Here is a 72,089-nt window from a genome sequence, read left to right on the forward strand (position 1 = left end):
GGGAGTGTTTCTTTTTTGAGGTAATTAATTATGGGGGTCATCCATCCTTGATCCTGAGTTGTTATAGCTAGGAATTTTTCTGCTTCCGAGATTGACGGGTTCTGTAGCATTTCCTGGATGAGGCTTCTATTGTTGCCCACTGGTTTGGTGCTGGCTAGCTTTGAGAGTGCATCAGCTCGGGCATTTTGTTCGCGGGATATATGGCAGATCTTATATTCCCCGAGTTGTCCGAGCTGTTCCTTGGTTATATCCAAATACTTTTTCATGGTGGGATCTTTGGCTTGGTAACTCCCTGTTATCTGTGAGGTGACTACTTGTGAGTCGCTGAAGATGTTGAGGTTTTGAGCTCCAACCTCCTTAGCCAGCTTCAAACTAGCTAGTAACGCTTCATATTCTGCCTGGTTGTTTGAGGCCGGGAACCCAAATTTGAGGGAAAGCTCAACTTGGGTTCCTTGGTTGCTTTCTATTATCACACCTGGGCCCCTTCCAGTCTTATTTGAAGACCCGTCCACGTAGAGATTCTATTCTGTGGGGGTTTCCAGGGTATCTGTGAATTCTGCAATGAATTCGGCTAAGTATTGTGATTTGATGGCTGTCCAACCTTCATATTGGAGGTCGAACTCGGATAACTCGACTGCCCATTGTAAAATTCTGCCTGCTAGATCTGTTTTCCACAGTATCCCTTTTATGGGCTGGTCGGTCCGGACCTTAATGGTGTGAGTCTGGAAGTACGGGCGTAGTCGTCGAGATGTCAGTATGAGAGCATAGGCAAAATTTTCTATTTTTTGGTAGTTCAACTCGGATCCCTGCAGCACTTTACTAATGAAGTATGCAGGTTGTTGCCCTTTGTCGTCCTCTCAAACTAGTGCTGAGGCTACTGCCTGACTTCCTACTGCAAGGTACAATACGAGTGGCTCTTCCTTTCGTGGTCGAGTTAGGATAGGTGGTCGTCCCAGGAAACTTTTGAAATCCTGGAAGGCTTGCTCGCATTCCATTGTCCACTCGAAGTTCTTTCCTTTCCTTAGAGTGGCATAGAAAGGAAGGGATCTTATCGCTGATCCCGCTAGGAACCTGGACAAGGCCGCTAACCTCCCGTTGAGTTGTTGTACTTCTTTGACACAAGTTGGGCTTTTCATGTTGAGTATGGCCTGTATTTATCCGGATTTGCCTCAATTCCTCTTTGTGTGAGCATAAAACCCAAGAACTTGCCTGCTTCTACTGCAAAAGTGCATTTTGCGGGATTGAGGCGCATGTCATGCTTTCTTATAGTGTCAAACACTTGGGCCAGGTCGGACAATAATGTCTCTTCACTTTGTGTCTTTATTAACATGTCGTCCATGTAGACTTCCATGATCTTTCCGATATGATCTGAAAAGACTTTATTCATTAGCCTTTGATACGTAACTCCCGCATTCTTGAGACCGAAAGGCATTACAATGTAGCAGTAATTTGCTTTTGGCATCAAAAACGAGGTCTTTTCTTGATCTGGTGGATACATGGGAATTTGGTTGTATCCGGATGAAGCATCTACCAGAGCGTCGATACTTGGGAGTGGGTAAGGATCTTTTGGGCAGGCTTTGTTGAGGTCGGTGTAGTCGGTGCACATTCGCCATTTCCCATTTGATTTTTTCACCAAGACGACGTTATCTAGCCATATTGGGTACTTGACTTTTCTTATGAATCCTGCCTCCAGTAGTGCTTGTACCTGTTCTTCCACAGCTTGGGATCGTTCTGGCCCATGTTTTCTTCGTCTCTGTTGTACCGGCCGAGATCCTGGATAGACCGCCAACTTGTGACTCATTAGCTTGGGGTCTATGCCTGGCATGTCTGCAGCTTTCCATGCGAAGAGATCGACATTATCTCGTAAGAACTGTACTAGTAATTCTTTTGCGTCTCCCTTCAGGATCGTGCCAATATTAGTTGTTTTGTCCGAGGTATCCCCGATCTAAACTTTCTCTATTTCTCCTTTAGGTTGTGGACGGAGTTCTTCACGTCTCTGAACTCCACCAAGCTCAATTGTATGGAACTCTTATCCTCTACCTTTGAGGTTTAGACTTTCGTTATAAAAACGGCGTGCCATCTTTTGATCTGCTTTTATCGTGACTATCCCTTCCGTAGTTGGGAATTTCATGCATAGATGTGGAGTCGAGACTATTGCGCTGAGTTGATTTAGTGTTGTCCGACCTATTAGGGCATTGTAGGTTGAACTCACGTCGACCACAATGTAGTCTATCTTGAGTGTTCTGGATTGGTTCCCTTTTCCGAAGGTTGTATGTAGCGACACATATCCAAGTGGTTGTACTGGGGTATCTCCCAGTCCGAACAGGCTGTTCGGGTATGCTCTAAGCTCCCTTTCTTCTAAGCCGAGTTTGTCGAAGGCCGTTTTGAATAAGATGTCGGCAGAACTCCCTTGGTCTATTAATGTGCGGTGGAGATTGGCGTTTGCCAGTATGATGGTGATGACCATGGGATCGTCTTGTCCTGAGATGATACCGGATGCGTCTTCTTTGGTGAACGTGATTGAAGGGATGTCGGGTACTTCCTCCTTCCCTTCGACATGATATACTTCTTTGAGGTATCTTTTGTGGGATGATTTGGAGATTCCACCTCCTGCAAATCCTCCGTGTATCATATGGACATGTCTTTCTGGCGTACGAGGTGATTGCTCAGCTCGTCCGACATCTTCATCTCTTCGTCTTTTTCTTTGTTCATCATCTCGGGTGGCTAGATACCGATTTAGTTTTCCTTCCCTTACTAACTTTTCTATGATGTTTTTTAAGTCGAAGCACTCGTTGGTTGAATGTCCTCGGACCCGATGATATTCACAGTATTCGTTCCGATTTCCTCCTCCTCTTTTGCCTTTGAGTGGTCGAGCTGGGGGTATCTTTTCTGTGTTACAGACTTCTTTGTAAATATCCACAAGGGACACCCAAAGAGGGGTGTAATTATGATACTTTTTGATTTTTTCGCCCGTTCGATCTTCCTTCTTCTTGGATTCTTTATCTTTATCTCGGTAGGTGAAACCGGATTTCGAGGCTTCTCCAAGTCGGGAATTTTCTTCCATGTTGATATACTTCTTTGCCCGCTCTTGTACCTCATCTAGGGATGTGGGATATTTCTTTGATATAGATTGGCTGAAAGGTCCTTCTCGTAGGCCATTGATAAGGCCCATGACGGCAGCCTCTGTTGGTAAGCTTTGTATGTCTAGGCACGTTTTGTTGAATCTTTCCATGTAGTTGCGAAGACTTTCCCGATCTCCTTGCTTGATACCTTGTAGACTGGGGACGTGCTTAGCCTTGTCTTTTTGGATGGAGAATCTGGCCAGGTCGTCAAAGTTGGAGATGGACTTTGGAGGTAGGTTGTCGAACTATCTAATTGTTGTCTTCGTGAGAGTCGTTGGAAAAGCTTTGCAGCGAACGGCGTCTGAGGCGTTGGTGAGGTACATTCTGCTTCTGAAGTTGCTAAGGTGATGGTTGGGATCTGTAGTGCCATCATACAAAGTCATATCCGAAAGTTTGAAGTCTTTAGGGATTTTAGTCTTCATGATTTTCCTAGTGAATGGATCTTGATCTTTGCGAGAGTTGTCTTCAGGGGTGGTCCGGGTAGTCTTTGCTTTGAGATCGGCTTCAAGTTGTAGACGTTTATCTTCTAATTCTCGACGTCGCCTTACCTCTCTTTGTAGATCCTTGCCGACTTCTTGCTGGTACTGGCTTTCTCTTTCGAGTTGCGTTAGGCGATCTTGAAGTGCTTCTATTACTCCCGGATGTGATGAGTTTTTGTCTCCGTTATATTCCGGAGTGTCCTTTGGTGTGGAACCCGTGTTTTTGTGCGGCGTTCTATCCTCTAAATCTGAGTTGTGGTCGTTATCCTGTTCGTCCGCCATGGTGATGGGATGACTTCTAGGTTCCCCGGCAACGGCGCCAATGTTCCGAGGGTTACATGAAATTGTAGGTCGATCTCGGATGAGATCTTCTGTACTGGTCAGAGATAACGTGTCCGGCTAGCTGGTAGCGGCCGGAGCTATTGTGTCCGACTTGTTGGACTGGCTGCACTTCTGATCCTTGGTCACCGGAGGGTGGGGGTACCTGCTAGAGACTCCGGTGCTTAAGTTAGCACGGGTATTAAGCTGGTTTATTGTAGAATCAGAGTATGAGTTATACCTGGGTGCTCCAGTGTATTTATAGTAGTGTGGGCTGACCTTTCTGATACGATAAGTTAGTTATCTTATCTTATTTTGGGTGAAGTCAGCTTATCTTCAAGGGAACCGCCTTTATCTCTATAGGCTTGGATTGCCTTTGGATTTGGGTCGTGTTCCTCTATTTGGGTCCTTTACTGGGCTTTCCTGTTGATTTGGCCGATCTCTTTAAGAAGAGATCGGGTAGTCGAACCTGAAGAGGTCGGTCGCCATGTCGCTAAACATCCTGGGTCGGACAGCTCGACCCAGGATATGAACAGTTCCCACACTTGAATGAAACACACACTCACTAGCTTAAGCTAATCAAAGATCCAAAACAAGGACTTTTATTATTTTTCGCTTTAAGGCTTGTAATGTGCTACATTAAGAACAAGTGGGTTAATCATAGGATCAAATTGGCTAACAATAGAAGATGAATGGTAAGGCCATTTGGGTAAGTGAGCTAAATGAAATGATGGCCTCAATCATATAAATGCATGAATACCCAAAATAATGGACATAGTGAATCAAACAAATCAAAGATTACAGAAATAAGTGGTTATAAAATGTAACCACACCATTAGGCTCTGTTCCGAGGGTTACCTGAAACTGTAGGTCGATCTCGGATGAGATCTTCTGTACTGGTCGGAGATGACGTGTCCGGCTGGCTGGTAGCGGCCGGAGCTGTTGTGTCCATTTGTTGGACTGGCTGCACTTCTGATCCTTGGTCACCGGAGGGTGGGGGTACCTGCAAGAGACTCCGATGCTTAAGTTAGCACGGGTATTAAGCAGGTTTATTGTAGAATCAGAGTATGAGTTATACTTGGGTGCTCCAGTGTATTTATAGTAGTGTGGGCTGACCTTTCTGATAAGATAAGTTAGTTATCATATCTTATCTTATCTTATTTTAGGTGAAGTCAGCTTATCTTCAAGGGAACCGCCTTTATCTCTATAGGCTTGGATTGCCTTTGGATTTGGGTCGTGTTCCTTTATTTGGACCCTTTACTAGGCTTTCCTGTTGATTTGGCCGATCTCTTTAAGAAGAGATCGGGTAGTCGGACCTGAAGAGGTCGGTCGCCATGTCGCTAAACATCCCGGGTCGGACAGCTCGACCCAGGGTATGAACAGTGCCCCTGCTTGAGCTCGGTCTTCTGCTTTGAGGTCGAGTTTTTTGACTTCGAACTTTTTATAGCGAAGCCGAACTCGAGCACTTTTGTCGATTCCTTTCTTTGTAGAGCTTTTTTGAATGTAGAACGTTTTTCCTCTAAAAACGCGCGCTTTTGTATTAGCGCTTCGTTCTAGGGAACGAGCGAGGGTTTAATACCTTCATTAATTGGTATTAATTACCCCATTTCTCTTGGCTTTATTTTGAATTTTGCTTCCTCAGAAAAATGGTTTCTCTTCTTCCTTTTTCTTTTTAACTCCTTCGTTCTCTCTATCTCTGTCTTTTCTTGCATTGCGGTGCCTTCCAGCGGTCCAGCAATTCCTTCCTTTCTACTTCTTCCGTAACTTCTCATTTCTCCAGGTTAGTTCCATTTTGCAATTACTTTTCTCTTTCGTTGCTTTGGCTTTGGTTTTGTGCTGAAGTTTTGATTTTGCTTGGAGAAAGTTTGGATCTTTCTGTTTTTGTTGCGCCTAATTGCTTTTGTATTGTGTGTTCTGGGAGTTTCTTCGTCTTTCGTATGAACTTTTTTGCTTTTTCTGTTGCTTGATGCTTTTAGGGCTTTTGTATGTTATCACCGTTTCTGCTTGTGCTTTCGTTGATGGTTTTTGTTTGATTCTAAAAAAGGTTGTGCCTTTGATGATTTTCTGCTTGGCATTTTTGATGTCGACAATGCTTTTTGTTGATAGACTGTAGAAAGATAGTGGCTTAGATGACTTTTGTGTTTTTACTTCCCTTTTTCAAAACGTTTGTCTACTTGAAATCTTCTTTTCTTGTTTGGGAAATACCGGGACGTAAGCTGTAGATTTTTCCTGAAATCTTGCTTTGCCACTGCCTCCAAAGGATGCCCCAGGACTTTGGTTTGAGTCTTGGGGTTTTCCTTTTCTGTCTGTATCATATTAGTCGAGTTGCTTTGCCCTTCCTCCGAGATGTTTTTTAGTGATTCAATCTTCTTTTCTTTTTGTAGGATTAGTTGGCCTCATGTCTTCTCGCAATAACATTGTAGAGATGTCTTTTAAAGTTCCCGAGGGGATGTCCGATTGGCTGAACTCCCTTGTCCTAATGTGTGTCTCTGTCGTGGACGCTGAATTTTGTGTAGAGCTGAGGAAACGTCATAGGATTTGTGGTAACAGTGCTCGGGAGAGGGATTATGAGCTTGTAGCTCCTGACTCTGATGAGAGGGCTTGTTTTCCTACTTCGGTCGAGGGGGAGCGTCCCTTCTTCTATGTCTATGAATATTTCTTCAGCCAGTTGGACGTTATTTTTCCTTTTACTGCTTTCGAGACCGACTTGTTGTGGTCATGTAACATTGCTCCATCCCAGCTTCATTCGAATTCCTGGGGTTTTATCAAGATATTTCAACTGCTTTGCCAAGAGTTAGGCATAACACCTTCTCAAAATCTTTTCCTCTATCTTTTTGTCTCGGCCAAGCCCGGAGGTTCTTCCAAAAAAAAGCTTCCTGGGTTTCTTTCAGATCGGCCCAGGGGCATAAAGTTTTTGCCATGTATGATGAGTCTTTTAAAGATTTTAAGAATTATTTCTTCCGAGTCCGTGCTGTTGAAGGAGTCCGCCCTTTTTTTCTTGATGAGAATCACAAGCCTGCTTTTCCTCTAGAGTGGCAAAAGAATGTGAGTGCCTCGTTATACATGGGAGATGCTTAATGAGGTTGAACGGGCTTTTGTAGTTGTTCTTGAAGATTTGTGGGGGGAACCACCCCATCTGGATACAAAAAGATTTTTAAGTGATCCATCTTTGGTTTGAACTGCTTTGGGTACTGTCTGACTTGTTTCTCATACTTGTTTCTTAGTTTTGCTTCTCCTAGGTTGTAACTCATCCTTATGGTTGATTTTGTATTTTCAGAGATGTCAAAAAATAATGATTCCATGAAGGCCTACAAGAAGGCGAAGAAGGCTGCTGCTGCTTAAAACATCTCGGCCAAGGCGGCCGGAGAGGGATCTTCTCAAGTTCTAGTGAAGCCACCCATGCCGAGTTCTCCTGGGCCGAGGAAGGTGATCCCTACTCCTCGAGTTCATCTGACTGATCCTCCACAGACTTCTACCACTACTTCTGGTGCTCCTCCCAATAAGAAACAAAAAACAATTGAGCCTTTCAACCTTGACGCTCGTGATTTTAATGCAATCGAGTTTGTAGATCAGCAAATCGGTCCCTACGGTGCCCTCGCCATGGATGATGTATCAATCCTTCGCCATCTGGATTTTATGACCCGAAACAGTGTTAAAATGGCATATATGGGGCTGCACTGTACCGAACTGCTCAGAATCTTCCTCTCCATGCCACCAAAGAATTTATGGAGGAGGCTAAACAGGAGTTCGACCGGATGAAGGGCCTGAAGGAAGAGCTTGAGGTAAAGGTAGCCAAGTTGGAGAAGGATCTAAAGAATGAAAAGGTGAGTTCCCTTGCTCTGGTGGCTTCTGTGCGGTTGGCCGAGGACACGACATTGAGGCATAAGGACAGTTATGTTACATCTTATCAGGAGGTGGTGCGTCTGAGGGAGGAGCTGGAGTCTGCCCGAGTAGACTATTCCGAGCTTCAAGGTCACCTCGTCGGCAGCGTGAACGCTGCCTATGATAATCTAAAAGAGCAAGTTCAAGTTCTTGCTCCTGAGGTTGACCTTACTCTCTTTAGCTTGGACAATGTTGTGAGGGATGGTAAGATTGTCCCCGACGACCAAGATGATGATGATGTTGATCCTCCCCCTGTGCTTTCTGCCAAGGTGCCCGCTTCTACGATTCCTCCGGTTGAGGTTGGTCATTCTGTTTCTGATCTGGACTGTCAGATCTTGAACCGGGATGATGGTACCGTGGATGCTGTGCCTCTCCAGGCTCGCCCTCCTTCACCCCAGACTGATGCTGCTAAAAAGTCTTCTAATCTTTAGCTGAGTTTTCTTTGGATATTTGCGTAGTTGGCCCGGCTTGTGGGCTTTAAAACTCTTTATTTTGTATAATTGAATATTTTGCTGACTACTGGTACTCCTTTTGGTTGCTTGTTTAGCAACTTTTGTTTTAAAAAACAAGTAGCTTTTAAGCTTTTGGGCTTGACCCTAAAGCTTTATAATATTGTATTCTATAGCATGCTTGTTTGCACTTGTCTTGGCACCTTTCCGGGTTTTAGAATACTAGAGCCTTGCTGCTCGGCCTCTTTGAACTGCTTTGTACTTGGAGGTCGTAGATGCGTGGATCCAATTCGTATTTGCTTGCTCTTACTTGTATTTTATCCATAACCGATTTCTTTGCGTCGTCCTTTTCCAAGTTATTTTTGTAGTGGACCGGCTTCATCATGTCGATCTCTTCTAAGTTATTTCGTAATCCTCTTTCTTGGACCTTTGTTAGGTCTCTTTTAGGGACTACTTTTATAACTTTTCGTAGGAGGTCGACTTCTTTATGTCGTCCTCTTTCTAAGTTATTTTTGTAATCCTCTTTCTTGGACCCTTGTCAGGTCTCTTTCAGGGATTACTTCTATAACTTTTCGTAGGAGGTCAACTTCTTTACGTCGTCCTCTTTCTAAGTTACTTTTGTAATCCTCTTTCTTGGACCTTTGTCAGGTCTCTTTCAGGGATTACTTTTATAACTTGTTTATTGTAGGAGACCGACTTCTTTATGTCGATCTCTTCTAAGTTATTTTGTAATCCTCTTTCTTGGACCTTTGTCAGGTCTCTTTCAGGGATTACTTTTATAACTTGTTTTTCGTAGGAGACCGACTTCTTTATGTTGATCTCTTCTAAGTTATTTTGTAATCCTCTTTCTTGGACCTTTGTCAGGTCTCTTTCAGGGATTACTTTTATAACTTGTTTTTCGTAGGAGATCGAATTCTTTATGTCGATCTCTTCTAAGTTATTTTGTAATCCTCTTTCTTGGACCTTTGTTAGGTCTCTTTCAGGGATTAATTTTATAACTTGTTTTTCGTAGGAGACCGACTTCTTTATGTCGATCTCTTCTAAGTTATAGAAATTCCTCTTTTATAGGGTTGGCCAGACCTCTTTCCAGGGATTTGCTAATAACTTGGGTTGACTTGGTCCGACTTCTCAACGTCGGCCAGTCTTTAAGTTATTATTTCGCAATCCATAAGACCTCGTCAGGTTCTTTTTTTTGGATCACTTTCGATAACTTCTTACATTATTCGGTGTTCATCTTTGCGGATTTGTAGAAGGTGGTTTCTGTCTTTCTTTGGTCGACCTTTAAATGAATCGCGTTTTCATCTTTATTGGCCTTTTATCGTGATCGTGCAGTGAATTTGTTTTTCACTTTCTGCCGATCTGTTGCTTTATAATCGGACGATGAATGCTTCAAATTAATGCGTCTTGAGAATTTGTAGAGTATCTAAAATATTTTTTATTCAGAAGAAAGTGCAAATATATACATGTTGGAGTTTTTCATCCTTTTAGGTCGGATAATATCTGGATCTCAACTTGGTGCCTCATTAAAAAACCTTTTTAGGAAAAAGAGTGCATCCTATGATGAGATATTTTACCTTTTCTAGCTATAGTACCTTCTTAGGTTGTAGGCGTGCCACGATCTGGGAAGCTCTCGTCCATCGAGTTCGGATAGTCTATAGTAGCCCTTCCCAAGTACTTCTATGACTCGGTAGGGTCCTTTCCAATTTGCTACCAACTTTCCTTCTCCGGGTCGAGTTGTTCCAATATTATTTCGGATTAGGATGAGATCATTCTCCGCGAAACCTCTTGGAACTACCTTTTGATTATATCTTGAAGCCATTCGGCGCTTTAGCGCTTCTTCCCTGATCCGAGCTCTTTCTTGGATTTTCCGGAAGTAGGTCGAGTTCTTCTCTTTGAAGTTGAGAGTTGGCTTCTTCATTGTAGTGGACTACTCTAGGTGACCCTTCCTCGACCTCTGCTGGGATTATTGCCTCCACGCCGTACACTAATCAGAACGGTGATTCGTTTGTGGTGGAATGTGTCGTAGTTCGATATGCCCATAGGACCTGTGGAAGTTCTTCAGCCCAAGCTCCCTTCGTATCTTGCAGTCTCCGTTTCAACCCAGCCAATATGACTTTGTTGGCAGCTTCGGCTTGCCCATTGGCTTGAGGATGTTCGACAGAGGTGAACTGGTGCTTTATGTTCAAGTCGGCTACTAATTTCCTAAAGCCTGCATCTGTGAATTGAGTGCCATTGTCTGTGGTGATGGAGTATGGAACCCCAAACCTCGTGACAATGTTCCTATATAGGAATTTCCGGCTTCTTTGAGTTGTGGCGTTGGCTAGGGGCTCTGCCTCAATCTACTTTGTGAAATAGTCTACTCCGACTATGAGGAATTTGACTTGTCCTGATCCCTGGGGAAAGGGTCCGAGAAGATCGAGTCCCCATTTTGCAAATGGCCAAGGCGAAGTTACGCTGATGAGCTCTTCTGGCGGGGCGATGTGAAAGTTGTCATGTTTCTGGCATGGGGGACATGTCTTTACAAATTCTGTAGCTTCCTTTTGTAGAGTTGGCCAGTAAAATCCCGCCCGAAGTACCTTTTTGGTGAGAGCTTGTGCCCCCGGATGATTGCCACAAATACCGCTGTGTACTTCTTCTAAAACTTCCCTTGTGTTAGAAGTCGGCACACATTTTAACAATGGTATTGAAATCTCTCTTTTGTATAGGGTGTTGTTTATGATGGTGTAGTACTGAGCCTCCTGTTTTAACCTCTTTGCTTCCTTCTCATTTGTGGAGAGTGTTTCTTTTTTGAGGTAATTAGTTATGGGGGTCATCCATCATTGATCCTGACTCGTTATAGCTAGGACTTTTTCTGCTTCCGAGATTGACGGGTTCTGTAGCATTTCCTGGATGAGGCTTCTATTGTTGCCCCCTGATTTGGTGCTGGCTAGCTTTGAGAGTGCATCAGCTCGGACATTTTATTTGCGGGGTATGTGGCAGATCTTATATTCCCCGAGTTGTCCGAGCTGTTCCTTGGTTATATCCAAATACTTTTTCATGGTGGAATCTTTGGCTTGGTAACTCCCTGTTATCTGTGAGGTGACTACTTGTGAGTCGCTGAAGATGTTGAGTTTTTGAGCTCCAACCTCCTTAGCCAGCTTCAAACCAGCTAGTAACGCTTCATATTCTGCCTGGTTGTTTGAAGCCGGAAACCTAAATTTGAGGTAAAGCTCAACTTGGGTTCCTTGGTTGCTTTCTATTATCACACCTGCGCCGCTTCCAGACTTATTTGAAGACCCGTCCACGTAGAGATTCCATTCTGTGGGGGTTTCCAGGGTATCTGTGAATTCTGCAATGAATTCGGCCAAGTATTGTGATTTGATTGCTGTTCGAGCTTCATATTAGAGGTCGAACTCGGATAACTCGACTGCCCATTGTAAAATTTTGCCTGCTAGATCTGTTTTCTACAGTATCCCTTTTATGGGCTGGTCGGTCCGGACCTTAATGGTGTGAGCCTGGAAGTACGGGCGTAGTGGTCGAGATGTCAGTATGAGAGCATAGGCAAACTTTTCTATTTTTTGGTAGTTCAGCTCAGATCCCTACAGCGCTTTACTAATGAAGTATACAGGTTGTTGCCCTTTGTTGTCCTCTCGAACTAGTGCTGAGGCTACTGCCTGACATCCTACCGCAAGGAACAATACGAGTGGCTCTTCCTTTCGTGGTCGAGTTAAGATAGGTGGTCATCCCAGGAAACTTTTGAAATCCTGGAAGGCTTGCTCGCATTCCATTGTCCACTCGAAGTTCTTTCCTTTCCTTAGAGTGGCATAGAAAGGAAGGGATCTTATCGCTGATCCCGCTAGGAACCTGGACAAGGCCGCTAACCTCCCGTTGAGTTGTTGTACTTCTTTGACACAAGTTGGGCTTTTCATGTTGAGTATGGCCTGGAATTTATCCGGATTTGCCTCAATTCCTCTTTATGTGAGCATAAAATCCAAGAACTTGCCTGCTTCTACTGCAAAAGTGCATTTTACGGGATTGAGGCGCATGTCACGCTTCCTTATAGTGTCGATCACTTGGGCCAGGTCGGACAATAATGTCTCTTCACTTTATGTCTTTATTAACATGTCGTCCATGTAGATTTCCATGATCTTTCCGATATGATCTGAAAAGACTTTATTCATTACCCTTTGATACGTAGCTCCCGCATTCTTGAGACCGAAATGCATTACAATGTAGCAGTAATTTGCTTTTGGCGTCAAAAACGAGGTCTTTTCTTGATCTGGTGGATACATGGAAATTTGGTTGTATCTGGAATATGCATGCATAAACGAGAGGTATCTATATCCGGATGAAGCATCTACCAGAGCGTCAATACTTGGGAGTGGGTAAGGATCTTTTGGGCAGGCTTTGTTGAGGTCGGTGTAGTCGGTGCACATTCGCTATTTCCCATTTGATTTTTTCACCAAGACGACGTTAGCTAGCCATAGTGGGTACTTAACTTCTCTTATGAATCCTGCCGCCAGTAGTGCTTGTACCTGTTCTTCCACAGCTTGGGATCGTTCTGGCCCATGTTTTCTTCGTCTCTGTTGTACCGGCCAAGATCCTGGATAGACCGCCAACTTATGACTCATTAGCTTTCCATGCCTGGCATGTCTGCAGCTTTCCATGCGAAGAGATCGACATTATCTCGTAAGAACTGTACTAGTAATTCTTTTGTGTCTCCCTTCAGGATCGTGCCAATATTAGTTGTTTTGTTCGAGGTATCCCCGATCTAAACTTTCTCTATTTCTCCTTCAGGTTGTGGACGGAGTTCTTCACGTCTCTGAACTCCACCAAGCTCAATTGTATGGAACTCTTCTCCTCTACCTCTGAGGTTTAGACTTTCGTTATAAAAGCGGCGTGCCATCTTTTGATCTGCTTTTATCGTGACTATCCCTTCTGTAGTTGGGAATTTCATGCATAGATGTGGAGTCGAGACTATTGTGCCGAGTTGATTTAGTGTTGTCCGACCTATTAGGGCATTGTAGGTTGAACTCACATCGACCACAATGTAGTCTATCTTGAGTGTTCTGGATTGGTTCCCTTTTCCGAAGGTTGTATGTAGCGACACATATCCCAGTGGTTGTACTTGGGTATCTCCCAGTCCGAACAGGCTGTTCGGGTATGCTCTAAGCTCCTTTTCTTCTAAGCCGAGTTTGTCGAAGGCAGTTTTGAATAAGATGTCGGCAGAACTCCCTTGGTCTATTAATGTGCGGTGGAGATTGGCGTTTGCCAGTATAATGGTGATGACCATGGGATCGTCGTGTCCTGAGATAATACCATATGTGTCTTCTTTGGTGAACGTGATTGTAGGGATGTCGGGTGCTTCTTCCTTCCCTTCGACATGATATACTTCTTTGAGGTATCTTTTGCGGGATGATTTGGAGATTCCACCTCCTGCAAATCCTCCGTGTATCATATGGACATGTCTTTCTGGCATACGAGGTGATCGCTCAGCTCGTCCGACATCTTCATCTCTTCGTCTTTTTCTTTGTTCATCATCTCGGGTGGCTAGATACCGATTTAGTTTTCCTTCCCTTACTAACTTTTCTACGATGTTTTTTAAGTCGAAGCACTCGTTGGTGGAATGTCCTCGGACCCGATGATATTCACAGTATTCGTTCCGATTTCCTCCTCCTCTTTTGCCTTTGAGTGGTCGAGCTGGGGGTATCTTTTCTGTGTTACAGACTTCTTTGTAAATATCCACAAGGGACACCCGAAGAGGGGTGTAATTATGATACTTTTTGATTTTTTCGCCCGTTCGATCTTCCTTCTTCTTGGATTCTTTATCTTTATCTCGGTTGGTGAAACCGGATTTCGAGGCTTCTCCAAGTCGGGAATTTTCTTCCATGTTGATGTACTTCTCTGCCCGCTCTTGTACCTCATCTAGGGATGTGGGATATTTCTTTGATATAGATTGGCTAAAAGGTCCTTCTCGTAGGCCGTTGATGAGGCCCATGACGGCAGCCTCTGTTGGTAAGCTTTGTATGTCTAGGCACGTTTTGTTGAATCTTTCCATGTAGTTGCGAAGACTTTCCCGATCTTCTTGCTTGATACCTAGTAGACTGGGGGCGTGCTTAGCCTTGTCTTTTTGGATGGAGAATCTGGCCAGGAATTTTTTGGCCAGGTCGTCAAAGTTGGAGATGGACTTTGGAGGTAGGTTGTCGAGCTATCGAATTGCTGTCTTCGTGAGAGTCGTTGGAAAAGCTTTGCAGCGAACGGCGTCTGAGGCGTCGGTGAGGTATATTCTGCTTCTGAAGTTGCTAAGGTGATGGTTGGGATCTGTAGTGCCATCATACAAAGTCATATCCGGAAGTTTGAAGTCTTTAGGGATTTTAGTCTTCATGATTTCCCTAGTGAATGGATCTTGATCTTTGCGAGAGTTGTCTTCAGGGGTGGTCCGGGTAGTCTTTGCTTTGAGATCGGCTTCAAGTTGTAGAAGTTTATCTTCTAATTCTCAACGTCGCCTTACCTCTCTTTGTAGATCCTTGCCGACTTCTTGCTGGTACTGGCTTTCTCTTTCGAGTTGCTTTAGGCGATCTTGAAGTGCTTCTATTACTCCCGGATGTGATGAGTTTTTGTCTCCGTTAGATTCCGGAGTGTCCTTTGGTGTGGCACTCGTGTTTTTGTGCGGCGTTCTGTCCTCTAAATCTGAGTTGTGGTCATTATCCTGTTCGTCCGCCATGGTGATGGGATGACTTCCAAGTTCCCCGGCAACGGCGCCAATGTTCCGAGGGTTACCTGAAACTGTAGGTCGATCTCGGATGAGATCTTCTATACTGGTCAGAGATGACGTGTCCGGCTGGCTGGTAGCGGCCGGAGCTGTTGTGTCTGACTTGTTGGACTGGCTGCACTTCTGATCCTTGGTCACCGGAGGGTGGGGGTACCTGCAAGAGACTCCGATGCTTAAGTTAGCACGGGTATTAAGCAGGTTTATTGTAGAATCAGAGTATGAGTTATACCTGGATGCTCCAGCATATTTATAGTAGTGTGGGCTGAGCTTTCTGATAAGATAAGTTAGTTATCTTATCTTATCTTATCTTATTTTGGGTGAAGTGAGCTTATCTTCAAGGGAACCACCTTTATCTCTATAGGCTTGGATTGCCTTTGGATTTGGGTCGTGTTCCTCTATTTGGGCCCTTTACTGGGCTTTCCTGTTGATTTGGCCGATCTCTTTAAGAAGAGATCGGGTAATCGGACATGAAGAGGTCGGTCGCCATGTCGCTAAGCATCCCGGGTCGGACAGCTCGACCCAGGGTATGAACAGGCTCAAATCTCACTTGCTTGTGTTTTTAGCTCAAAACATGTTCCATAATATATATATATAATTCAAGCAAGTTCTATGAAAAGTTTTCACTCAAATCAATTGAGGTGTCCTATAGATAGAAATCTTGAAAAACCTCATTATTTTAACTAAGCTTATTGTGTATATGTATGCAAAAATAAGAAAATGCAAGTAAAAATCCTAAAAACCCTAAAAAATGAAATGCAAAAGTGTTGAGATTAGCAACTTGTCACCCAAAATCGCCGAACGGTCGGATGACCTCGCCACACTTAAAAGTTTGCACCGTCCTCGATGCATTCGAAGATGAGCAAGGGGTACGGCGACTCTCCCGCTTCCATTTTTGCTTGTGGTGCATCAATCATGAAAAACAGAAAATAACACCATAAGATGAGAAAATACATAAGCAAGGAAGCATACATTGTTGGAATGAGGTACTAATCACTAGAATTGAGTGAGTGAATTAGTGTGACATTAATGACAAATAAGTGTGTGAATTCTAAATTGTGCCTTTTAGAACACACTAGCATAAAAAGCGATGTCACAAAAGAAGCATGCACATCACTCATCCTAGTGTGCTTGAAATGCTTTAAGTGAACTTGTAAGGTAAAACAAGCATTAAAGAAGCATGAAGGCATTCAAGCTATAAGCATATGGATGCATATAATCGTGAAATACAATGCATTAAAGTAAATGCACACCATCCAATGTCAATAGATTGCCTAATCAAAGAATAGGGTTCAAATCACATGGTGGCCAAATCATGCAATTCAAGAAGAGTTACAAGCTCGAAGGCAATTCTCATCACTTGGTATTCTAAAAAGGTAAGCATGAAAAACTCAAAACCAAATAGCAAAATATAATCTCAATAATAGAATCCAACAAAGATTATAAATATAATGATATTAAGATAACATCCCTTTTTAATACTCAGCAGCATTTAATGGTAAACAAGAATAACAATCCACACTTACAATGAAAAAGAGAAAAATAAATGAAAATTAAACTAACTAACTGATCAACTAACTAACTAACTAATTAACTAACTAAAATAAATGGTTATCAATGGTGTTTGGGAGTGTTGGATGAGGGGTAGAAGAAGGGAAGAAGAAAGGAGAAGGAAAGAAATAGAATGAGGAGAAGAAAAGAGATGTGTTGATGGAAGGTCATCGGCGCGTACGCGCGCATGGCACGTCTGCGTCGATGGCTTATTTCGAGAGTGACGCGTACGCGTCATGTACGCGTACGCGCGAGTTGGTTTGTGCGAAAGGCACAATGCGCGCTCAACACTTGCACAACTCTCGGGTCAATGTATGGAGGAATGAAAATTTGGTATCCACGCGTACGCGTACATGGCGCGTGCCCATGGGTAGGTGAAAATGCTTGATGCATGCGTACGCGTGCAGTGCGCGTACGCGTGGATGGTGCTCTGTTTTTTTTTTTCAAAATTTTTCTATGTTTTTGCACCAATCCAAGCATTCCAAACCTCCAAACAGCTACCAAAACACCATAAAACCTTATTTGACATACTAAACTACCAAATATACTCAACAAATCAACAAAAAAACATGAGTTTAAACTAATTACCAATATGTACAAAAAGAGAAAATGAAAAGAAGTTACCATGATGGGGTGTCTCCCACCTAGCACTTTTGTTTATTGTCCTTAAGTTGGACTTATGGGGAGCTCCATCAAGGTGACTTGTGCTTGAAACCATCCTTGAACACCCACCAATGCTTGCATTTCCAATAAGCTTCATCCTTCGAGTTCAATTTTCCCAAGCTTTGATGGAGTTCTTCATAGATTATGGGCTCCCAAAATTGATCCTCATGTATTCCCGAATCCCATATCTTGTTGCCACACCCATCTTTGAGTTGATTATCATTATTCCATTTGGGTGGCATGACCTTAGAATTCTCAATAAAGTGATCAAACATTCTCTTAGACCCAAACAATCTAGCTCTACACCAAACCTTGCAATTAAGCTTTGAATATGCAACCATAATGAGCCTAGAATAATGTTTCCAACCACTAGCCATCTCCCTTTTACTCTTAAAGCCACAAATATGTCTAAGTTGACCATCCGTCTCAAGCAAACCATATTCAAGGGGAATAATAAAGCTTAAGTATAAGGAATTTACCCTCTTGAATGAAAGAATAGATGGTGGTGACTTGGGGGGAGGTATCTCCAATGTGCTTGCAAGCTCTACTCCCTTATGTTCTTCCTTGTCAATCTCCACCTCTTTATATACTTCTTCAACTTCAATCCTTTGTTCATCAATTTCATCTAGCTCTTCTCCATCACTCAAATCATAAATGGGAGGAAGAGAGAAATCTACCTCCACATTGCTTTCCATCTCATTGGGAGAAAGTTCTTCAAATTCAAAGGATTCACCACCAAGAGGGTTGGATGCATGGTCTTCATCACCAAGGAAACTCAATTCTTGCTTCATTCCCTCCAAGTCTTCATTCAAAAATTATTTTGGAGGTTGTGCACTCTCCTCCTCAACATCAAACTCAATCTTCTTGGAGAGGTTCTCTTCAACTCTAGGTTCCCAAGGAGGTTCCGCATCTCCTAAGTCTTCAACCACTTCTTCCTCTTCTTCAATGATCATATGCTCCTCCAATTGCTCTAATACAAAATAACATCCCTCATTTTCCACCGGAGTTTCCAATCGCTCCTTCATGCTATGCTTTTCAATTAATTCTCCACATGTGACCATGGGAGTACTTTGAGTGCTCAAGTGTTGGGAGGCTAAAATGCTTACTACCTTGGTCAAGGTGGCCACAAATTCTAGTGTCTCTGGTGCACGAAATTGTGATCTCAGGCAACGGCACCAGAAACTCTGTACGCACATCTTAATAAATCATTTTTCATTCACAACTTCGATACAACTAACCAGCAAGTGCACTGGGTCGTCCGAGTAATAAACCTTACGTGAGTAAGGGTCGATCCCACGGAGATTGTTGGTATGAAGCAAGCTATGGTCACCTTGTAAATCTCAGTCAGGCGGATATCAAAAGGTTATGGAGTTTTCGAAATTAAATAATAAGTAAACAGAAAATAAGGATAGAAACACTTATGTAAATTATTGGTGAGAATTTCAGATAAGCGCATAGAGATGCATTCGTTCCTCTGAATCTCTGCTTTCCTGCTATCTTCATCCAATCAATCTTACTCCTTTCCATGGCTGGATTTATGTAAGGGCATCACCATTGTCAATGGCTACATCCCATCCTCTTGTGAAAATGGTCCAAATGCTCTGTCACAGCACGGCTAATCATCTGAGGTTCTCGATCATACTGGAATAGGATTCACCCTCCTTTTGCGTCTGTCACTACGCCCAGCACTCGCGAGTTTGAAGCTCGTCACAATCATTCAAACCCTGAATCCTACTCAGAATACCACAGACAAGGTTTAGACTTTTCGGATTCTCATGAATGCCGCCATCAATCTAGCTTACACCACGAAGATTCTGATTAAGAGATCTAAGAGATACTCATTCAATCTAAGGTAGAACGGAAGTGGTTGTCAGGCACGCGTTCATAGGGAATGATGATGATTGTCACGTTCATCACATTCATGTTGAAGTGCGAATGAATATCTTAGAAGCGGAATAAGTTGAATTGAATAGAAAACAGTAGTACTTTGCATTAATTCATGAGGAACAGCAGAGCTCCACACCTTAATCTATGGAGTGTAGAAACTCTACCGTTAAAAATACATAAGTGAAAGGTTCAGGCATGGCCGAGAGGCCAGCCCCCATGATCTAAGAACCAGACATCCAAAGATGATCCAAAGATGTCTAATACAATAGTAAAAAGTCCTATTTATAATAAACTAGTTACTAGGGTTTATAGAAGTAAGTAATTGATACATAAATCCACTTTCGAGGCCCACCTGGTGTGTGCTTGGGCTGAGCTTGAATGTTACACATGCAGAGGCTCTTTCTGGAGTTGAACGCCAGGTTGTAACGTATTTCTGGCGTTCAACTCTGGTTTGTGACTTGTTTCTGGTGTTTAACTCCAGACAGCAGCGTAGAACTGGCGTTCAACACCCTTTTACATTATCTAAACGCGGCCAAAGTATGGACTATTATATATTGCTGGAAATCCCTGGATGTCTACTTTCCAACTCAATTAGAAGCGCGCCATTTTGAGTTCTGTAGCTCCAGAAAATCCACTTTGAGTGCAGGGAGGTCAGAATCCAACAGCATCAGCAGTCCTTCTTCTACCTCTGAGTTTGATTTTTGCTCAAGTCCCTCAATTTCAGCCAGAAAATACCTGAAATCATAGAAAAACACACAAACTCATAGTAAAGTTCAGAAATGTGAATTTAACATAAAAACTAATGAAAACATGCCTAAAAGTAACCAGATTCTACTAAAAACATACTAAAAACAATGCCAAAAAGCGTATAAATTATCCGCTCATCACAACACCAAACTTAAATTGTTGCTTATCCCCAAGCAACTGAAAAATAAAATAGGATAAAAAGAAGAGAATATACTATAAATTCCAAACTATCAATGAAACATAGTTCCAATCAGATGAGCGGGACTTGTAGCTTTTTGCCTCTTGAATAGTTTTGGTATCTCACTTTATCCATTGAAGTTCAGAATGATTGGCATCTATAGGAACTCAGAGTTCAGATAGTGTTATTGATTCTCCTAGTTCAGTATGATGATTCTTGAACACAGTTATTTTATGAGTCTTGGCCGTGGCCCTAAGCACTTTGTTTTCCAGTATTACCACCGGATACATAAATGCCACAGACACATAACTGGGTGAACCTTTTCAGATTGTGACTCAGCTTTGCTAAAGTCCCCAATTAGAGGTGTCCAGGGTTCTTAAGCACACTCTTCTTTTGCTTTGGACCTTGACTTTAACCGCTCAGTCTCAAGTTTTCACTTGACACCTTCACGCCACAAGCACATGGTTAGGGACAGCTTGGTTTAGCCGCTTAGGCCAGGATTTTATTCCTTTAGGCCCTCCTATCCACTGATGCTAAAAGCCTTGGGATCCTTTTTATTTACCCTTGCCTTTTGGTTTTAAGGGTTATTGGCTTTTTGCTCTTGCCTCTTGGTTTTAAGAGCTTTTGGCTTTTTCTGCTTGCTTTTGCTCTCTTTTTTTTTTTCGCTATTTTTTTTCTCTTTTTTTTTTTCTGCAAGCTTTGTTCTTTGCTGCTTTTTCTTGCTTCAAGAATCATTTTTATGATTTTTCAGATTATCAAATAACATGTCTCCTTATCATCATTCTTTCAAGAGCCAACATATTTAACATTCTTAAACAACAACTTCAAAAGACATATGCACTGTTCAAGCATTCATTCAGAAAACAAGAAGCATTGTCACCACATCAATATAATTAAACTAAGTTATTCAAGGATAAATTAGAAACTCATGTACTTCTTGTTCTTTTGAATTAAAATAGTTTTCATTTAAGAGAGGTGATGGATTCATAGGACATTCATAACTTTAAGACAAAGTTACTAAATACTAATGATCATGTAATGAAGACACAAACATGGATAAGCACTTAACATAGAGAAAACGAAAAACAAAGAATGTAAGAACAAGGAATGAGTCCACCTCAGTGATGGTGGCGTTTCCTTCTTGAGGAACCAATGATGTCCTTGAGCTCTTCTATGTCTCTTCCTTGTCTTTGTTGCTCCTCCCTCATTGCTTTTTGATCTTCTCTTATTTCATGAAGGATGATGGAGTGCTCTTGATGTTCCACCCTTAATTGTCCCATGTTGGAACTTAATTCTCCTAGGGAGGTGTTGACTTGCTCCCAATAGTTTTGTGGAGGAAAATGCATTTGAGGCATTTCCGGGATCTCATGGTGATGAGCTTCATGCGCCTCTTGAGCTCCATGAATGGGCTCTCTTGCTTGCTCCATTCTTTTCTTAGTGATGGGCTTCTCTTCCTTAATAGGAATGTCTCCTTCTATGAAATCTCCAGCTGAGTAACATAGATGGCAAATAAGATGAGGAAAAGCTAGCCTTTCCATGGGGGAGGACTTTTCGGCTATTTTGTAGAGTTCAAGGGAGATGACTTCATGAACTTCTACTTCCTCCCCAATCATGATGCTATGAATCATGATGGCCCGATCCACAGTAACTTCAGATTGGTTGCTAGTGGGGATGATGGAGCGTTGGATGAACTCCAACCATCCTCTAGCCACAGGCTTGAGGTCCAGTCTTCTTAATTGAACCGGCTTGCCTTTGGAGTCAATCTTCCATTGAGCTCCTTCCACACATATGTCCATGAGGACTTGGTCCAACCTTTGATTAAAGTTGACCCTTCTAGTGTAGGGGCGTGCATCTCCTTGCATCATAGGCAAGTTAAACGCCAACCTCATGTTTTCCGGACTAAAATCTAAGTATTTTCCCCGAACCATGGTGAGATAATTCTTTGGGTTCGGGTTCTTACTTTGATCATGGTTCCTAGTGATCCATACTTTGGCATAGAACTCTTGAACCATTAGGATGCCGACTTGTTGGATGGGTTTTGTTAGAACTTCCCAACCTCTTCTTTGGATTTCATGTCGGATCTCCGGATACTCATTCTTCTTGAGCTTGAAAGGGACCTCGGGGATCACCTTCTTCTTGACCACAACATCATAGAAGTGGTCTTGATGAGCTTTGGAGATGAATCTTTCCATCTCCCATGACTCGGAGGTGGAAGCTTTTGTCTTCCCTTTCCCTTTTCTAGAGGATTCTCCGGTCTTAGGTGCCATCTATGGTAATGGAAAAACAAAAAGCTTATGCTTTTACCACACCAAACTTAGAATATTGCTCGCCCTCGAGCAAGAAAAGAAAGAATAGATGAAGAAGAAGAAGAAAATATGGAGGAGAAAAGGGAGATGTGTTTCGGCCAAGAAGGGGAAGAAAGGGTTGTGTTGTGTGAAAATGAGGAAGAATGGAGGGCTATATATAGGGAAGGGAGGGGGGTAAGGTTCGGCCATATAGGGTAGGTTTGGGTGGGAAATTGATTTTGAATTTTGAAGGTAGGTGGAGTTTATGAGGTAGGTTTATGGGGAAGAGTGGATGGATGTGAGTGGTGAAGTGGTGATAGGGAAGAGAGATTGAGGTGATTGGTGAAGAGTTTTGGGGAAGAGTGTTTATGGGATTGTGTCAAAGAGGGGTGAGAAGAAGTGAGTGGAGGTAGGTGGGGATCCTGTGGGATCCACAGATCCTGAGGTGTTCAAGGATTTACAACCTTGCACCAAATTGGGCATGCAAAATGCCCTTGCACACAACTCTGGGCGTTCAGCGCCAGATTGGTGCTTGTTCTGGGCGTTGAACGCCCATTTGTTGCCCATTTCTGGCGTTGAACGCCAGAACCATGCTTGTTCTGGGCGTTCAGCGCCAGCTCTTCTCCAGGGTGCAATTCTGGCGTTCAAACGCCCAGATGCTGCCCATTTTGGGCGTTCAGCGCCAGAACCATGCTCTGTTCTGGCGTTGAACGCCAGCCAGATGCTTCTTACTGGCGTTTGAACGCCAGTGAGATCCTCCTCCAGGGTGTGATTTTTCTTCTGCTGTTTTTGATTCCGTTTTCAATTTTTATATTTATTTTGTGACTCCACATGATCATGAACCTCTGTCAACATCAATCACAGCTCTTGCTGTGGCTAGGAAGGGTCTTCCAAGGATGATGAATTCATCCTCATTCTTCCCAGTATCCAAGACTATGAAATCAGCAGGGATGTAAAGGCCTTCAACCTTTACTAACACGTCCTCTACTTGTCCATAAGCCTGTTTTCTTGAATTGTCTGCCATCTCTAATGAGATTTTAGCAGCTTGCACCCATAGATTCCCAGTTTCTCTATTACAGAGAGGGGCATGAGGTTTATCCCAGAACCAAGGTCACATAGAGCCTTCTCAAAGGTCATGGTGCCTATGGTACAAGGTATCAAGAACTTTCCAGCATCCTGTCTCTTCTGAGGCAATGTCAGTTGATCCAGATCACTCAGTTCATTGGTGAACAAGGGAGGTTCATCCTCCCAAGTCTCAATACCAAATAATTTGGCATTCAGCTTCATGATTGCACCAAGGTACTTGGTAACTTGCTCTTCAGTAACATTCTCATTCACTTCAGAAGATGAATACTCATCAGAGCTTATGAATGGCATAAGGAGGTTCAATGGAATCTCTATGGTCTCTAGGTGAGTCTCGGATTCCGTTGGTTCCTCATAGGGAAGCTCCTTATTGATCACTGGACGTCCCAAGAGGTCTTCCTCCTTGGGATTCACGTCCTCTCCTTCCCTTACAGGTTCGGCCATGGTGATCAATTCAATGGCCTTGCACTCTCCTTTTGGATTTTCTTCTGTATTGCTTGGGAGAGTACTAGGAGGGATTTCAGTGATCCTTTTACTCAGCTAGCCCACTTGTGCCTCCAAATTTCTAATGGAGGACCTTGTTTCATTCATGAAACTTACAGTGGCCTTAGATAGATCAGAGACTAAGTTTGCTAAATTAGAGGTATTTTGTTCAGAGTTCTCTGTCTGTTGCTGAGTGGATGATGGAAAAGGTTTACTATTGTTAAACCTATTTCTTCCACCATTATTAAAGCCTTGTTGAGGATTTTGTTGATCCTTCCATGGGAAATTTGGATGATTTCTCCATGATGAGTTATAGGTGTTTCCATAAGGTTCACCTAAGTAATTTACCTCTGCTATTGCAGGGTTCTCAGGATCATAAGCTTCTTCTTCAGAAGATGCATCTTGAGTACTGTTGGATGCAGCTTGCATTCCATTCAGACTCTGAGAAATCATATTGACTTGCTGAGTAAATATTTTATTCTGAGCCAATATGGCATTCAGAGTATCAATTTCAAGAACTCCCTTCTTCATAGGCATCCCATTACTCACAGGATTCCTCTCAGAAGTGTATATGAACTGGTTATTAGCAACCATGTCAATGAGTTCTTGAGCTTCTGCAGGCGTTTTCTTTAAGTGAATGGATCCACCTGCAGAGGTATCCAATGACATTTTAGCTAATTCAGACAGACCATCATAGAATATGTCCAAGATGGTCCATTCTGAAAGCATGTCAGAAGGAAACTTTTTGGTCAGTCCTTTGTATCTCTCCCAAGCTTCATAGAGGGATTCACCTTCTTTCTGTCTGAAGGTTTGAACATCCACTCTAAGCTTACTCAGCTTTTGAGAAGGAAAGAACTTGGCGAAGAAAGCCTTGACCAGCTTATCCCAAGAGTTCAGGCTATCCTTAGGTTGAGAGTCCAACCATACTCTAGCTCTGTCTCTTACAGCAAAAGGGAAAAGCGTGAGCCTGTAGACTTCAGGATCTACTCCATTAGTCGTAACAGTATCACATATCTGCAAGAATTCAGTTAAGAACTGAAAAGGATCTTCAGATGGAAGTCCATGAAACTTGCAGTTCTGCTGCATCAGAGAAATTAATTGAGGTTTAAGCTCAAAATTGTTTGCTCCAATGGCAGGAATGGAGATGCTTCTTCCATGTTAATTGGAATTAGGTGCAGTAAAGTCACCAAGCATCCTCCTTGAATTATTGTTGTTGGGTTCGGCTGCCATCTCCTTTACTTGTTCGAAATTTTCAATAAGGTTATCTCTGGATTGTTGTAATTTAGCTTCTCTTAGTTTCCTCTTCAGAGTCCTTTCAGGTTCTGGATCAGCTTCAACAAGAATGCCTTTTTCCTTGTTCCTGCTCATAAGAAAGAGAAGAGAACAAGAAAAGAAGAGGAATCCTCTATGTCACAGTAAAGAGGTTCCTTATTGTTAGTAGAAGAAGAAAAGGAATAGGGGTGAAGAAGAATGAAGAATCCAAACACAAGGGTAAGGATAGGAGAAGTGATGTGAGATGAAGAGAAGTGTTAGTAGATGAATAAATAATTAGAGGGAGATGAGGGAGAAGGATTTTCGAAAATTATTTTTGAAAAAGGGTTAGTGATTTTCGAAAATAGTTTTTGAAAAAAAGGTTAGTTTTCGAAAATTAAAATAAAAAAAATTAAAATAATTAGTTAATTAAAAAGAAATTTTGAAAAAGAGGGAAGATATTTTCGAAAATTAGAGAGAGAGAGTTAGTTAGGTAGTTTGAAAAAGATAAGAAACAAACAAAAAGTTAGTTAGTTAGTTGAAACAAATTTTGAAAATCAATTTTTTTTTTTTGAAAAAGATAAGAAGATAGGAAGTTAGAGGAGATATTTTAAAAATCAAATTTTGAAAAAGATAAGATAAAGAGATATTTTTGAAAAGATATGATTGAAATTAGTTTTGAAAAAGATTTGATTTTTAAAATCACAATTAATGACTTGCTTCACAAGAAATCACAAAATATGATTCTAGAACTCAAAGTTTGAATCTTTCTTAACAAGTAAGTAACAAACTTGAAATTTTTGAATCAAAACATTAATTGATGATGTTATTTTCGAAAAATAGGAGACAAAGATAAGAAAAAGATTTTTTGAAAAATATTTTTAAAATTTTCAAAAATAACTAAGAAAAATGAAAAAGATTTGATTTTTGAAAAAGATTTTGAAAAAGATAAGATTTTTAAATTGAAAATTTGATTTGACTCATAAAAACAACTAGATTTTAAAAATTTTTGAAAAAGTCAACTCAAATTTTTGAATTTAAGAGAAAAAGGGGAAGATATTTTTTTGATTTTTTGAATTTTTAAATGATGAGAGAGAAGAACATGAAAATAATGCAATGCATGAAAATTTTTAGATCAAAACAATGAATGCATGCAAGAATGCTATGAATGTCAAGATGAACACCAAGAACACTTTGAAGATCATGATGAACATCAAGAACATATTTTTGAAAAATTTTTAATGCAAAGAAAACATGCAAGACACCAAACTTAGAAATCTTTCATGTTTAGACTCTATGGATTCAAGAATGCATATGAAAAACACCATACAACACAAAACACTAAAATATGAAGATCAATCAAGAAGGTTTATCAAGAACATCTTGAAGATCATGATGAATGCAATGCATGAATGCAATTTTCGAAAAATGCAAGATGAGTATGCAATTGACACCAAACTTTCAACTTGACTCAAAACTCAAACAAGAAACATGAAATATTTTTTATTTTTATGATTTTATTAATTTTTTTGGATTTTTCGAAAATTAATGTGAAAAAGAAAAATAAGGATTCCAAAATTTTTAATATGAATTCCAGGAATCTTGTGCTCTTTAGTCTAAAGCTCCAATCTGAGGGTTAGGCATGACTTAATAGCCAGCCAAGCTTTAGTATGTAACTCAGATATGACACGCCTGACATACCCTATCCAAAAGAATTAGACATGAATTTACAGCCAGCCAGGCTTCAACATGCTTCATGAAACACTAGAATTCATTCTTAAAAATTCTGACGAAAAATATATTTTTGAAAATATTTTTTTTTTCGAAAACAAAGGAGAAATTTTTGAAAGATTTTTGAAAAATTTTTTGAAAATAAAACAAAAGAAAATTACCTAATCTGAGCAACAAGATGAACCGTCAGTTGTCCAAACTCGAACAATCCCCGGCAACGGCGCCAAAAACTTGGTGCACGAAATTGTGATCTCAGGCAACGGCGCCAGAAACTCTGTACGCACGTCTTAATAAATCGTTTTTCATTCACAACTTCGATACAACTAACCAGCAAGTGCACTGGGTCGTCCAAGTAATAAACCTTACGTGAGTAAGGGTCGATCCCACAGAGATTGTTGGTATGAAGCAAGCTATAGTCACCTTGTAAATCTCAGTCAGGCGGATATCAAAAGGTTATGGAGTTTTCGAAATTAAATAATAAGTAAACATAAAATAATGATAGAAACACTTATATAAATTATTGGTGAGAATTTCAGATAAGCGCATAGAGATGCATTCGTTCCTCTGAACCTCTGCTTTCCTGCTATCTTCATCCAATCAATCTTACTCCTTTCCATGGCTGGCTTTATGTAAGGGCATCACCGTTGTCAATGGCTACATCCCATCCTCTTGTGAAAATGGTCCAAATGCTCTGTCACAGCACGGCTAATCATCTGAGGTTCTCGATCATACTAGAATAGGATTCACCCTCCTTTTGCGTCTGTCACTACGCCCAGCACTCGCGAGTTTGAAGCTCGTCACAGTCATTCAATCCCTGAATCCTACTCGGAATATCACAGACAAGGTTTAGACTTTTCGGATTCTCATGAATGCCGCCATCAATCTAGCTTACACCACGAAGATTCTGATTAAGAGATCTAAGAGATACTCATTCAATCTAAGGTAGAACGGAAGTGGTTGTCAGGCACGCGTTCATAGGGAATGATGATGATTGTCACGTTCATCACATTCATGTTGAAGTGCGAATGAATATCTTAGAAGCGGAATAAGTTGAATTGAATAGAAAACAGTAGTACTTTGCATTAATTCATGAGGAACAGCAGAGCTCCACACCTTAATCTATGGAGTGTAGAAACTCTACCGTTAAAAATACATAAGTGAAAGGTTCAGGCATGACCGAGAGGCCAGCCTCCATGATCTAAGAACCAGGCGTTCAAAGATGATCCAAAGATGTCTAATACAATAGTAAAAAGTCCTATTTATAATAAACTAATTACTAGGGTTTACAAAAGTAAGTAATTGATGCATAAATCCACTTCCGGGGCCCACTTGGTGTGTGCTTGGGCTGAGCTTGAATGTTACACGTGCAGAGGCTCTTTCTGGAGTTGAACGTCAGGTTGTAACGTATTTCTAGCGTTCAACTCTGGTTTGTGACTTGTTTCTGGCGTTTAACTCCAGACAGCAGCGTAGAACTGGCGTTCAACGCCCTTTTACGTCATCTAAACTCGGCCAAAGTATGGACTATTATATATTGCTGGAAAGCCCTGGATGTCTAATTTCCAATGCAATTGGAAGCGCGCTATTTTGAGTTCTGTAGCTCCAGAAAATTCACTTTGAGTGCAGGGAGGTCAGAATCCAACAGCATCAGCAGTCCTTCTTCTACCTCTGAGTCTGATTTTTGCTCAAGTCCCTCAATTTTAGCCAGAAAATACCTGAAATCACAGAAAAACACACAAACTCATAGTAAAGTCCAAAAATGTGAATTTAACATAAAAACTAATGAAAACATCCCTAAAAGTAACCAGATTCTACTAAAAACATACTAAAAACAATGCCAAAAAGTGTATAAATTATCCGCTCATCAGTCTCCCTTTGCATTTCTCCTTGCCCTTGAAGTATAAGGCTAAGGATTTCATCCATTGAGGATTGGAGTGGGTAGGAGGGTTCAATGTCTTGGAGAATAGGTTCATAATAGGAAGGTGGTTCTTCTTGGTAAGGTGGTGGTGTATAGTGAGGTGGTTCTTGGGAGTAGTAATCTTGGAATGGTGATTCCATGTATGGCTCATATGGTTCAAAAGGTGGTTGGTATGGTGGATATGGATCAAGGTCATATGGAGGTGTTTGGTGAAAAGAGACTTGTGAGTATGGTTGAGGGTTATGTTGAGGGTATGGCTCACAGGCATATGGTGGTGGTTCTTGAAAGTCACAAGAGGATTCACCATAGCCATTGGATTGATATGCATCAAAGAATGGCTCTTCTTCATAGTGCATTGGTGGAGGTTGTTGCCATGAAGATTGATTATATGCATATGGCTCCTCCCACCTTTGGTTGTCCCATCCTTGATACACATCCTCATTGAAGCTCTCATATCCTACAACATAATTAGAACCAAACTCATAGCCAAAGTGAGAATTCATAATGAAAAGAGAAAATAAGAACAAAAGCTAATAAGAAATAATGAAACAAAATCCTAAAACTAGCAAAAAACTAACAAGCAATCCAAAAATCAAGCTATTTACAATATTCACATATATATAATAACCAATAACACAACACCATTGCAATTCTCCGGCAACGGCGCCATTTTGATGATTAGACTTTTGTGTGGTTTAGAATTTCACAATAAATTCTCGTTGTAATATAGTTTCTAAACCAACAATAGTCCTTTCATACAAAAGATTGTTTGTCACTAGTACAAACCCCTAAATTTATAAACCGAAGTATTGAACCTCGGGTCATTCTCCCTAGGAATTGCAATAGAGTGTCTTGTTATTGGTTATGAGGTATGTTTTGGAGTTTTTGGGATAAAAGACAAGAAATGTAAATGACAATAAAAATAAACTAACAACTAAAAAGGTCTTGGCAAAGGTTGGTGGTCAAGGATCACTATCCTTATCACTAACCACAACATAAGAATTGGCAAGGACAAACCCCACTAAGTTAACCCCTAACTAATAGTAGAGGAAAGTCAAGTGAGCTATGTCAATCCAAGACCATAAGTCCTAGTTCTCCACCAAATCAATTAGTGAGATCTAGCGTTAATGGCTCCCAATCGTCAATCACTTGGACATTAGTAACTCAAGAGTTCCTAAGTTACCTTCCCAAGCCAAGAGCACTAAAATTCTACTCTAAAATCCAACTAAGCATTTTATCAAACACTTAGAAGGCATAAAAGGAAAGCATAGTAAAATTACAAGGAATGTAAATCTACACTACTCAATTGCAAGAAATTAAACAACAACAAATCAAATCAACAATAAAGGAACATGAATCATAAATTGCATTGAAAGAGAGATAGAAGAACAAAAGTGCATCAATATAAAAGTAGAGAATTACATGAATTAAATGCTAAACTAGAGAGAGAAAAGGTAGAAGAAGAAGAATTGCAAAAGGAAAAGTAAATCAAAGCATGAAATTAACCTAGATCTAAGAATTCCTAATTTAGATCTAACCTACTCCTAATTCCAGAGAGAAGAGAGAGCTTCTCTCTCTAGAAACTAACTAAAGCATGTGAAAACTAAAATAAAACTAAACTAAGGACTAGATGTGACATCCCTCTTCAATCCTTGGGTTAAATAGCATTAGAAATGAGTTAGATTGGGCCCACAAGGCTTTAGAATTCGCTGGCCACTAATTGCTTTAAGTGGATCATATGGTAGCAACGACGCATGTGCATACAGTGCGCGTATGCATTACCATACGTGTAGCAACTATAGAAAATCTTATATCATTTTGAAGCCCCAGATGTTAGCTTTCCAACGCAACTGGAACCGCATCATTTGGACCTCTGTAGCTCAAGTTATGGCCGATTAAGTGCGAAGAGGTCGGCTTGACAGCTTTTGCGATTCCTTCATTTCTTCATGAGTTCTCCATTTTTACATGCTTTTCCTTCATTTCCTTGATCCAATCTTTGCCTCCTAAATCTGAAATCACTTAACAAACATATCAAGGCATCTAATGGAATCAATGGTAAATCAAGATTAAACAATTAAGGACCTAAAAAGCATGTTTTCACACTTAAGCACAAATTAGGAGACAATCATGAAACCATGCTATTTCATTGAATAAATGTGGTTAAAAGGTCATAAAATCCCTGATGAGCGGATAATTTATACGCTTTTTGGCATTATTTTTAGTATGTTTTTAGTAGAATCTAGTTACTTTTAGGGATGTTTTCATTAGTTTTTATGTTAAATTCACATTTCTGGACTTTACTATGAGTTTGTGTGTTTTTCTGTGATTTCAGGTATTTTCTGGCTGAAATTGAAGGACTTGAGCAGAAATCAGATTCAGAGGTTGAAGAAGGACTGCTGATGCTGTTGGATTCTGACCTCCCTTCACTCAAAGTGGATTTTCTGGAGCTACAGAACTCGAAATGGTGCGCTTCTAATTGCGTTGGAAAGTAGACATCCAGGGCTTTCCAGCGATATATAATAGTCCATACTTTTCCCAAGTTTAGATGACGTAAACTGGCGTTCAACGCCAGCTCTCTGCCCAATGCTGGCGTCCAGCGCCAGAAGCAAGTTGCAAAGTGGAGTTCAACGCCCAAAATGGCACAAAAGCTGGCGTTCAACTCCAAGAATGACCTCTGCACGTGTAACATTCATGCTCAGCCCAAGCACAAACCAAGTGGGCCCCGGAAGTGGATTTATGCATCAAATTACTTACTTCTGTAAACCCTAGTGACTAGTTTATTATAAATAGAACTTTTTATCATTGTATTCAGAGTCTTGGTTACTCCGGTTCCCCTCTGGGGCCGAGACCAATGAACTCCATTATCACTTATGTATTTTCAACGGTAGAGTTTCTACACTCCATAGATTAAGGTGTGGAGCTCTGCTGTTCCTCAAAGATTAATGCAAAGTACTACTGTTTTCTATTCAATTCATCTTATTTCACTTCCAAGATATTCATTCGCACTTCAACCTGAATGTGTTGAACGTGACAATCATCATCATTCCCTATGAACACGTGCCTGACAACCACTTCCATTCTACATTAGATTGAATGTGTATCTCTTAGATCTCTTAATCGGAATCTTCGTGGTGTAAGCTAGAATGATGGCGGCATTCAAGAGAATCCGGAAAGTCTAAACCTTGTCTGTGGTATTCCGAGTAGGATTCAATGACTGAATGACTGTGACGAGCTTCAAACTCGTGATTGCTGGGCGTAGTGACAGACGCAAAAGGATAGTAAATCCTATTCCAACATGATCGAGAACCGACAGATGAATAGCGTGCCGTGACAGGGTGCGTTGACCATTTTCACTGAGAGGATAGGATGTAACCATTGACAAGGGTGATGCCTCCAGATGATTAGCCGTACCGTGACAGGGCATTTGAATCATTTTCCCGAGAGAAGACCGAAAGTAGCCCTTGACAATGGTGATGCATTACATAAAGCCAGCCATGGAAAGGAGTAAGACTGATTGGATGAAGATAGCAGGAAAGCAGAGGTTCAGAGGAACGAAAGCATCTCTATTCGCTTATCTGAAATTCTCACCAAAGCTTTACATAAGTATTTCTATCCCTATTTTATTAATTATTTTCGAAAACCCCATTACTATTTTATATCCGCCTGACTGAGATTTACAAGGTGACCATAGCTTGCTTCATACCAACAATCTCCGTGGGATTCGACCCTTACTCACGTAAGGTATTACTTGGACGACCCAGTGCACTTGCTGGTTAGTTGTGCGAAGTTGTGAACCATGGTATTGGCATCATGTTTTTGGCGCCACTACCAGGGAAAGAAAGAGCGATGAATTTTACATAATTAAAGTGTAATCACAATTTCTGCACACCAAGTTTTTGGCGCCGTTGCCGGGGATTGTTCGAGTTTGGACAACTGACGGTTCATCTTGTTGCTCAGATTGGGTAACTTTCTTTTTGTTTTGTTTTCAAAAATTTTTCAAAAATCTTTCAAAATTTTCTCCTTTGTTTTCGAAAAAAATTTTTAAAATAAAAATGTTTTCAAAAATAAATTATTCTATGGCTTCAAAACTTTCAAGAATGAATTCTAGAGTTTCATGGTAACATGTTGAATCCTATCTGGCTGAAAAGCCATACCCAAACTCCTTTGGGATTGGTCTTCAACTAATCACCTCAATGGATGTAAATCCATTCTAAAGCTTGACTGGCTATTAAGCCATGTCTAACCCTCAGATTGGAGCTTTAGACTAAAGAGTACAAGATTCCTGGAATTCATATGAAAAATTTTGAATCCTTATTTTTTCTTTTTTTTTCTTTTTCAAAATGATTTTCAAAAATTTTAAAATAAAAATACAAAAAAATCATAAAATCATAAAAATCAAAAATATTTTGTGTTTCTTGTTTGAGTCTTGAGTCGTGTTATAAGTTTGGTGTCAATTGCATGTGCATCTTGCATTTTTCGAAAATTCTCATGCATTCATAGTGTTCTTCATGATCTTCAAGTTGTTCTTGGTAAGTCTTCTTGTTTGATCTTTGCATTTGCATGTTTTGTGTCTTTTCTTGTTTTTCATATGCATTCTTAGTGTCTAAGCATTAAAGAATTCTAAGTTTGGTGTCTTGCATGTTTTCCTTGCATTAAAAATTTTTCAAAAATATGTTCTTGGTGTTCATCTTGACATTCAAAGTGTTCTTGGTGTTCATCTTGACATTCATAGCATTCTTGCATGCATTCATTGTTTTAATCTAAAAATTTCATGCATTGCATCATTTTTCTTGTTTTTCTCTCTCATTATTAAAAATTCAAAAATCAAAAAAATATCTTTCCCTTTCTTCTCTCTTAAAATTTCGAAAATTAGATTTGACTTTTTTAAAAATTTTTAAAAATCTAGTTGTTTTTATGAGTCAAATCAAATTTTCAATTTAAAAATCTCATCTTTTCCAAAATCTTTTTCAAAAGTCAAGACTTTTTCAAATTTCTTAGTTATTTTCGAAAATTCCAAAAATATTTTTCAAAAATATTTTTCTTTTTTTATATCAAATTTTTGAAAATAACATAATCAATTAATATTTTGATTCAAAAATTTCAAGTTTGTTACTTACTTGTTAAGAAAGATTCAAACTTTAAGTTCTAGAATCATATCTTGTGATTTCTTGTGAATCAAGTCATTAATTGTGATTTTAAAAATTCAAATCTTTTTTCAAAAATTAATTTCTATCATATCTTTTCAAAAATATCTTCTTATCTCACCTTTTTCAAAATATGATTTCAAAATATCTTTTCTAACTTCCTAACTTCTTATCTTTTCAAAATTTGTTTCAACTAACTAACTAACTTTTTGTTTGTTTCTTATCTTTTTCAAAACTACCTAACTAACTCTCTCTCTCTATAATTTTCGAAAATATCTTCCCTCTTTTTCAAAATTTCTTTTTAATTAACTAATTATTTTAACTTTTGATTTTAAAAATTTCGAAAACTACTAACCTTTTTCAAAAACTATTTTCGAAAATCACTAACTCTTTTTCAAAAAATTATTTTCGAAAATCCCCATTCTCTTTCATCTCCCTCTATTTATTTATTCATCTACTAACACTTCATCTCACCCAAATTCGAACCCCCTCTTCCATCTGTGTTCGAAATTCTTCTTCCTCTTTTCTTCTAACTCACACTGGGACCTCTATACTGTGGTAAAAAGGACCCCTATTATTATTATTTTTCTGTTCTCTCTTTTTCATATGAGCAGGAGCAAGGACAAGAACATTCTTGTTGAAGCAGATCCAGAACCTGAAAGGACTCTGAAGAGGAAATTAAGAGAAGCTAAATTACAACAATCCAGAGAGAACCTTTCAGAAATTTTCGAACAGGAAGAGGAGATGGCAGCCGAAAATAATAATAATACAAGGAGAATGCTTGGTGACTTTACTGCACCTAATTCCAATTTACATGGAAGAAGCATCTCCATTCCTGCCATTGGAGCAAACAACTTTGAGCTGAAACCTCAGCTAATTTCTCTGATGCAGCAGAACTGTAAGTTTCATGGACTTCCATCTGAAGATCCTTTTCAGTTCTTAACTGAATTCTTGCAGATCTGTGATACTGTTAAGACTAATGGAGTAGATCCTGAAGTCTACAGGCTCATGCTTTTCCCATTTGCTGTAAGAGACAGAGCTAGAATCTGGTTGGACTCTCAACCCAGAGACAGCCTGAACTCTTGGGATAAGCTGGTCACGACTTTCCTAGCCAAGTTCTTTCCTCCTCAAAAGCTGAGCAAGCTTAGAGTGGATGTTCAAACCTTCAGACAGAAAGAAGGTGAATCCCTTTATGAAGCTTGGGAAAGATACAAGCAGCTGACCAAAAAGTGTCCTTCTGACATGCTTTCAGAATGGACCATCCTGGATATATTCTATGATGGTCTATCTGAGCTATCAAAGATGTCATTGGATACTTCTGCAGGTGGATCCATTCACCTAAAGAAAACGCCTGCAGAAGCTCAAGAACTCATTGACATGGTTGCAAATAACCAGTTCATGTACACTTCTGAAAGGAATCCTGTGAATAATGGGACGCCTATGAAGAAGGGAGTTCTTGAGGTTGATACTCTGAATGCCATATTGGCTCAGAACAAAATATTGACTCAGCAAGTCAATATGATTTCTCAAAGTCTAAATGGAATACAAGCTGCATCCAACAGTACTCAAGAGGCATCTTCTGAAGAAGAAGCTTATGATCCTGAGAACCCTGCAATAGCAGAGGTAAATTACTTAGGTGAACCTTATGGAAACACCTATAACTCATCATGGAGAAATCATCCAAATTTCTCATGGAAAGATCAAAGGCCTCAACAAGGCTTTAATAATAGTGGAAGAAACAGGTTTAGCAATAGCAAGCCTTTTCCATCATCCACTCAGCAACAGACAGAGAATTCTGAGCAGAATCCATCTAGCTTAGCAAACTTAGTCTCTGATCTATCTAAAGCCACTGTGAGTTTCATGAATGAAACAAGGTTTTCCATTAGAAATCACAAGTGGGCCAGCTGAGTAAAAGGATCACTGAAATCCCTCCTAGCACTCTCCCAAGCAATACAGAAGAAAATCCAAAAGGAGAGTGCAAGGCCATTGACATAACCAAAATGGCCGAACCCAAAGAGGGAGAGGAGGACGTGAATCCCAAGGAGGAAGACCTCCTGGGACGTCCAGTGATCAATAAGGAGCTTCCCTCTGAGGAACCAAAGGACTCTGAGGCTCATCTAGAGACTATAGAGATCCCATTAAACGTCCTTATGCCCTTCATAAGCTCTGATGAGTACTCCTCTTCTGAAGAGAATGAGGATGTTACTGAAGAGCAAGCTGCCAAGTTTCTTGGTGCAATCATGAAGCTGAATGCCAAATTATTTGGCAATGAGACTTGGGAAGATGAACCTCCCTTATTCACCAATGAACTAAGTGATCTGGATCAACTGACATTGCCTCAGAAGAAACAGGATCCTGGAAAGTTCTTAATACCTTGCACCATAGGCACCATGATCTTTAAAGCTCTGTGTGACCTGGGTTCAGGTATAAACCTCATGCCCCTCTCTGTAATAGAGAAACTGGGAATCTATGGGGTGCAAGCTGCTAAAATCTCATTAGAGATGGCAGACAATTCAAGAAAACAGGCTTATGGACAGGTAGAGGATGTGTTAGTAAAGGTTGAAGGCCTTTACATCCCTACTGATTTCATAGTCCTGGATACTGGAAAGGAAGAGGATGAATCCATCATCCTAGGAAGACCTTTCCTGGCCACAGCAAGAACTGTGTTTGATGTGGACAGAGGAGAATTGATCCTTCAATTAAATAAGGACAACCTTGTGTTTACAACTCAAGGATCTCTCTCTGCATCCATGGAGAGGAAGCAGAAAAAGCTTCTCTCCAAGCAGAGTCAACCAAAGCCCCCACAGTCAAACTCTAAGTTTGGTGTTGGGAGGCCACAACCAAACTCTAAGTTTGGTGTCAAACCCCCATATCCAAACTCTAAGTTTGGTGTTGGGAGGTCTTAACACAGCTCTGCCATTCTGTGAGGCTCCATGAGAGCCCACTGTCAAGCTATTGACATTAAAGAAGCGCTTGTTGGGAGGCAACCAAATCTTTATTTAATTATATTTTTATTAGTTATATGTCTTTGTAGGTTCATGATCATGTGGAGTCACAAAATAAAAATAAAAATTGAAAACGGAATCAAAAACAGCAGAAGAAAAATCACACCCTGGAGGAAGCACCTGTCTGGCGTTCAACGCCAGAACAGAGCATGGTTCTGGCGCTGAACGCCCAAAATGGGCAGCATCCTGGCGCTGAACACCCAGAACAAGCATGGTTCTGGCGTTCAACGCCAGAAATGGCAACAAATGGGCGTTGAACGCCCAAAATGGGCACCAACCTGGCGCTGAACGCCCAGAGTTGTGTCCAAGGGCATTTTACATGCCTAATTTGGTGCAAGGTTGTAAATCCTTGAACACCTCAGGATCTGTGGACCCCACAGGATCATCTCAGGATCTGTAGACCCCACATGATCATCTCAGGATCTGTGGACCCCGCAGGATCCCCACCCACCTCACCCTCTCTCTCTCCATTCATGATCATCCCTTCTGCTTTCCATTCACCACTCATATCCATACACACCACCCTCTCTTCTCTTCTTGGCCGAGACACACCTCCCCCATCTTCTCTACATTTTCTTCTTCTTCTTCTATTATTCTTTCTTCTTTTGCTCGAGGGCGAGCAACATTCTAAGTTTGGTGTAGTAAAAGCATAAGCTTTTTGTTTTTCCATTACCATTGATGGCACCTAAGACCAGAGAAACCTCTAGAAAAGGGGAAGGGAAGACAAAGGCTTCCACCTCCGAGTCATAGGAGATGGAAAGATTCATCTCAAAGGTCTATAGCAGAGTGGTAGAACATGTGGCTGCAAATCAAGAGATCTCTGAGATACCTCAGGGGATGCATCTTCCTCCACAAAACTATTGGGAGCAAATCAACACCTCCCTAGGAGAATTGAGTTCCAATATGGGACAACTAAGGGTGGAACATCAAGAGCACTCCATCATCCTTCATGAAATTAGAGAAGATCAAAAAGCAATGAGGGAGGAGCAACAAAGACAAGGAAGAGACATAGAAGAGCTCAAGGACATCATTGGTTCCTCAAGAAGGAAACGCCACCATCACTAAGGTGGATTCATTCCTTGTTCTTATTTCTTCTGTTTTTCGTTTTCTATGTTATGTGCTTATCTATGTGTGTGTCTTCATTACATGATCATTAGTAGTTAGTAACTTTGTCTTAAAGTCATGAATGTCCTATGAATCCATCACCTCTCTTAAATGAAAAATGTTTTAATTCAAAAGAACAAGAAGTACATGAGTTTTGAATTTATCCTTAAACTTAGTTTGATTATATTAATGTGGTGACAATGCTTCTTGTTTTCTGAATGAATGCTTGAACAGTGCATGTGTCTTTTGAAGTTGTTGTTTAAGAATGTTAAATATGTTGGCTCTTGAAAGAATGACGACTAGGAGACATGTTATTTGATAATCTGAAAAATCATAAAAATGATTCTTGAAGCAAGAAAAAGCAGCAAAGAACAAAGCTTGCAGAAAAAAAAATAGAAAGAAAAAGAAAAAGCAAGCAGAAAAAGCCAAAGCTCTTAAAACCAAGAGGCAAGAGCAAAAAGCCAATAACCCTTAAAACCAAAAGGCAAGGGCAAATAAAAAGGATCCCAAGGTTTTGAGCATCAGTGGATAGGAGGGCCTAAAGGAATAAAATCCTGGTCTAAGCGGCTAAACCAAGCTGTCCCTAACCATGTGCTTGTGGCGTGTAGGTGTCAAGTGAAAACTTGAGACTGAGCGGTTAAAGTCAAGGTCCAAAGCAAAAAAAAGAGTGTGCTTAAGAACCCTGGACACCTCTAATTGGGGACTTTAGCAAAGCTGAGTCACAATCTGAAAAGGTTCACCCAATTATGTGTCTGTGGCATTTATGTATCCGGTGGTAATACTGGAAAACAAAGTGCTTAGGGCCACGGCCAAGACTCATAAAATAGCTGTGTTCAAGAATCATCATACTGAACTAGGAGAATCAATAACACTATCTGAACTCTGAGTTCCTATAGATGCCAATCATTCTGAACTTCAATGGATAAAGTGAGATGCCAAAACTATTCAAGAGGCAAAAAACTATAAGTCCCGCTCATATGATTGGAGCTATGTTTCATTGATGGTTTGGAATTTATAGTATATTCTCTTTTTTTTATCCTATTTGATTTTTAGTTGCTTGGGGACAAGAAACAATTTAAGTTTGGTGTTGTGATGAGCGGATCATTTATACGCTTTTTGGCATTGTTTTTAGTATGTTTTTAGTAGAATCTAGTTACTTTTAGGGATGTTTTCATTAGTTTTTATGTTAAATTCACATTTCTGGACTTTACTATGAGTTTGTGTGTTTTTCTGTGATTTCAGGTATTTTCTGGCTGAAATTGAAGGACTTGAGCAGAAATCAGATTCAGAGGTTGAAGAAGGACTGCTGATGCTGTTGGATTCTGACCTCCCTGCACTCAAAGTGGATTTTCTGGAGCTACAGAACTTGAAATGGCGCGCTTCCAATTGCGTTGGAAATTAGACATGCAGGGCTTTCCAGCAATGTATAATAGTCCATACTTTGCCCAAGTTTAGATGACGTAAACTGGCGTTCAACGCCAGCTCTCTGCCCAATTCTGGCGTCCAGCGTCAGAAGCAAGTTGCAAAGTGGAGTTCAACGCCCAAAATGGCACAAAAGCTGGCGTTCAACTCCAAGAATGACCTCTGCACGTGTAACATTCATGCTCAGCCCAAGCACACACCAAGTGGGCCCCGGAAGTGGATTTATGCATCAAATTACTTACTTCTGTAAACCCTAGTGACTAGTTTATTATAAATAGAACTTTTTATCATTGTATTCAGAGTCTTGGTTACTCCGGTTCCCCTCTGGGGCCGAGACCAATGAACTCCATTATCACTTATGTATTTTCAATGGTAGAGTTTCTACACTCCATAGATTAAGGTGTGGAGCTCTGCTGTTCCTCAAAGATTAATGCAAAGTACTACTGTTTTCTATTCAATTCATCTTATTTCGCTTCCAAGATATTCATTCGCACTTCAACCTGAATGTGATGAACGTGACAATCATCATCATTCCCTATGAACGCGTGCCTGACAACCATTTCCGTTCTACATTAGATTGAATGAGTATCTCTTAGATCTCTTAATCGGAATCTTCGTGGTGTAAGCTAGAATGATGGCAGCATTCAAGAGAATCTGGAAAGTCTAAACCTTGTCTGTGGTATTCCGAGTAGGATTCAATGACTGAATGACTGTGACGAGCTTCAAACTCGTGATTGCTGGGCGTAGTGACAGACGCAAAAGGATAGTAAATCCTATTCCAACATGATCGAGAACCGACAGATGAATAGCCGTGCCGTGACAGGGTGCGTTGACCATTTTCACTGAGAGGATAGGATGTAACCATTGACAAGGGTGATGCCTCCAGACGATTAGCCGTGCCGTGACAGGGCATTTGGATCATTTTCCCGAGAGAAGACCGAAAGTAGCCCTTGACAATGGTGATGCATTACATAAAGCCAGCCATGGAAAGGAGTAAGACTGATTGGATGAAGATAGCAGGAAAGCAGAGGTTCAGAGGAACGAAAGCATCTCTATTCGCTTATCTGAAATTCTCACCAAAGCTTTACATAAGTATTTCTATCCCTATTTTATTAATTATTTTCGAAAACCCCATTACTATTTTATATCCGCCTGACTGAGATTTACAAGGTGACCATAGCTTGCTTCATACCAACAATCTCCGTGGGATTCGACCCTTACTCACGTAAGGTATTACTTGGACGACCCAGTGCACTTGCTGGTTAGTTGTGCGAAGTTGTGAACCATGGTATTGGCATCATGTTTTTGGCGCCACTACCAGGGAAAGAAAGAGCGATGAATTTTACATAATTAAAGTGTAATCACAATTTCTGCGCACCAATCCCCTAAATTAAGCACAAGATAAACCCTAAAAATAGGGTTTATCAGAGATCTCAAACCAATTGCTAGAGGGTGGCTGGATTTCATAGGGCGTTCTATACTCCCAACCAGCAACCAATCTGAAGTTACTGTCAAGAGGGCAGTGATGATTCACTGTATTATGCTGGGGAAGGAGGTAGAGATTCATCAGCTGATCCCTGTTGAAATTTACATGTTTGCAAACAAAGAATCCACTGAGGCTAAATTTGCCTACCCAAGCTTGATTAGTCTGTTATGCAAAGATACGGAGGTACAGATGGGTGTGGATGAATATATCACAATTGAACGCCCAATCACCAAAAAAGTGATGGATGGACCTCAAATTCAAGATAACCTCATCAAGAGGGGGGCGCATGAGCTCTTCCCAGAAATTCCTCAATTTGACTACTTGGCCTGCTTAGAAGCGTCTGTCACCAAGCTGCAAGAAGCTGTGAATCAACTCAAGGAAGAACAGCAAAATCAAAACAGCATGCTCTACAAAATGCTCATAGAACAAGAGAAACAAGGGCGTGAGATATAAGAGCTAAAGCGTCATAAGCTGTCCCTTGAAGAGTTGGATGTCCCACAGATTGAAGGAGCACCTACCCCTCAAAATCAAGGTTGTTGAGTCCTAACTCTTTGATAAATTTTATTATTAGAAACCTATTTTAAGAGTTACATAAGCATTAGTATTAGAGTAATTTATTTTTATGTCTTTAATTTTCTTTCTTTTATTGTTATTTGTCTGCTTTTATGTTTATTTTATGTCTTATTTTTATTCCATGATCAATAAAGTTTAGAGTCTATGTCTTAAATCTATGAATGATTCCATGAATCCCTCACCTTTATTAATTAAATAATATTTTTATTTGCAAAAGAAAAAGAAGTACATGGGTTTCGAAATTTATCTTGAAATTAGTTTAATTTATTTTGATGTGGTGGCAATAATTTTTGTTTTCTGAATGAATGCTTGAACATACATATTTTTATTTTGTTGTTTATGAATGTTAAAATTATTGGCTCTTGAAAGAATAATGAAAAAGGAGAAATGTTATTGATAATCTGAAAAAATCATAAAATTGATTCTTGAAACAAGAAAAAGCAGTGAAAAGCTTGCAAAAAAAAAAGAAAAGAAAAAATGGCAAAAAAAAGAGAGAGAGAAAAAGAAAGAAAAAGAAAAAGCAAGCAGAAAAAGCCAATAACCATTTAAACCAAAAAGCAAGGGTAAAAAGGATCCAAGGCTTTGAGCATTAATGGATAAGAGGGCCCAAGGGAATAAAATCTTGGCCTAAGCGGCTAAACCAAGCTGTCCCTAACCATGTGCTTGTGGCGTGAAGGTGTCAAGTGAAAAGCTTGAGACTGAGCAGTTAAAGTCGTGGTCCAAAGCAAAGGAGTGTGCTTAAGAGCTCTGGGCACCTCTAATTGGGGGCTCTAGCAAAGCTGAGTCACAATCTGAAAAGGTTCACCCAGTTATGTGTCTGTGGCATTTATGTATCCGGTGGTAATACTGGAAAACACAATACTTAGGGTCACAGCTAAGACTCATAAAGTAGCTGTGTTCAAGAATCAACACACTAAACTAGGAGAATTAATAACACTATCTGAATTTTGACTTCCTATGGAAGCCAATCATTCTGAACTTCAAAGGATAAAGTGAGATGCCAAAACTGTTCAGAAGCAAAAAGCTACTAGCCCCACTCATCTAATTAAGACTAATCTTCATTGATAATTTTGGAATTTATTGTATATTCTCCTCTTTTTATCCTATTTTTTTTAGTTGCTTGGGGACAAGCAACAATTTAAGTTTGGTGTTGTGATGAGCGGATAATTTATACCCTTTTTGGCATTGTTTTTACATAGTTTTTAGTATAATTTAATTACTTTTTATTATATTTTTATTAGTTTTTATTCAAAAATCACATTTCTGGACTTTACTATGATTTTGTGTGTTTTTCTGAAATTTCAAGTATTTTCTGGCTGAAATTAAGGGACCTGAGCAAAAATCTGATTCAAAGGCTGAAAAAGGACTGCAGATGCTATTGGATTCTGACACTCCTGCACTCGAAGTAGATTTTCTGGAGCTAAAGAAGCCCAATTGGCGCGCTCTCAATTGCGTTAAAAATTAGACATCTTGGGCTTTCCAGCAATATATAATAATCCATACTTTGCTTGAGATTTAATGGCCCAAACTGACGTTCAAAATCAGCCTTAAACTTTCTGGCGTAAAACGCCAGAACTGGCATAATTCTTGGCGTTAAACGCCCATTTTGGCACCCAGGGTGGCGTTTAACTCCAACCTTTGGCATATGCACGTGAAATCATGAAAGCTCAGCCTAGACATGCACCAAGTGGATCTCGGAAGTGGATTTCTGCACTACCTGCACTTAGTTACTCATTTTCTGTAAACCTAAGTTACTAGTTTAGTATAAAAACTACTTTTAGAGATTCATTTTGTACCTTATGACATTTTTTATACTTCATATTGTATCTTCTACGGCATGAGTCTCTAAACCCCACAGGTGGTGGTGAGGAGCTCTACTGTGTTTCAATCGATTAATGCAATTACTACTGTTTTCTATTCAATCACGCTTGATTCTATTCTAAGATACTCACTCGTACTTAAATCTAGAGAATGATATGATCCGTGACACACATCATTATTCTTAATTCTATGAATGCGTGCCTGACAACCACTTCCATTCTATCTGAGCTCAACGTAGTAATTGGGCGACAGCTTGAGTACGTATCTCTTGGGTTTTTAATCCACGGACCGAGTCCAGAGGTTAGAACCTTCGTGGTATAGGCTAGAATTAATTGGCAGCATTCCTGGGATCCGGAAAGACTAAACCTTGTCTGTGGTATTCCAAGTAGGATCTGGGAAGGGATGATTGTGACGAGCTTCAAACCTGCGAATGTTGGGCACAGTGACAGTGTGCAAAAGGACAAGGGTCCTATTCCGACGCTAGTGGAAACCGACAGATGGTTAGCCGTACGATAGCTGTACATGGTATTTTTCATCCGAGACGAGAAATCCGACAGTTGATTAGCCGTGCAGAGATCATACCTGGTATTTTTCATCCGAGAGGATCATAAAGCTTGCCATTGAAGGAAGCCATGCGTGTTTGGAGAAGAAGACAGTAGAAAAGCAGAGATTCAGATGACAGAGCATCTCCGGAACCTCAGCCTGTTTCTCATTTCTGAATCACAAGTACTATTTATTTCATGTTATTTATTTTTCATAAATACAATCACTCTTATCATTAATCTCTTGACTAAGATTTACAAAATAACCATAGCTTGCTTCAAGCCGACAATCTCCGTGGGATCGACCCTAACTCACGTAAGGTATTACTTGGACGACCCAGTGCACTTGCTGGTTAGTTGTGCAGAGTTGTGAAAAGTGTAATCATAATTTCGTGCACCATAACACTACGTAGTCAGGGTCAGCACCGACGCAGCCGTAATAGGGGTCACCACTGGGGCAGCCAAGCCTAGTTTGAAAGCTGATCATGGTGGCCTCCTTCACCGCCAGAATACACTTTCCCTCGGCTGTATAGCTAACAATGCTTATACTCGTCTGCCAGATTTTTGAAGTACCTGTCAGATATATCTCATTCATCTGGCTCGGCGGTCCAGTTTCCAACTTGGTTTTCAAGGCCATCCTTGGTTACTACAGCTGCCATCCTTTTATCCATGCCGGTGCCGTTGCCTTATTAGAGCTTTTTTGATGATTGCCTTCTCCAAAGACATTGGCTATGCCTTTTGAGATTCACTCTCCTATACGGAACCTTGGCCACGCACCATAGTCCTCTTTATGATTGGGTTCTGGATGTTGGACACGTCAATTAACATGATCTAAGTCCCCTGCCAATATTTCCTTGGTGACCTTACGGCTAGCGACTAACGAAAAATCCGACTGCCAAACAGGCTCTTCACATTTCTCATGGCAGTGAGAAGCGTGTTGGGTTACTTGGCCACGTACCTTCAGAGATTTTTGACAATGTTACCATTCACGATTACAAAAGCATGTGACCCTATCTGCGCAAACGTGAAAGGCGGTTTATTTTTGTCGATGCTCCTTCTAGTGTACTTGATGGGTGTGGCTCTTTTTTGCGTCAAGGAAAAGCAGGTATTACTTGAGGACTCAAGTGAGTGGAGAAAGGAAGATGATAGATTGACGGTGGTCACATATTTTTGCGAAATGTAAGGGATGATGAAAGGGTTAAAGAAGCCGATGTTGTCGCTCATGACAATTACATCAATAAATTGGTTGGCGTGGTCAATGATCTTCATATACATCTCTGATTGGATGGGGAGGAAGGTGTACGGTGAGAAGCTTGGGATTAAGGTTGACACAGTGTATGACACAGGCTACCGGTATAGAAATTGTGGTCTTATGCTAACTTGGTTGGTTATGGGTGCTATGTCCTTGGCTGTGGTACCCATTGCACGTGCGTTTGGTGGCACCAAAAATGTTTGGGAAGCTGGAAATTTTATCCTTGTTGGTGGCTTGGCTATGACAGTTTACATCAGCAAGCTAGCTAAAGACGAGCGGCTCGAGCGCCATGTTGAACTCCTCTTCTAAGATCGTTATCCCCCAACACCATCTGTGCTGAGGTTTTGAGCTTCTTCGACATTCTTGGCATTCCCCTTGCAGTAATTGATAATATATTTTTATGGTATCAAATACAAATTGCATGCCATATTAGGATATATTATTGTCTTAAATGATTATTCTTTTTGGCCTCAATAAAATTGGCCTTGTGGATTTCTTATTTTTAGGATTTAGCCAAATTAACCGGTTAACATGGCTAAAACCTACAAATAAGAAATTCACATGGTCAATTTTATTGAGGACAAAATGAATAATCATTTAAGAAAAGAATATATCGAAATATGGCATACAATTTGTATTTGATACGATAAAAATATATTATTAAATACCACAAGGAGAATGCCGAGAACGCCGAAGAAACTCAAGACCCCAATCCGGAGGGCGTTGGAGGGGTAACGATAATAGAAGCGGAGGTCAACATGGCACTTGAGCCGCTCGTCTTTAGCTAGCTTTCTTATGTAAACCGTCATAGCCAAGCCACCAGCAAGGAAAAACTTTCCAGCTGCCCAAATGTTTTTGGCACCACCAAGCGCACGTGCAATGGGTCCCACAATTAAGGACGTAGCACCCAAAACCAACCAAGATAGAATAAGACCACAATTTTCATATTGGTAGCCTGTGTCACGCACTGTATGCACTTTAATCCTATGCTTTCCACCATACTCCTCCTTCCCCATCCAATAAGAGATGTACATGAAGAACATTGACCATGCTAACCAGTTCCTTGTTGTTACCGCAATCAGCGATAACATTAGCTTCTACAGCCCCTTCATCGTCCCTAACATTTCCCAGAAACATGTAACAACTGCCCATCTATCGTCTTCCTCTTTCCGCTCGCGTGACTCCTCAGGTAAAACCTGCTTATGCTTGACACAAGACAGAGCCACACTCGTTTAGGACACTAGAAGGAGCATCGAGAAGAATAAACAGCTTTTTAAGTTTGCGCAGATAGGGTCACGTGCTTTTGTAATTGTGAATGTGAACATTGTCGGGAATCTCTGAGGGAACATGGCCAAGTAGCCCAGCACGCTTCCCACTGCGATGAAGAATGCAAATAGCGTATTTGCCAGTTTGATTTTTCGTTGGTTGCTGGCCTTGAGGTCACCAAGGAAGGCTCAACAGGGGACTTGGATCAAGTTGATCGACGTGTCTAACATCCAGAACCTGATCACTAAAATGGCTATAGTGCGTGGCGGAGGTTCTATGTCAGAGAGGGTGTCTCAAAAGGCGTAGCGGATGTCTGGGGTGGTGCCAATCATCAAAAGAGCCATGGTGAGGGCAACGACCCCAGCAAGGATAAGAGGACGGTGGCACTCAAGTTTACAGGTGCATCGGCTACTATAATAACCGAGGATGAGGTCGAGAACCAAGCAAGAAACGGGGCTTCCGAGCCAGCGAAAGAGATCAATCTGATAAGTACTCCAAAAATCTGGCAGGCGGGTATTGGCATTGATAGCTGTATAACCAAGGCAAAGTGGATTCCGACGGCGATGGAGGCTACCATGAACAACTTCCAGACTAGGCATGGCTGCGCCGGTGGTGACCTCAATTCCGGCTGCACCGGTGCAGACCCCGATTCTAGCTACGCCAGTCTCATGACTATGTAGTGTTAGGTTCGAGGGAGTGTTTGATGGAGAACGCGTTTGAGGGATTCGAAGAGTACATTCGAGGGATGAAAAGTCTGTTTGACAGAGAGAGACAGAGGTGTTCGAGGGATAGAGTGTGTTTGACAGAGAGAGACAAAGGTGTCAAACACATCTCCATCCCACGAACACCTCTGTCACTTTTCTTCAAACACACTCTCACCTCTGTCTCTCTCTATGAAACACCCTATCCATCCTTCGAACACCTCTGTCACTTTCCCTCAAACACACTCTCACCTCACTCTCTGACAAACACACTCTCTATCCCTTGAAGACCTTCCTGTCTCTCTCTGTCAAACCCATTTTCCATCCCTTGAATGCGCTCTCTGCATCTCTCGAATGGGCTCTCCGTTAAACACTCTCTCCATCCCTTAAATGTAACACTACGAAGTCATGAGACCGGCGCAGCTGGAGTCGGGGTCAGCACCGATGCAGCCGTAATATGGATCACCACTGGGGCAGCCAAGCCTAGTTTGAAAGCTGATCATGGTGGCCTCCATCGCCGGCGGAATACACTTTCCCTCAGCTATATAGTTAACAATCTTTATACCCGTCTGCTAGATTTTCGAAGTACCTGTCAGATGGATCTCATTTGTCTGGCTTGACGGTCCCGTTTCCAACTTGGTTTTCGAGCCCATCCTTGGTTACTACAGCAGCCGATGCACCTGTAAACTCGGGCGATACCGTCCTTCTATCTATGCCGGTGCCATTGCCTTATCAGAGCTCTTTTGATGATTGGCTTCTTCGAAGACATTGGATATGTCTTTTGAGACTCACTCTCCGGTACAGAACCTCGGCCACGCACCATAGTTCTCTTTATGATTGGGTTATGAATGTTGGACACGTCGATTAACATGATCCAAGTCCCCTGTCGATATTTCCTTGGAGACCTTGCGGCCAGCGACCAACGAAAAATCCGACTGCTAAACACGCTCTTCGCATTTTTCATGGCAGTAAGAAGCGTGTTGGGTTACTTGGCTACGTACCTTTAGAGATTTCCGACAATGTTACTGTTCTTGCCCTGGGTCGAGATGTACGACCTGGGCTGATTGAAGACAAGTCGACCGACCTCTTCAAGTCAGGATTACCTGACCTCTTCTCAAAGAGCTTGGCCAAATCGCCAGAAGAGTCCAAAGAGGGCCCGAAGGAACCCAGCCTAAATCTAAAGGCAATTAAATCCTAGAAAGATAAAGGCGGTTCCCCTTAAAGATAAGATGACCCCACTCAAAGATAAGATAAGATAGTTAGAAAAGGTCACTCTACACCATTATAAATACACTGGAGCACCCAGGTATAACCCATACTCTGATTAAACTAAAAACCTGCCTAAAGAACGCGCTAACTTAAGCGTCAGAGTCTCTTGCAGGTACCACTATCCACCGGTGATGTAGGATCAGTATCATCACCAAATCCAATGAGTTGGACACGTCAGCTCCGACTACCAACTCAGATCTCGTTCGGATTGATCTACAGCTTCAGGTAATCCCGGGAACAGTTACCATTCACGATTACAAAAGCATGCGACCCTATCTGCGCAAACGTGAAAGGCGGTTTATTCTTGTCGATGCTCCTTCTAGTGTCCTTGACGGGTGTGGCTCTTTTCTGCATCAAGGACAAGCAGGTATTACTTGAGGACTCAAGTGAGCGGAGAGAGGAAGATGATAGATTGATGGTGGTTACATATTTTTGCAAAATGTAAGGGATGATGAAAGGGTTAAAGAAGCCGATGTTGTCGCTCATGACAATTACATCAATAAATTGGTTGGCGTGGTCAATGATCTTCATGTACATCTCTGATTGGATGGGGAGGAAGGTGTACGGTGAGAAGCCTGGGATTAAGGTTGACACAGTGTATGACACAGGCTACCGGTATAGAAATTGTGGTCTTATGCTAACTTGGTTGGTTATTGGTGCTATGTCCTTAGCTGTGGTACACATTGCACGTGCATTTGGTGGCGCCAAAAATCTTTGGGGAGCTGGAAATTTTATCCTTGTTGGTGGCTTGGCTATAACAGTTTATATCAGCAATCTAGCTAAAGACGAGCGGCTCGAGCGCCATCTTGACCTCCGCTTCTAAGATCGTTATCCCCCAACACCATCTGTGCTGAGGTTTTGAGCTTCTTCGACATTCTTGGCATTCCCCTTGCAGTAATTGATTATATATTTTTATGGTATCAAATACAAATTGCATGCCATATTAGGATATATTATTGTCTTAAATGATTATTCTTTTTGGCCTCAATAAAATTGGCCATGTGAATTTCTTATTTTTAGGATTTAGCCAAATTAATCGGTTACCATGGCTAAAACCTACAAATAAGAAATTCACACGGTCAATTTTATTGAGGATAAAATGAATAATCATTTAAGAAAAGAATATATCAAAATATGGCATAGAATTTGTATTTGATACGATAAAAATATATTATTAAATACCACAAGGAGAATGCCGAGAACGCCGAAGAAGCTCAAGACCCCAATCCGGAGGGCGTTGGAGGGGTAACGATAATAGAAGCAGAGGTCAACATGGCGCTCGAGCCGCTCATCTTTAGCTAGCTTGCTGATGTAAACCGTCATAGCTAAGCCACCAGCAAGGATAAAATTTCTAGTTGCCCAAATATTTTTGGCGCCACCAAGCGCACATGCAATGGATCCCACAGTTAAGGACGTAGCACCCATAACCAACCAAGTTAGCATAAGACCACAATTTTCATATTTGTAGCCTGTGTCACGCACTGTATGCACTTTAATCCTAGGCTTCCCACCGTACTCCTCATTCCCCAACTAATCATTGATGTACATGAAGAACATTGACCATGCCAACCAGTTCATTGTTGTTACCGCAATCAGCGATAACATCGGCTTCTACAGCCCCTACATCATCCCTAACATTTCCCAGAAACATGTAATAACCGCGCATCTATTGTCTTCCTCTTTCCGCTCGTGTGACTCCTCAGGTAAAACCTGCTTATCCTTGACACAGGACAGAGCCACACTCGTTTAGGACACTAAAAGGAGCATCGAGAAGAATAAACAGCTTTTCACGTTTGCACAGATAGGGTCACATGCTTTTGTAATTGTGAACGTGAACATTATCGGGAATCTCTGAGGGAACATGGCCAAGTAACCCAGCACGCTTCCCTCTGCGATGAAGAATGCGAATAGCGTATTTGCCAGTCTGATTTTTTGTTGGCTCCTGGCCTTGCGGTCACCAAGGAAGGCTCGGCAGGGGACCTGGATCAAGTTGTTCGACGTGTGCAACATCCAGAACCTGATCACTAAGATGGCTATGGTGCGTGGTGGAGGTTCTATGTCGGAGAGGGTGTCTCAAAAGGCGTAGCGGATGTCTGGGGTGGTTCCAATCATAAAAATAGCCATGGTGAGGGCAACGGCACTAGCAAGGATAAGAAGACGGTGGTGCTCGAGTTTACATGTGCATCGGCTACTATAGTAATCAAGGATGAGGTCGAGAACCAAGCAGGAAACGGGGCTTCCTAGCCAGCGAAAGAGATCCATCTGACAAGTACTCCGAAAATCTGGCAGGCGGGTATTTGCATTGATAGCTGTACAACCAAGGCCAAGTGGATTCCGACTGCGATAGAGGCTACCATGAACAACTTCCAGACTAGGCATGACTGCGCCGGTGGTGACCCCGATTCTGGCTGCGCCGGTGCAGACCCCGATTCCAGCTACGCCAGTCTCATGACTATGTAGTGTTAGGTTCGAGGGAGTGTTTGACAGAGAGCGCGTTGGAAGGATGCGAAGAGTGCATTCAAGGGATGAAAAGTCAATTTGACAGAGAGAGACAGGGGTGTTCGAGGAATAGAGTGTGTTTGATAGAGAGAGACAAAGGTGTCAAACACATCTCCATCCCATGAACACCTCTGTCACTTTCCGTCAAACACACTCTCACCTCTGTCTCTCTCTATGAAACACCCTATCCATCCCATGAACACCTCTGTCACTTTCCCTCAAACACACTCTCACCTCACTCTCCGACAAACACACTCTCTATCCCTTGAAGACCTTTCTGTCTCTCTCTGTCAAACCCATTTTCCATCCCTTGAATGCGCTTCCCGCATCCCTCGAACGAGCTCTCTGTCAAACACTCTCTCCATCCCTCAAATGTAACACTACGAAGTCATGAGACCGTCGCAGCTGGAGTCAGGGTCAGCACCGACGCAACCGTAATAGGGATCACCACTGGGGCAGCCAAGCCTAGTTTGAAAGCTGATCATGGTGGCCTCCATCGCCACCAGAATACACTTTCCCTCAGCTATATAGCTAACAATCCTTATACCCATCTGCTAGATTTTCGGAGTACCTGTCAGATGGATCTCATTTGTCTGGCTCGGCGATCCCGTTTCCAACTTGGTTTTCGAGCCCATCCTTGGTTACTACAGCAGCCGATGCACCTGTAAACTTGGGCGATACCGTCCTTCTATCCATGCCGGTGCCATTGCCTTATCAGAGCTCTTTTGATGATTGGCTTCTTCGAAGACATTGGATATGCCTTTTGAGACTCACTCTCTTGTACGGAACCTCGGCCACGCACCATAGCCCACTTTATGATTGGGTTATGAATGTTGGACATATTGATTAACATGATCCAAGTCCCCTGCCGATATTTCCTTGGAGACCTTGCCGCCAGCGACCAACGGAAAAATCTGACTGCCAAACACGCTCTTCGCATTTTTCATGGCAGTGAGAAGCGTGTTGGGTTACTTGGCTACGTACCTTCAGAGATTTTCGACAATGTTACTGTTCCTGCCCTGGGTCGAGCTGTATGACCCGGGCTGATTGAAGACAAGTTGACCGACCTCTTCAGGTCAGAATTACCCGGCCTCTTCTCAAAGAGCTCGGCCAAATCGGCAGAAGAGCCCAAAGAGGGACCAAATGAAGGAACCCAGCCCAAATCTAAAGGTAATTAAAGTTTCAAAAGATAAAGGCGGTTTCCCTAAAAGATAAGATGACACCACTCAAAGATAAGATAGATTATCTCCAGAAAAGGTCACTCTACACCATTATAAATACACTGGAGCACCCAGGTATAACCCATACTCTGATTATACTAAAAACCTGCCTAAAGCACGCGCTAACTAAAGCATCAGAGTCTCTTGCAGGTACCACTACCCACCGGTGATGTAGGATCAGTATCATCACCAAATCCAATGAGTCGAACACGTCAGCTCCGACTACCAACTCAGATCTCGTCCGGATTGATCTACAGCTTCAGGTAACCCCGGGAACAGTTACCATTCACGATTACAAAAGCATGCGACCCTATCTGCTCAAACGTGAAAGGCGGTTTATTCTTGTCGATGCTCCTTCTAGTGTCCTTGACGGGTGTGGCTCTTTTCTGCATCAAGGACAAGCAGGTATTACATGAGGACTCAAGTGAGCGGAGAGAGGAAGATGATAGATTGATGGGGATTACATATTTTTGCAAAATGTAAGGGATGATAAAAGGGTTAAAGAAGCCGATGTTGTCGCTCATGACAATTACATCAATAAATTGGTTGGCGTGGTCAATGATCTTCATGTACATCTCTGATTGGATGGGGAGGAAGGTGTACGGTGAGAAGCCTGGGATTAAGGTTGACACAGTGTATGACACAGGCTACCGGTATAGAAATTGTGGTCTTATGCTAACTTGGTTGGTTATGGGTGCTATGTCCTTGGCTGTGGTACACATTGCACGTGCATTTGGTGGCGCCAAAAATCTTTGGGGAGCTGGAAATTTTATCCTTGTTGGTGGCTTGGCTATGACAGTTTATATCAGCAATCTAGCTAAAGACGAGCGGCTCGAGCGCCATCTTGACCTCCGCTTCTAAGATCGTTATCCCCCAACACCATCTGTGCTGAGGTTTTGAGCTTCTTCGACATTCTTGGCATTCCCCTTGCAGTAATTGATAATATATTTTTATGGTATCAGATACAAATTACATGCCATATTAGGATATATTATTGTCTTAAATGATTATTATTTTTGGCCTCAATAAAATTGGCCATGTGAATTTCTGATTTTTAGGATTTAGCCAAATTAATCGGTTACCATGGCTAAAACCTACAAATAAGAAATTCACACGGTCAATTTTATTGAGGACAAAATGAATAATCATTTAAGAAAAGAATATATCGAAATATGGCATACAATTTATATTTGATACGATAAAATATATTATTAAATACCATAAGGAGAATGCCGAGAACGCCGAAGAAGCTCAAGGCCCCAATCCGGAGGGCGTTGGAGGGGTAACGATAATAGAAGCAGAGGTCAACATGGTACTCAAGCCGCTCATCTTTAGTGAGCATGCTTATGTAAACTGTCATAGCCAAGCCACCAGCAAGGATAAAACTTTCAGTTGCCCAAATATTTTTGGCGCCACCAAGCGCACGTGCAATGGGTCCCACAGTTAAGGACGTAGCACCCATAACCAACCAAGTTAGCATTAAACCACAATTTTCATATTGGTAGCCTGTGTCACGCACTGTATGCACTTTAATCCTAGGCTTCCCACCGTACTCCTCCTTCCCCATCCAATCAGAGATGTACATGAAGAACATTGACCATGCCAACTAGTTCATTGTTGTTACCGCAATCAGCGATAACATCGGCTTCTACAGCCCCTTCATCATCCCTAACATTTCCCGGAAACATGTAACAACCGCCCATCTATCGTCTTCCTCTTTCCATTCGTGTGACTCCTCAGGTAAAACCTGCTTATCCTTGACACAGGATAGAGCCACACTCATTTAGGACACTAGAAGGAGCATCGAGAAGAATAAACAGCTTTTCACGTATGCACATATAGGGTCACATGCTTTTGTAATTGTGAACGTGAACATTATCGGGAATCTCTGAGGGAACATGGCCAAGTAACCCAGCACGCTTCCCACTGCGATGAAGAATGCGAATAGCATATTTGCCAGTCTGATTTTTTGTTGGTTGCTGGCCTTGAGGTCACCAAGGAATGCTCGGCAGGGGACCTGGATAAAGTTGTTCGACGTGTGCAACATCCAGAACCTGATCACTAAGATGGCTATGGTGCGTGGTGGAGGTTCTATGTCGAAGAGGGTGTCTCAAAAGGCGTAGCGGATGTCTGGGGTGGTTTCAATCATCAAAAGAGCCATGGTGAGGGCAACGGCACTAGCAAGGATAAGAAGACGGTGGCGCTCGAGTTTACAGGTGCATCGGCTACTATAGTAACCGAGGATGAGGTCGAGAACCAAGCAGGAAACGGGGCTTCCTAGCCAGCGAAAGAGATCAATCTGAGAAGTACTCCGAAAATCTGGCAGGCGGGTATTTGCATTGATAGCTCTTCAACAAAGGCAAAGTGGATTCCGACGGCGATAGAGGCTACCATGAACAACTTCCAGACTAGGCATGGCTGCGCCGGTGGTGACCCCGATTCCGGCTGCGCCGGTGCAGACCCCGATTCAAGCTACGCCAGTCTCATGACTATGTAGTGTTAAGTTCGAGGGAGTGTTTGACAGAGAGCGCGTTGGAAGGATGCGAAGTGTGCATTCGAGGGATGAAAAGTCAATTTGACAGAGAGAGACAGGGGTGTTCGAGGGATAGAGTGTGTTTGATAGAGAGAGACAAAGGTGTCAAACACATCTCCATCCCACGAACACCTCTGTCACTTTCCGTCAAACACACTCTCACCTCTGTCTCTCTCTATGAAACACCCTATCCATCCCATGAACACCTCTATCACTTTCCCTCAAACACACTCTCACTTCACTCTCCGACAAACACACTCTCTATCCCTTGAAGACCTTTCTGTCTCTCTCTGTCAAACCCATTTCCATCCCTTGAATGCGCTTTCCGCATCCCTCGAACGAGCTCTCCGTCAAACACTCTCTCCATCCCTTGAATGTAACACTACAAAGTCATGAGACCGGCACAGCTGGAGTCAGGGTCAGCACTGACGCAGCCGTAATAGGGATCACCACTGGGGTAGCCAAGCCTAGTTTGAAAGCTGATCATGGTGGCCTCCATCACCACCAGAATACACTTTCCCTCAGCTATATAGCTAACAATCCTTATACCCGTCTGCTAGATTTTCGGAGTACCTGTCAGATGGATCTCATTTGTCTGGCTCGGCAGTCCCGTTTCCAACTTGGTTTTCGAGCCCATCCTTGATTACTACAGTAGCCGATGCACCTGTAAACTTGGGCGATACCATCCTTCTATCCATGCCGGTGCCATTGCCTTATCAGAGCTCTTTTGATGATTGGCTTCTTTGAAGACATTGGATATGCCTTTTGAGACTCACTCTCCTGTACAGAACCTCGGCCACGCACCATAGCCCACTTTATAATTGGGTTATGAATGTTGGACACGTTGATTAACATGATCCAAGTCCCCTTCCGATATTTCCTTGGAGACCTTGCCGCCAGCGACCAACGAAAAATCCGACTGCCAAACACGCTCTTCGCATTTTTCATGGCAGTGAGAAGCGTGTTGGGTTACTTGGCTACGTACCTTCAGAGATTTCCGACAATGTTACTGTTCCTGCACTGGGTTGAGCTGTATGACCCGGGCTGATTGAAGACAAGTTGACCGACCTCTTCAGGTCAGGATTACCCGACCTCTTCTCAAAGAGCTCGGCCAAATCGGTAGAAGAGCCCAAAAAGGGACCAAATGAAGGAACCCAGCTCAAATCTAAAGGCAATTAAAGTCTCAAAAGATAAAGGCGGTTCCCCTAAAAGATAAGATGACCCCACTCAAAGATAAGATAAGATAACTATCTTATCTCCAGAAAAGGTCACTCTACACCATTATAAATACACTAGAGCACCCAGGTGTAACCCAGACTCTGATTATACTAAAAACCTGCCTAAAGCACGTGCTAACTTAAGCATCAGAGTCTCTTGCAGGTACCACTACCCACCGGTGATGTAGGATCAGTATCATCACCAAATCCAATGAGTCGGACACGTCAGCTCCGACTACCAACTCAGATCTCGTCCGGATTGATCTACAGCTTCAGGTAACCCCGGGAACAGTTACCATTGACGATTACAAAAGCATGCGACCCTATCTGCGCAAACGTGAAAGGCAGTTTATTCTTGTCGATGCTCCATCTAGTGTCCTTGACAGGTGTGGCTCTTTTCTGCATCAAGGACAAGCAGGTATTACTTGAGGACTCAAGTTAGCGGATAGAGGAAGATGATAGATTGATGGGGTTACATATTTTTGCAAAATGTAAGGGATGATGAAAGGGTTAAAGAAGCTGATGTTGTCGCTCATGACAATTACATCAATAAATTGGTTGGCGTGGTCAATGATCTTCATGTACATCTCTGATTGGATGGGGAGGAAGGTGTACGGTGAGAATCTTGGGATTAAGGTTGACACAATGTATGACACAGGCTACCGGTATAGAAATTGTGGTCTTATGCTAACTTGGTTGGTTATGGGTGCTATGTCCTTGGCTGTTGTTCTGAGGGTTACCTGAAACTGGAGGTCGATCTCAGATGAGATCTTCTGTACTGGTCGGAGATGGCGTGTCCGGCTGGTGGGTGGCGGCTGGAGTTGTTGTGTCCGACTTGTTGGACTTGCTGCACTGCTGATCCTTGGCCAGCGGAGGATGGGGGTACCTGCAAGAGACTCTGATGCTTAAGTTAGCATGGGTATTAAGCAGGTTTTTATTAGAATCAGAGTATGAGTTATACCTGGGTGCTCCAATGTATTTATAATAGTGAGATGTGACCTTCTTTGGATAAGATAAGTTAGTTATCTTATCTTATCTTATCTTTTGTTGAGGTCAGCTTATCTTCCGTAGAACCGCCCTTGTCTCTATCAGCTTGGGCTGCCTTTGGATTTGGGTCGTATTCCTTGATTTGGACCCTTCTTTGGGCTTTTCCTGTCGCTTTGGCCGACTTCTTCGTAAAGAAGTCGGTCCGCTTGACCTAAAGAGGTCGGTCGCTTTGCTACTGAACATCCCGGCTCGGTCATCTCGACCCAGGGTATGAACAGTGCCCCTGCTTGAGCTCGGTCTTCTTTTTGAGGTCGAGTTCTCGACTTCGGTCCTTCTCTAGTGAAGCCGTACTCAAGCATTTTGTTGATTCCTTTGTAGAAGCTTTTGAATGTAGAACGTTTTTCCTCTAAAAGCGCGCGCTTTTATATCGACGCTTTGGGAACGTGCGATGGTTTAATGTTTTCATTAATTTTAACATTAATTGCCTCGTTTCCTTTTGGCTCTTTATTTTGATTTTGAAAAATCCAGAAACGGTTTCTCTCTTTCGCCCTTTTCGTAACTTCTTTTCACCGCTCTCTTTGCTCTCTATTTTTCGTTTGCACTTCTGCTTTCTTGTGTTGCGGCGTTTGTTTGGCGATTTTCTGGGCAGCTTTTATTTCTGCGCCTCCATTTTTCTTCCTCGAAGCTTCTTTCGTCTCCAGGTTAGTCTCATTTCGTGCTTTCTCCTTGTTTCTGTGATGAGGTTTTGATTTTGATTTTCCTTTAGAGAAAATTTGGATCTTTCTGTTTCTATCGTGCCTTATTGTTGTTGAAATGTGCGTTCTGGGAGTTTCTCCATCTTCTGCATGATCCTTTTTGTTTTTGCTTGATGCTTTTAAGGCTTTGCATGTTCCTTGTTGTTTCTGTTCTGATACCGCTATCCGCATCTGTTCCTTGCTTTATTTGAAGGTTACTTTTGTCTGGTTCTTGAAAAAGGTTGTATCTTTAATGGTCTCTGTTTGGCGTGCTTGATGTTTGGGGGTGGTTTTTGCTGGTTTAGACTGTAAGGCAATATTTTTTGAAGACTTTTGTGTTTTACTCTGATGAAAAATGCTTGCTGTTTGAAGCCTTCTTTTCTTGTTTTGAGAGATGCTGGGTGCGAGAAGTAGTTTTTTACTAGAAACCTTGCTTTATTATTACCTCCAAAGGATGCCCCAGGACTTTGGTTTGAGTCTTGGAGTTTTCCTTTTCTGTGTGTTCGCCTGTATCATATTGAGTTGTTTTCTCCCTTGTCCGAGATATTTTTAGTAATCCCATCTTCTTTTCTTACTTGTAGGATTAGTTTGCCTCATGTCTTCTCGCAATAACATTGTAGAGATGTCTTCTAGAGTTCCCGAGGGGATGTCCGATTGGCTGGACTCCCTTGTCTTGTTGTGTGTTTCTGTTGTGGATGCTGAATTTTGCACAGAGCTGAGGAGGCGCCATAGGATTTGTGGTAACAGTGTCCGTGAGGGGGATTATGAGCTTGTTGCCCCTGATTCTGATGAGAGAGTTTATTTTCTGACTTCCATCGAGGGGGAGCGTCCCTTCTTCTATGCTTATGAATACTTCTTCAGCCAATTAAACGCTATTTTTCCTTTTACTGCTTTTGAAACTGACCTGTTGTGGTCATGTAACATTGCTCCATCCCAGCTTCATCCGAATTCCTGGGGTTTTATCAAAATATTTCAACTGCTTTGCCAAGAGTTAGGCATAACATCTTCTGAAACTCTTTTCCTTTATCTTTTCGTTTCGGCCAAGCCCGGAGGTTCCTCCAAAAAGAAAGCTTCCTGGGTTTCTTTCAGATCGGCCCAGGGGCATAAAGTTTTTGCCATGTATGATGATTCGTTTAAAGATTTTAAGAACTATTTCTTCCGAGTCCGTGCTGTTGAGGGGGTCTGCCCCTTTTTTCTTGATGAAAATGACGAGCCTGCTTTTCCTCTAGAGTGGCAAAAGAATGTGAGAGTGCCACGTTATACATGGGAGATGCTTAATGAGGTTGAGCGGACCTTTGTAGTTGTTCTTGAAGATTTGTGGGGGAAACCTCCCCATCTGGATACGAAGAGATTCTTGAGTGACCTATCTTTGGTTCGAACTGCTTTGGGTACTGTCTGACTTGTTTTTATACTTGCTTCTGAGCTTTTCTTCTCCTATGTTATAACTTGTGTTTTGTGGTTGATTCTGTATTTTCAGAGATGTCGAAAAATAATGATTCCATGAAGGCCTACAAGAAGGCGAAAAAGAAAACTGCTGCTTGAAACATCTCGGCCAAGGCGGCTGGGGAGGGATCTTCGCAAGTTTCAATGAAGCCGCTCGTGCCGAGTTCTCCCGGTCCGAGGAAGGTGATCCCCACTCCTCGGGTTCATCCAGTGGAGCCTCCCCAGTCTTCTGCTGCAGCTTTTGGTGCTCCTCCTAGTAAAAAGCAAAAAACGATTGAGCCTTTTGACCTTGATGCTCCTAACTTTGATGCAGTCGAATTTGTAGATCAACAAATCGGCCCTTATGGTGTCCTCCCTATGGATGGCGTGTCGCTTCTTCATCATTTTGATTATATAACTCGGAGTAGTGTCAAGATGGCACACATGGGAGCGGCCCTATATAACTGCTCAAAGTATTCCTCTCCATGCCACTAAAGCTTTTATGGAGGAGGCCAAACAGGAGTTTGATCGGATGAAAGGCTTGAAGGAGGAGCTTGAAGTGAAGGTGGCCAAGTTGGAAAAAGATTTGGAGAATAAGAAGGCGAGTTCCATCTCTCTGGCGGCTTCTGTGAGGCTGGCCGAGGACACGGCTATGAGGCATAAGGATAGTTACGTGACATCTTACGAGAGGTGTTACGCCTGAGGGAGGAGTTGGAGAGTGCCCGAGCTGATTACTCCGAGCTCCAAGGTCATCTCGTTGGTAGTGTAACTGCTGCCTATGAGAACCTGATGCCAGGGCATTTTGGCCAGTTTCACTGACCTTTTCTTTACTGTTTTTAGGATAGTTTCATGCATTTCTTTAGGAAATAAGCTAGTTTTGGGTAAATATTCACTTATGCCTTGACTCAAGCATACATTGTGCATTTTACATGATTTCATGAGGATTTTGCATAAGTTTAGTGACAAATATTATGTTGCATTACTCATGACTTGGACTAGAGCTTTGATGCACTTTGTTGCTTGATTTCAGGACCAAAAAGAAGCAAGAAAAGGAAAGGTAACTTGCAAAGATTAATGAGAAAAGTGATTGCCAATAACACTCTAAAAAAGCCATCAATGCCCACGTTAGAGAGTCACGTTAACCAAGTTAACATGAACTCTAACGTGGAGAAAAGAAGTTGAGCCAACGTTAGTGACACTCAACATTGTCACTAACGTTGGAACTTACTCATAAGTGGCCACGTTAGAAGCCACGTTAACCTAGTTAACGTGGCCTCTAACGTTAAGGGGGAGGGAGAGAAGCCAACGTTAGTGACACTCAACATTGTCACTAATGTTGGCCTATGGTGCTAAGTACCACGTTAACTCCCACGTTAACTTGGTTAACGTGGGAACTAACGTGGAGAATGGAGAGTTGTCGACAACGTTAGTGACACTCAACATTGTCACTAACGTTGAAGCAACCACACAACCCCCAAGAGTCACGTTAACTTCCACATTAACTTGGTTAACGTGGAAGCTAACGATGAGAAATGAAGGATGAGCCAACGTTAGTGACACTCAACATTGTCACTAACGTTAGGATGGCTAAAAGATGGCCACGTTAGAAGCCACGTTAACCTAGTTAATGTGGACTCTAACGTGAGACCTAGGGGCACATTGGAACGTTAGTGACAATGTTGAATGTCACTAACGTTCTCGAAGGATGGCAAAGGCCACGTTAGAAGCCACGTTAACCTAGTTAACATGAGCTTTAACGTGAAGCAAGAAGGGGCACACTGGAATGTTAGTGACAATGTTGAGTGTCACTAACGTTCTCGAAGGTTTACAAGGCAACATTAAAAGCCACGTTAACCTAGTTAACGTGGGTTTTAACGTAAGGCAAAGGGGTGCATTGGAACGTTAGTGACAATGTTAAGTGTCACTAACGTTCCCGAACTTAGACTTTCATTAAATGATTAACACTCCTTACGCCCTGAGCTTAAGTCTCTGCCCACTCCGCACTTTCTCTCTACAAGTAAAGCCAAGCCCAAATAAAGAAAGGAACTGCTTCAAACTCAAGATCCAAAGGCCCAAGACTTGAAGAGTGAACTAGAAGCTGAGAAGAGTAGTATATATAGGAGTAGCTTTGAATTGTAAAATAGTTCTAGAGGCTGAAGAACCACTCTCTGTATTTACTTTCTTTGCAATTTCTAGTTTTATGATGTATTCTCCATCTTTGTTTTCATTTTCAAGAGCTATGAACAACTAAACCCCTTTCATTGGGTTAGGGAGCTCTGTTGTAATTTGATGGATCAATACTAATTTTCATTGTTCTTCTTCTATCTTTCCTCTTGATTTTACTTGAAAGCTTTCGATCTTCATCCAATTGAGTAGTTATCTTGGAAGAGAAGCTATTCAAACTTGGATCTCTTTTGAACCTTGGAAGAGGAATGAAGAGATCAAGCTAGAAATGCTTTCTCATGCTGGACCAAATTGGGTTTGGATGGGTATGTGACTGTAACCCTCTCAATACTTGGTTTGGGAAATGCATGTGGTATAATTAGTGACCATACTTCATCTCTTCTCATGAGCAATTGACCAAGGAATTGGCTATTGATCAAGATTTGAGAGAATGAATTGCAAGGAATTGTAATTCAATCACTTAAGATTGCCAAGGAGATCAATGAGTGCATTGATTGAGGAAGAGATGAAAATGAACTTGATCCGGAGAATTGCAACATCTCCTAAGCCCAATGAACTCCCCATCTCTAATCTCACCCATTCTCTTTAATTTCTGCAATTTACTTTTATGAGCAAATCCCCCATTCCCATTTACAATTCTGCAATTTATTTTCAGTCATTTACTTCCAGTCCTTTAATTCTAGCATTTACTTTTCTGTTATTTACATTCCCGCCATTTTATTTTCTGCAACTCTCAACCCAAATTCTGGATTCGCTCAACTAGAACATTCTTCTAATTAAAGTTGCTTGATCAATCAATCCCTGTGGGATTCGACCTCACTCTATTGTGAGTTTTTACTTGACGACAACTTCGGTACACTTGCCGAAGGGAGATTTGTTGAGAGACAAGTTTTCCGTGCATCAGAACCTGAAGGAACAAGTTTGGGTTATTGCTCCCGAGGCCGACCTGACCCTCTTCAGCCTAGATAACATTGTCAGGGATGGCAAGATTGTCCCTAATGACGAGGATGATGATGATGTTGAACCTCCCCCTTTGTCCTCTACCAAGGTGTCAACTCCTGCTATTCCTGCCGAGGTCGGCCCTCCCGCTTCTGATCCTGACTGCCAGATCTTAAACCGGGATGACGGTACTGTGGATGCTGTTCCTCTCCAAACTCGCCCTCCGTCTCCTCGGACTGATGCTGCTAAAAAATCTTCTGACCCTTAGCCCATTTATTCTAGATATTTATGTAGTTGGCCCGGCTTGTGGGCTTTTTAAACTCTTTATGTTTTGTTAAATGCTGATACTTTCTCGTTGCTTGCCTAGCAACTTTTTGTTTTGACAAACAAAAGTAACTTTCTAGCTTTCGAGGTAGATTTTGGTGGCCTCTGAAGTTTTATAACTTTGTAGATTATATCACGCTTTCGCGCTTAACTTGGTATCTTTTTGTTTTCTGAGGATGTTGGAACCCTGCCGCTCGTCCTCTTCGGATTTGCTTTATTGTTTGTAGCTTGGATCCTTTGAGGTTATGGTTATGTGGGTCTAACTTGTTTTTTGGTTTTTCGCTCTTGCTTGTTTTTCTAACGATCTATAACCGATTTCTTCAAGTTGGTCCTCCAAGTTATTTTGGTAGTCCTTTGTCCGGTCTCTCTCAGGGGTTACCTTTGTAACTTGCTTTGTAGTAGGCCAACTTCTTTACGTCGTCCTTTTCTAAGTTATTTTTATAATCCTCTTTCTTGGATCTTTGTCAGATCTCTTTCAGGGATTACTTTTATAACTTTTTAGTAGTAGGAGTCCGACTTCGTTATGTCGGTCTCTTCTAAGTTATTTTTGTAATCCTCTTTCTTGGATCTTTGTCAGATCTCTTTCAGGGATTACTTTTATAACTTTTTAGTAGTAGGAGTCCGACTTCGTTATGTCGGTCTCTTCTAAGTTATTTTTGTAATCCTCTTTCTTGGATCTTTGTCAGATCTTTTTCAGGGATTACTTTCATAACTTTTTAGTAGTAGGAGTCCGACTTCGTTATGTCGGTCTCTTCTAAGTTATTTTTGTAATCCTCTTTCTTGGATCTTTGTCAGATCTTTTTCAGGGATTACTTTTATAACTTTTAGTAGTAGGAGTCCGACTTCGTTATGTCGGTCTCTTCTAAGTTATTTTTGTAATCCTCTTTCTTGGATCTTTGTCAGATATCTTTCAGGGATTACTTTTATAACTTTTTTATTTTGGGCTGACTTTGTCATGTCGGGCCCTTCTAAGTTAAAGTAATCTTCTTTAATAGGGTTGGCCAGACCTCTTTCCAGGGTTTACTTATAACTTGGGTTGACTTGGTCCGACTTCTTAACGTCGGCCAGTCTTTAAGTTATTATTTTAGCAAATCCGTAAGACCTCGTCATGTTCTTTTTTAGATCACTTTCGATAACTTCTTACATTATTCTGTGTTCATCTTTGCCGATTTGTAGAAGGTGGTTGCCATCTTTAGATCGTCTTTTGGGTGAATCGCGTTTTCACCTTTATCGGACGATTGTCTTTATCGTGATCGTGCTGTGAAATTGTAATTCACTTTCTGCCGATCTGTTGCTTTATAATCGGACGATGAATGCTTCAGATTAATGCGTCTTGAATAATTGTAGAATATCTAGAATATATATTTTATTCAAAGAAAAGTGCAAATATATACATGTGGGAATTTTCATCCCTTTATGTCGAATAGTGTTTGGGTCTCAAGTTGGTGCCTCATTAAAAAACCTTTTCAGGAAAAAGAGTGCATCCAATAGTGAGATCTTTTACTTTTCTAGCTATAGTACCTTCTTAGGTTGCAGGCGTGCCATGATCTGGGAAGCTCTCATCCATCGAGTTCGGACAGTCTGTAGTAGCCCTTCCCAAGTACTTTTACAACTCGGTAGGGTCCTTTCCAGTTTGCTGCCAACTTTTCTTCTCCTGGTCGAGTTGTTCCAATATCATTTCGGATTAGGATGAGATCGTTCTCCGCGAAACTTCTCGGCACTACCTTCTGGTTATATCTGGAAGCCATTCGACGTTTTAGTGCTTCTTCCCTAATCCGAGCTCTTTCCTGGATTTCAGGTAGTAGGTTGAGTTCTTCCTTCTGAAGTTGAGAGTTGGCCTCTTCATTATAGTGGACTACTTTGGATGACCCTTCCTCGATCTCTACTGGGTTCATTGCCTCCACTCCATATGCTAGTCGAAAGGGTGATTCATTTCTCGTGGAGTGTGGCGTTGTTCGATATGCCCATAGGACTTGTGGAAGTTCTTTGGCCCAAGCTCCCTTTGCATCTTGTAGTCTCCGTTTCAACCCAGCCAATATGACTTTGTTGGCAGCTTCGGCCTGTCCGTTGGCTTGAGGGCGTTCGACGGAGGTGAACTGGTGCTTTATATTCAAGTCAGCTACTAGTCTCCTGAAGCCTGTGTCTGTGAATTGAGTGTCATTGTCTGTGGTGATGGAGTATGGAACCCCGAACCTCGTGACAATGTTCCTGTATAGGAATTTCTGGCTTCTTTGAGCGGTGGCGTTGGCTAGGGGCTTTGCCTCAATCCATTTTGTAAAATAGTCTACTCCGACTATGAGAAATTTTACTTGTATTGATCCCTGGGGAAAGGGTCCGAGAAGATCAAGTCTCCATTTTGCAAATGGCCAGGGCGAGGTTACACTGACGAGCTCTTCTGGCGGGGAGATGTGGAAGTTGGCATGTTTCTGACATGGTGGACATGTCTTTACGAATTCTGTGTCTTCTTTCTGTAGGGTTGGCCAATAAAATCCCGCTCGGAGTACTTTTTTAGCGAGAGCTCGTGCTCCGAGATGGTTGCCGCACATGCCGCCGTATACTTCTTCTAGCACTTCCTTTGTGTTGTTGGTCGGCACACATTTTAGTAGTGGTATTGAGATCCCTCTTTTGTACAGGATGTTGTTTATAATAGTGTAGTACTGTTCCTCCCTTTTCAATCTCTTTGCCTCTTTTTCCTCTGTGGGGAGCGTCTCTGCTTTGAGGTAGTTAATTATGGGGGTCATCCATCCTTGGTCCTGACTTGTTATGGCTAGGATTTTTTCCTCTTCCGAGATTGACGGGTTTTGTAGCATTTCCTGGATGAGGCTTCTAATGTGGCCCCCTGGTTTGGTGCTGGCTAGTTTTGACAGTGCGTCAGCTCGGGCGTTTTGTTCGCGGGGTATGTGGTAGATCTTATATTCCCCGAGTTGTCTGAGCTGCTCCTTGGTTTTATCCAAATACTTTTTCATGGTGGGATCTTTGGCTTGATAGCTCCCTGTTATCTGCGAGGTGACTACTTGTGAATCGCTGTAAATGTTAAGTTTTTGAGCTCCAACCTCTGTAGCCAGCTTCAAACCGGCTAATAACGCTTCATATTCCGCCTGGTTGTTTGAGGCTGGGAACCCAAACTTGAGGGAGAGTTTAACTTGGGTTCCTTGGTTGCTTTCTATTATCACGCCTGCGCCGCTTCCAGTCTTATTTGAAGAACCGTCCACGTAGAGATTCCATTCTGTGGGGGTTTCCAAGGAATCTGTGAATTCTGCGATAAAGTCGGCCAGATACTGTGATTTAATGGCCGTCCAAGCTTCATATTGGAGGTCGAATTCTGATAACTCGACTGCCCATTGTAAAATTCTGCCTGCTAAATCTGTTTTCTGCAGTATTCCTTTTATGGGCTGGTTGGTTCGAACCTTAATGGTGTGAGCCTGGAAGTACGGGCGAAGTCGTCGAGATGTTAGAATGAGAGCATAGGCAAACTTTTCTATCTTCTGGTAGTTCAGCTCGGATCCCTGTAGCACTTTGCTAATGAAGTAGACGGGTTGTTGCCCACTTTCGTCTTCTCTGACTAGTGCTGAGGCTATTGCCCGGCTTCCTACTGCGAGATATAATATGAGCGATTCTCCTTCTCGTGGTCGAGATAAGATAGGCGGCCATCCTAAAAACTCCTTGAAGTCTTGGAAGGCTTGTTCACATTCTGTCGTCCATTCGAACTGCTTTCCCTTCCTTAAAGTAGCATAGAAGGGGAGAGATCTTATCGCTGCCCCTGCTAAGAATCTAGATAGGGCGGCCAGTCTCCCGTTGAGTTGCTGCACTTCTTTGACACAGGTGGGGCTCTTCATGTTGAGTATGGCTTGGCATTTATCCGGGTTTGCTTCAATTCCTCTTTGTATGAGCATGAAACCTAGGAATTTGCCTGCTTCTACCGCAAAGGTGCATTTTACAGGATTGAGTCGCATGTCGTGCTTCCTTATAGTGTCGAACACTTGAGTCAGGTCGGACAGTAATGTCTCTTCGCTTTGTGTCTTTATCAACATGTGGTCCACATAGACTTCCATGATTTTTCCGATGTGGTCCGAGAAGACTTTGTTCATCAGCCTTTGATAAGTAGCACCCGCGTTCTTGAGACCGAAGGGCATCACGATGTAGCAGTAATTTGCTTTTGGCATTAAAATGAGGTATTTTCTTGATCTGGTGGATACATGGGGATTTGGTTGTATCCCGAGTATACGTCCATGAACGAGAGGTATCTATATCCGGAGGAAGCATCTACCAGAGCGTCGATACTTGGGAGTGGGTAAGGATCTTTTGGGCAGGCTTTGTTGAAATCTGTGTAAACGGTACACATTCGCCACTTCCCATTTGATTTTTCACCAAGACGACGTTGGCTAACCATAGTGGATACTTGACTTCTCTTATGAATCCTGCCTCCAGTAGTGCCTGTATCTGCTCTTCCACAGCTTGGGATCGCTCCGGTCCAACTTTTCTTCATCTCTGTTGCACCGGCCGAGATCCTGGATAGACCGCCAACTTGTGGCACATTAGCTTGGGGTCTATGCCTGGCATGTCTACGGCTTTCCATGCGAATAGATCGACATTATCGCGTAAGAATTGTATCAGTAATTCCTTTGAGTCTTCTCTTAGGATTGTTCCGATATTAGTTGTCTTGTCCGAGGTGTCTCCGATCTGAACCTTCTCTATCTCACCTTCTGGCTCCGGACGGAGTTCCTCTCGTCGCTGCACTCTTCCAAGCTCAATTGTATGAAACTCTTCTCCTCTGCCTCTGAGGTTTAGACTTTCATTATAACAGCGGCGCGCCATCTTTTGATCTGCCCTTATTGTAGCTATCCCTTCTGTAGTTGGTAATTTCATGCATAGATATGGGGTCGAGACTATTGCGCCGAGTTGATTGAGTGTTGTCCGACCTATTAGAGCATTGTAGGCTGAACTTACGTCGACCACAATGGAGTCTATTTTGAGGGTCCTGGATTGGTTCCCTTTTCCAAAGGTTGTATGCAGTGATATGTATCCTAATGGTTGTACCGGGGTATCTCCCAGTCCAAACAGACTGTTCGGGTATGCCTTAAGCTCCTTGTCTTCTAAACCGAGTTTGTCGAAAGCTGTTTTGAATAAGATGTCGGCGGAGCTTCCTTGATCTATTAGTGTGCGATGGAGATTGGCGTTTGCCAGTATGATGGTAATGACCATGGGGTCGTCGTGTCCCGAGATGATTCCAGATGCGTCCTCTTTAGTGAATGTGATTGCAGAGATGTCGGGTGATTCCTCCTTTCCTTTGACATGATATACTTCTTTGAGATATCTTTTACGAGATGATTTGGAGATTCCTCCCCCTGCGAATCTGCCATGTATCATGTGGACGTGTCTTTCTGGTGTACGAGGTGATCGCGCGGTTCGTCTGATATCTTCGTCCCTTTGTCTCTTTCTTTGATCATCATCTCAGGTTGCTAGAAACCGGTCTAGTTTTCCTTCCCTCACCAACTTTTCTATGATGTTTTTTAAATCGAAGCACTCATTGGTGGAGTGACCTCGCACTCGATGGTATTCACAATACTCATTCCGATTTCCTCCCCCTCTTTTGCCTTTGAGTGGCCGAGCTGGGGGTATTTTCTCCGTGTGGCAGACTTCTTTGTATACGTCAACTAGGGATACCTTGAGAGGAGTGTAATTGTGGTATTTTTTTATTTTCTCCCCTTGCCGATCTTCTTTCCTTTTGGATTCCTTGTCTTTATCTCGGTAGGGGACCCCAGATTTGGAGGTTTCTCCTAACCGAGCGTTTTCTTCCATGTTGATGTATTTTTTTGCTCGCTCCTGTACTTCATCTAAGGAGGTAGGGTACTTCTTTGATATAGATTGGCTAAAAGGTCCCTCTCGTAGGCCGTTGATGAGTCCCATGATGGCGGCCTCTGTTGGTAAGCTTTGAATGTCCATGCATGTTTTGTTGAATCTCTCCATGTAGTTGCGGAGGCTCTCCCGTTCTCCTTGCTTGATCCCTAGTAAACTGGGGGCGTGCTTGGCCTTATCTTTCTGGATGGAGAATCTGGCCAGGAACTTTTTGGCCAGGTCGTCAAAGTTTGAGATGGACTTTGGAGGTAGGTTGTTGAACCATCTGATTGCTGTCTTCGTGAGAGTCGTTGGAAAAGCTTTACAGCGAACAGCATCTGGGGCGTCAGTGAGGTACATTCTGCTTCTAAAATTGTTGAGGTGGTGGTTGGGGTCCGTGGTGCCATCATACAAGGTCATATCCGAGAGTTTGAAGTCTTTTGGAATTTTGGTTTTCATGATTTTCCTGGTGAACAGGTCTTGCTCTTTGCGCGAATTTTCTTCAGGATTGGTCTGAGGAGCTTTCAACTTGAGATCGGCTTCCAATTGCTGTAGTTTTTCTTCCAATTCCCGACGTCGCCGTACCTCTCTTTGTAGATCTCTTCCGATCTCTCGTTGTTGTTGGGTTTCTTTTTCGAGTTGCTTTAAGCGATCTTGGAGTGCTTCTATTGCTCCCGGATTTGGTGAGTCTTTGTCCGTGTTGGATTCCGGGGTATCTTTCAGTGTAGTATCCGCGTTTTTGTGCGGTGTTCTATCTTCTAGGTCTGAATCGTGGTCGTTGTCATGGTCGTCCGCCATGGTGTTGGGATGACTTCCAGGTTCCCCGGTGACGTTAGGATTTTTGCCAGTAAAGAATGTCATAAAATAGTCACGTTGTAGATATAGTTTCTAAACCGACAAAAATCCCTTCGTACAAACGTTTGGTTGTCACAAGTAACAAACCCCTTTGAAATTGATAACCGAGTATTCAAACCTCGGGTCGTCTTCTCAAGGAATTGCAGGGAGGTGTTCTTATTATTGATTATGAAAAAGTGTGTTTTTGGGGAATGTTGATTTTGGGCAATGGGCACAGATATATTTAAATGACAAGTAAAATAAATAAATAACTGTAAAATAAGCTTTTGGCAAGGTATGAAGACTGGAGGTCATATCCCAGTTATCCTTATCAATTGTAATGAGAATTGGATTTTTCTCCCACTTTATTAACCTCTAACTATGAAGGTAAGTTAAGTGGATGAATTAATTCTTGAAGAATTCCAATTCTCAATCAACAATGAGTTTGATAACTCAACAGTTACCAATTATTTAACCAAAGCCAAAAGGAAGAAAATGTGTAAGTTAAATTGAAAGCACTTATAAATAAAGCAAAGCAATCTTAAATCTGAAAATACCTCGAATTGCATTAACAAAAGAAATTAAATCTAGCATAGATGTTCATAAATTAAATTGAGAAAATAAATAAAAAAAAGAACCTGGGATTGAGAGTCACTCCTATAACTAAGAGAAATCCTAAATCCTAATCTAAGAGAGAGGAGAGAACCTCTCTCTCTAAAAACTACATCTACTCCTAAAATTGTGAATTATGTCTGAGCCTCTCTATGAATGGATGCATTCCTCCACTTTATAGCCTCTAATCTGTGTTTTCTGGGCCGAGAACTAGGTCAAAAATAGCCCAGAATTCGCTGGTTGCGAATTCATTTGCGCTGATTTCCGTCACTTGCGACGCGGCCGCATGGATCACGCGGTCGCGTTGCCTAGCGTCAGGGGAACTATAGCATATTATATATCAAATCGAAGCCCCGGACGTTGGCTTTCCAACGCAACTGGAATCGCGTTGTTTGGACCTCTGTAGCTAAAGTTATAGCTGTTTGAGTGCAGAGGGGTCAGGCTGGACAGCTTAGCAATTTCTCCAACTTCTTGCATTCCTTCCACTTTTGTATGCTTTCTTCCCATCCTCTAAGCCATTCCTGCCCTATAATATCTGAAAACACTTAACACACATATCAAGGCATCTAATGGTAATAAGAGAGGATTAATAATAAGCAAATATAAGATCAAAGAAGCATGTTTTCAATCAAAGCACATAATTAGGAAGGCAAATGTAAAACCATGCAAATAATATGAATAAGTGGGTAAAGAGTTAATAAAAACCACTCAAATGAGCACAATATAAACCATAAAATAGTGGTTTATCAACCTCCCCACACTTAAACAATAGCATGCCCTCATGCTAAGCTCAAGAGAAACTATAAAGAAATGAAGAGGAATGATAGAATGCATGAAATGCAACCTATCTATATGAATGCAACTACATGCAAAATGATTCTACCTTCTTGGTTAAAAAGTAAATAAGCTCTTCAAGACAAACATAAATCAGATTTCACTAATTCAAATTATACAGTAAAAGACAAGTAAACTTGTAAGAAGATAGCTTATGAAAGCAGGGAACATAGAATTAAGCACTGAACCCTCACTGGTAGTGTATATCACTCTAATCTCTCAAGTGTATAGGGTTATTCACTCTACTCTTCTCTAGTCATGCTTTCTAAACCTTGTTCTTCATCTAACCAATCAACAAATATTTAATGTACTAATGCAAACATCATGAGGTCTTTTCAAGGTTGTAATGGGGCTGAGGTAAAGGTAAGGATATATGTATGGTCAAGTGAGCTATAATATGAATCTTCAATTAACCTAAGCTCTCACCTAATATACATATACTCTATATACTTTTAAATTCATGCCTAGCTACCCATAATTCTCACTTTTGTATAATTCCCATACTCATATACCAAAATTTTCTTTAATTTTTTTTTCACATGTGCATTGATCTTTTATTAAACTTAATATTGGGGTAATTTTGTCCCCTTATTTACTTATTTATTGAGTATTTTTGGATTTTTCTCTTTTTTTCTCTTTTTTTTTTATTTAGAGAAACAAACATAACTTATCAATGCACATGGATTTTCTATTATTTTTCTATTTTAGTTTTTCATGAGTAGATTCCCAAATTCCTGATATTCAAATAAATTAGAAACATTATACTTTTCCTTTATTAACCCATGTTCCCACAGTTTCCCCACACTTAATTAATACACTATCTTAAGCTAACCAAAGATTCAATTGGGATAATTAATTTGTTTTCCGCTTAAGGCTAGTGATGTGGTAAGATATAGAACAAATGGGGATTTCAAGGCTCAAAGTGGCTGACAAGGGTGATTTACAGGGTAGGCTTATTTGGGATAAGTGAGCTAAAATCAAATAATGGCCTCAATCATATGTAAGCATGTAAATACACTAAATAATGGACATATAGACTGAAACAAAGTAAAGATCACAATTATAGAGAAGTAAACACACAAGAATAAAATATTTATGGTTAAATAATGTAACCATGTAAATAAGCTCAAAATCTCACAGGTTGTGTGTTTTTTAGCTCAAAAACCATGTTCCAAATACAACTTCAAACAAATTTAACACATAAAATTTTTTTTTAAAATTTTTATTTAAATCAGTGAAATTTTTTTTTAAAAAAATAGGATCTTAGAAAGAGATTTATTATTTTAACCAAGTAGTAACTAAATGCACAAAATCAAATAAATATGCAGATGCAACAATGAACAAATAAAGAAAATAAGATTATTGGTGTTTGAAAAGAAAGTACTAACCCACGGAGATCGGTATCGACCTCCCCACACTTAAAGATTGCACCGTCCTCGGTGCATGCTGAGATTTGCAGGTGGATGGGTTGTTTCAACTGTTGCTTTTCTCTAAGGATTGTGCAGATGGACTTGTCTGTCTCCCCATGTAAAATGTCTTCCGCTTCCCTTCCGGGTGG

General features: G+C 41.6%; 2 protein-coding genes and 2 non-coding genes across 4 annotated transcripts; 3 read left to right on the forward strand and 1 right to left on the reverse strand.

Moving 5' to 3' along the window:
* The first annotated feature begins 24,598 nt into the window (after positions 1-24,598).
* Positions 24,599-24,706, forward strand: LOC112745167 (small nucleolar RNA R71). The gene has a single exon (XR_003173109.1). It is a non-coding gene; the product is annotated as a small nucleolar RNA R71 (small nucleolar RNA).
* A 10,350-nt stretch (positions 24,707-35,056) lies between these two features.
* On the reverse strand, positions 35,057-35,164 carry LOC112746202 (small nucleolar RNA R71). The gene has a single exon (XR_003174097.1). It is a non-coding gene; the product is annotated as a small nucleolar RNA R71 (small nucleolar RNA).
* Positions 35,165-45,055: 9,891 nt separating this feature from the next.
* On the forward strand, positions 45,056-45,430 carry LOC140178700 (sucrose transport protein SUC7-like). Its single transcript, XM_072215927.1, has one exon. The coding sequence runs from the start codon at positions 45,056-45,058 to the stop codon at positions 45,428-45,430; it is 375 nt and encodes a 124-aa protein (XP_072072028.1).
* A 6,277-nt stretch (positions 45,431-51,707) lies between these two features.
* LOC112743067 (putative sucrose transport protein SUC6) lies at positions 51,708-52,937 on the forward strand. Its single transcript, XM_025792291.1, has 3 exons — positions 51,708-51,887; positions 52,334-52,481; positions 52,561-52,937. The coding sequence occupies exons 1-3, from the start codon at positions 51,708-51,710 to the stop codon at positions 52,935-52,937; spliced, it is 705 nt and encodes a 234-aa protein (XP_025648076.1).
* Positions 52,938-72,089: the final 19,152 nt, after the last annotated feature.

Source organism: Arachis hypogaea, chromosome 14 (genome assembly GCF_003086295.3).
Source record: "Arachis hypogaea cultivar Tifrunner chromosome 14, arahy.Tifrunner.gnm2.J5K5, whole genome shotgun sequence".
Taxonomy (NCBI): Eukaryota; Viridiplantae; Streptophyta; class Magnoliopsida; order Fabales; family Fabaceae; genus Arachis; species Arachis hypogaea.

Coding starts and splice junctions, on each gene's coding strand:
- LOC140178700 (XM_072215927.1), top strand. CDS start 45,056: ATGATGAAAGGGTTAAAGAAGCCGATGTTGTCGCTCATGACAATTACA.
- LOC112743067 (XM_025792291.1), top strand. CDS start 51,708: ATGATCCAAGTCCCCTGCCGATATTTCCTTGGAGACCTTGCCGCCAGC. Junction 51,888..52,333: donor TTCCTGCCCTGGGTCGAGCT/GTATGACCCGGG, acceptor ATTGATCTACAG/CTTCAGGTAACCCCGGGAAC. Junction 52,482..52,560: donor TCTGCATCAAGGACAAGCAG/GTATTACATGAG, acceptor GCAAAATGTAAG/GGATGATAAAAGGGTTAAAG.